This window comes from Adiantum capillus-veneris, chromosome 16, assembly GCF_014529385.1.
Source record: "Adiantum capillus-veneris isolate H3 chromosome 16, ASM1452938v2, whole genome shotgun sequence".
In the NCBI taxonomy this organism is placed as follows: domain Eukaryota; kingdom Viridiplantae; phylum Streptophyta; class Polypodiopsida; order Polypodiales; family Pteridaceae; genus Adiantum; species Adiantum capillus-veneris.
Genome location: NC_140946.1, coordinates 115,540,395 through 115,612,483, shown reverse-complemented (window position 1 = coordinate 115,612,483; position 72,089 = coordinate 115,540,395). Strand labels below are relative to the sequence as shown.

Sequence of the window (72,089 nt, the reverse complement as noted above, 5' to 3'; positions counted from 1 at the left end):
CGAGCCCCAAAGCTAGGGGATGAGAGAGAAAGCCACACACACACACACAGGCTCCCTTTACACAAAGGGAATGAGGGACACATGTCAGCTCCCTAGGCCAGATGCCCACAAGGTGTGCCCAATTCCTATTGGAAGACCCTTGAAGTGGACCAATGAGAATTAGGCTAGAGTAAATCTAGTTTAATTAATTTAAAAACATTTAATAAAAGAAACCAATAAGAATTAAGTGTCCTAGAAGACTATTGGGCAGTCTCCCAAGGGGTCCAATGAGCATTCAGGAGCCCCATGGCTTGCCTGATTCCTATTGGCCAGGAGGCAAAGGGGTCCAATGAGAGTTTAGTTTAATTATTTAATTATCTAAAGCTCTCACAAAAGGGGAAAGGGGGACACATGTCAGAAGGCTATCACTTATGCTGCTTAATCCCTATTGGCTTGACCTGGGGAGGTCCAATGAGGCAAAAGCCAGACTAATTTAGCAGCTAGGGCTCGCCCAAGAGAGAGGGGGGGCTGATTTTTGCTTGGAATGAACACACACACTCTCACACTTGACCAGGTGTGAAGGGAAAAATACTCTATCTCCTCCCAAGCTTTAATGGAGAGCTCATCACCTACTCCAAGCTTGTGAGATAGAAGCCTACATCAACACTCTCTTGGCATGTGGATGCAAATCCAACCAAGAGCCAAGCTTCAATGCATGCTCATCTTCTCTACCAAGCTAATTACTAAGCTAAGCTATGCTAATATGAGTGATTATGTGAGGAGATGTACTTCTTTCTCGTAAGATACTTCTTTTTCCTCTCAATCTACTCTCATACCCTGCTAGCTCTCACCATCTTCGAAGGTGTGTGAGGTCTTGGGTCTGAGAACGGGGACAATTCAAGTTGTGTTTGATTAAGTGTTTTGCTTGGTGTATGAAGCTTCCATCTTCATTACACTAGCTAGTCTTGAAGGAACACAAAGAATTGTATTGTACAATGTCTCTCTTAATGGGAGAAACCATAATACAAAGCCTTTTGGAGGGGGGACCGGCTCCATGCAAATCCGGTCCTCAATTGTTGTCAATAGCTTAATTGCTCTCTCTTTTGAAAGTATTGTCGACGCTATCTAACTAGGTGTTATGCTTTTTGTTGCTCTCTCCACCCAGGCACTCTTGTAATTCTCATTAGGAATCTATTCTAATGAAATGCCCACTATGTTCATGCTAATTTCCGCTACAAATAAGATTTTAGGCCATTAAATGTTACATTGGTATCAGAGCTCAAGGTTTCTCTTTTCTTGCTCAAGAAGGGAGGTCCTCAAGCTAGCTACAAATGGTTGGTATTATTAATTGCCTGTGAGTAAGTAGAATAGGGATTTTTCAGCCTTGCAGTGCGCCTGCCTTTGTGCAGTTAACGGGGCATCACCGTCGAGAGCTATGGTCTTAATAGTGGAGTCCTACGGGGCTTGCCTATGGCTTAACCACTATTGAGCTATTAGAAGCTTGACAGGAGCCGGTGCTGTCTTGGTGTCGAAAGACCCTCTCTTCTATTCCTTGCAATTAATGGTATTCGAGCCGCGGGTACAGTAGCTTGAGTGCTTTTTCTAAAGGGGTAAAGAGGAGTAGCAACTAGGGCTTGAAGTGCCAAAGTACACCTAAAAAGTTTACACCTAAAAGTTGTTAGAATGGCTGACAATAGTAAAGAGAGTGAAATTAATGTTGATAACTTTGATTTTGCTCATGAGCAAGCTACTAATGATGCTTCAATGCTTGTTAATTATCTTGTTTCTAGGCTTCAACAAGCCATGGGCAATCCATCTCTCCAAAGTGAAGTGCAACGGCAGCTCCGTGCTCACGGGATTCTCCAAGCTCATCACCATGACGAGAGAACACCTAGGAAGCCTCCTTGTGAGACTACCAAAAGAGGTCTCTCTCCGATTCGGGAAGAAGAAGAGAATCCATATGAAGGGCTCAAGAACTTACTTCTTGATGATGCATCTCCTTCCCAAAGGAGAACTCAAGAGCCTCCACCGAAGGAACGAGAAAGAAGCGAGTCTCCCGCCACCTCGGCGGAGATGGCTCCACGAAGACGGCGGGCTAAACGCTCTCCATCACCACCAAAGCGGAGAAGACCATCACACTCTTCTCCACGCCATAATTCAAAGAGGGATGATAAAAAGCAAGAGAAGAAAAAGGCGAGAAAGAGGACACCCTCTTCTCCATCTTCTTTATCCTCTTCCTCTTATGAAAGCTATGGTGAAGACGACAAAGATCAAGACAAGAAAAAGGCGAGAAAGAGGTCACCCTCTTCTCCACCTTCTTCAAATTCTTCATCTTCTGAAGAAAGTGATGGTGCAACTTTTGAACCATCAAAAAGAAGAGGCCATAGGAAATCCTATGCCGCATGGAAGAGGTCGTCCAAGCTGAAGAAATTCAAAGAGGGAGGGAAGAGCATCTCTTTCCTTACCTATGATGGCACCTTCGGTGCTACAGACAAAGTTTTGGCCTTTATCCAGCAATTCGATGCGGCGTTTGGAGATGAGGGCTTCACGGAGTCCTCTAAGCTACGCCATGTAGCTATGCACTTTCAAAAGTCCGCCAGACAATGGTGGTCTAGCCTACGAGCCAACGGTGAAGCTCCACGAACATGGAAGGCTTTAAGAGCTTCCATTATGAAGCAGTTTTTGGCCACCGATGCCAAAGACAAAGTACTCACCGAATGGCGAAGCTTAAAGCTCTCTCCCAATGAATCCATCCACAAATATGTAGACAAGTTTTGGGACCTACAACTCAAAGCCACTGTCTTCAAAAAGTTGGATTTTGGAGAGCAAAAGCAACAATTTTGTGCGGGCTTAACCGAAGAAATGGCGGAGTATGTCAACTCCCAAAGGCCACGTACCATATCGGCGGTAATACACCATACTATGGTGGCCTCGCGAATCAATTTCCAAACGGGGGGTAAAAGAAATAATAAGCCCCCGGAAAACAAAGGTTCCAATGAGCCTAAGGGGAAGGACAATGTCCAAAAGTCTCCTAAGGGCAATTCCAACAAAGCTAAAGAGAAGGGAGTTTACAAAGGAAAGAATAAACTCTCTCCTGAAGAGCTTGAGCGTTATCGTAAAGATAACCGGTGTTTCAAGTGCGGCGAACAAGGGCATGCGTACCGCGCTTGTCCCCAAAAGAACAACCGCCAAGATCCTCCTAGAGCTTCTTTGGTTGAAATCCAAGAGGAGGAGATTCACCAAACTCACCACAAAGGATCTCCTCTATGCCATGCTTGGGGAAAGGTAAGAGAACATGATGCTTTTATTCTCTTTGACCCTGGTTCTACTCACAATTTCATATCTATGGAGTTAGCCACCAAGCTAGGCATACAATCCTACGAGATGGGAGATATCCTACCCGCAGACAGTGCCTTCAAGGGGCAAGAAGCTTCAGTCACTCCCTTAATCGGGAAATTGAGGCTTCATGTCCAAGGCTATGTGGACAAAGAGGATTTCTTTATCTCTCCTCTCAAGCATGAGGATGTAATCCTAGGGGCACCATGGTTTGACCGTCTGGCTGCCCATGTTAAATTTCCTGAAAGGAGAATCTCCTTTAAGTTCAGGGAAAAGGACATGTATATAGATGCTAGGGAGATGGGTAACACCATCCCCATTGTACATACACCAGCTTTCAACAAGTCAATAAAGAGCTCTATTTCCGTGTACATGATTTTTGTTAAAGATTCTCAAAATGAACCTAATGCTTTAGCAAAAGAAAATAAAAGCAACCAAAAGGAATTAGAGTTATCCAATTTTCTCAAGGGGTTTCAAGATGTCTTTATTGACGACATCCCTTGTGAGCTACCTCCTAAACGAGGTAATGACGACCATGCAATTGAACTTCTTCCAGGAAGTTCACCGCCTAACAAACCTCCTTATAGAGTTTCTCAAGCTCAACAAGAGGAGATTATGCGGCAAGTGCATGAGTTAATTGAGAAGGGCATGGTTAGGCCTAGCTCATCTCCATTTTGCTCACCTGTGCTATTAGTGCAAAAGAAAGACGGCACATATCGTATGTGTGTCGACTATAGAGCACTAAATAGGATCACTATCAAGAATAGGTTTCCCGTTCCACGGGTAGAAGACCTATTTGATAAGCTACAAGGATCGACCTACTTCAGTAGGATTGACCTAAAAAGTGGCTATCATCAAATAAGGATAGTTGATCAAGACATTGTAAAGACCGCATTTCGTACTACATTTGGTCTTTACGAATACATTGTCATGCCTTTTGGCTTGACTAATGCACCAGCCACATTTAACCGCTTGATGGAGAAGCTGTTCAGACCTCATCGAACCTTCACTGGAGTGTTCTTTGATGATATTATCATCTACTCTAATTCATTAGAGGAACACAAGCAACACCTCCAGGTAATATTTCAAGTTTTAAGAGAGAATAAACTTTATGTTAATCGAAAGAAAAGTGAATTTTTCTTGCAAGAGATTCAATATTTAGGTCACATTATCTCTCAAGATGGAATCCAAATGGATCCATCCAAGTTAGAGGTAATAAAAGGATGGCCTAAACCAAGGAATCTTCATGAACTAAGAAGCTTTATAGGTATGTGTGCATACTATAGACGCTTCATAGAAAAGTTCTCACAAATTGCGGGACCATTACATGACCTAACAAAGAAAAATGTTAGGTATACGTGGTCTGCTAAGGAGAACAATGCTTTCGAAAAGCTTAAAGAAAAGCTTATCTCTCAACCTGTGCTTACACTACCGGATCTCTCAAAACCATTTGAGGTCCAATGTGATGCTTGTGGTGATTGCCTTGGGGCTGTTTTGCTCCAAGAAGGGCACGCCATAGGCTATGAGAGTCGAAGGCTCGACCCTGTTGAGCAAGCTCTAGGCATATACGAAAAAGAACTCCTTGCAGTTCTACATGCCTTAGACTCATGGAAGCACTATTTATTGGGGACTCCTTTCATTCTGCGAACGGATCACCAAAGTCTTAAGTACTTCATGACGCAGACCAAGCTCTCCGACAAACAAATGAGGTGGGAAAATTTCCTTTCGCAATTTCATTTTCATATTGCTCACATTGCTGGCAAGCATAATCAAGTAGCCGATGCACTCTCAAGACGACCGAGAGTGAATGCGGTTTCCATAGCAACTCACAATGATCTATCTTCAATGATAGATGAGTATGCTATTGATCCCGATTTTAGAGATGTGATTTCAGCCCTTACATTAGGGAAGAAAGAAGAACCATTTACTTTACAAGATGGTTATCTTCTCTATGGCAATAGACTATGCGTTACTAACTCACTACGTGAGAAAGTAATGTATGAATCTCATGCTCCTCCATATGCGGGGCATAGAGGGATTCAGTCTACCTTAAAGGGAATTGAAACATATTTCTATTGGCCTACCATGAAAGTGAACATACATGAGTATGTTTCCAAATGTGTGGTATGTCAAAAGACAAAATTTGATAGAGGGAAGCAACTTGGATTGCTTCAACCCTTGCCAATCCCTAATTCACCATGGGAGAGCATATCCATGGATTTTATCTTTGGATTGCCTAAGTCTATCCATGGGAATACGGGAATATGGACGATAGTAGACAGGTTCAGTAAACAAGCTCATTTTATACCTGTCAAAAAGACTATCAAAGCCCATCAAATGGCAACCCTCTTCATTTCACAAATTTTCAAGTACCATGGCTTGCCAATGTCCATAGTGTCGGATAGAGATCCTAGAATGACCAGTAATTTCTGGAAGGGTCTCTTTGAGAATTTAGGAACAAGGCTAAACTTCTCTTCGGCCTATCATCCACAAACTGATGGCCAAAGTGAAATAGCTAACCTAACTATTCTCGATCTACTAAAAGCCTATGTAACGGAAGTAGATCAAAGATCCCAATGGGAGAAGTACTTACCCTTAGTAGAGTATGCTTACAATAACACTGTACATACTTCTACAGGAAAAGCACCTTTCGAGGTAATTGAGGGAAGATCAAAAAGTCCCTTGCTACTTAAGGTACATGGGAAGATCTTCGCTGCAGATGAGTATAGCCGAGACCTACAAGAATCTTTCCAAAAGATTAAGGATGCTATCTCTATCTCACAGCAAAGGCAAAAGGCTGCTGCTGACAAGCACAGAAGAGCCCAAGCCTTTAAAGAAAACGATTGGGTCTTGTTAAAGTTTCCCAAGGCTCGATTAAGGCACACGACGGGCAAGAATCCTACGGGCCACCAAAAGTACTATGCTAAACTAGCAAAAAGGTACTATGGTCCCTTCCAGATTCTTAGGCCAATCAATGAGATGGCCTATCAACTTAAGTTGCCCAATCATTGGCTCATACACAATGCTTTTCATGTGAGCCTCTTAAAGCCTTACAAAGGAGAGCCACCTCAAGAACCAACTATTGAAGACCCACCGGAGATCGAGGACCACGAGGAGGTGCTGCAGCCCGAGTCCATTCTCCGACATGAAGACAAGGTATTAAGAGGCGGTAAGACTATCCGACGATATCTTATTAAGTTTAAGAATTATCCTTTTGAAGATGCTAGATGGATGCAAGGCATACAATTAAAGGATAACCTAAACCTTGTCAATGCTTACAATGCTTCCCAAGAGTAAGCAAATGTACAAAATGTAAAAATGAACAAATTTTTTTGTCTTATAAGACTCTCTTTTTCTTTATTTGTGCACAAAAATGAAGTAGTATGCATGCTTAGATCAAGTTTGCGGAGACGACGTCTCCCGAACACCAAGTAGAGCTTGTCACTCTACTATGGAAGACTGATAGGACTAATGTGCAGACATGCTTGCGGCAGCCTCAGGCTCTCAAGCGCCAAATGGACTAGTCATCCATTATGGAATGATGTCGTAGGGTAACATAGGGATCCTCTACCCGCTAAGAAAAGGACTCATACATATGCTTTATCTTCTCTACACCATAGTCGAGGACGACTATGATTTCAAGAGAGAGGTAATGTCATAATAATCAATATCTAATTCTCCTAAATGATTTTCTCATATTAAACTGATCATTTAATGTGGGGAAGTGCCAAGGGAGAAAAAGCTAGAATATTGGTTAAGTTAGCAGACCGGCCACAGTAGGGATCCAAAGGAGGGAAAATAGGGATCCAAAGGGGGGGCCATCTGCAAAAGAGCCATGTGAAACAATGGGCCAAAAAGACCCTAAGGTTCAGCCCATTAAGACTTCCAAAATGCTAAGGTTCCAAAATTCAAAGGTTGTGTCCAAAGGTCAACCTTAGGGAAAATTGGATGCTTAGTGTGTGCCCAAAAAGTCTTTCTACATCCCTACATGGGAGGGGGCGAGCCCCAAAGCTAGGGGATGAGAGAGAAAGCCACACACACACACACAGGCTCCCTTTACACAAAGGGAATGAGGGACACATGTCAGCTCCCTAGGCCAGATGCCCACAAGGTGTGCCCAATTCCTATTGGAAGACCCTTGAAGTGGACCAATGAGAATTAGGCTAGAGTAAATCTAGTTTAATTAATTTAAAAACATTTAATAAAAGAAACCAATAAGAATTAAGTGTCCTAGAAGACTATTGGGCAGTCTCCCAAGGGGTCCAATGAGCATTCAGGAGCCCCATGGCTTGCCTGATTCCTATTGGCCAGGAGGCAAAGGGGTCCAATGAGAGTTTAGTTTAATTATTTAATTATCTAAAGCTCTCACAAAAGGGGAAAGGAGGACACATGTCAGAAGGCTATCACTTATGTTGCTTAATCCCTATTGGCTTGACCTGGGGAGGTCCAATGAGGCAAAAGCCAGACTAATTTAGCAGCTAGGGCTCGCCCAAGAGAGAGGGGGGGCTGATTTTTGCTTGGAATGAACACACACACTCTCACACTTGACCAGGTGTGAAGGGAAAAATACTCTATCTCCTCCCAAGCTTTAATGGAGAGCTCATCACCTACTCCAAGCTTGTGAGATAGAAGCCTACATCAACACTCTCTTGGCATGTGGATGCAAATCCAACCAAGAGCCAAGCTTCAATGCATGCTCATCTTCTCTACCAAGCTAATTACTAAGCTAAGCTATGCTAATATGAGTGATTATGTGAGGAGATGTACTTCTTTCTCGTAAGATACTTCTTTTTCCTCTCAATCTACTCTCATACCCTGCTAGCTCTCACCATCTTCGAAGGTGTGTGAGGTCTTGGGTCTGAGAACGGGGACAATTCAAGTTGTGTTTGATTAAGTGTTTTGCTTGGTGTATGAAGCTTCCATCTTCATTACACTAGCTAGTCTTGAAGGAACACAAAGAATTGTATTGTACAATGTCTCTCTTAATGGGAGAAACCATAATACAAAGCCTTTTGGAGGGGGGACCGGCTCCATGCAAATCCGGTCTTCAACTGTTGTCAATAGCTTAATTGCTCTCTCTTTTGAAAGTATTGTCGACGCTATCTAACTAGGTGTTATGCTTTTTGTTGCTCTCTCCACCCAGGCACTCTTGTAATTCTCATTAGGAATCTATTCTAATGAAATGCCCACTATGTTCATGCTAATTTCCGCTACAAATAAGATTTTAGGCCATTAAATGTTACAACAATCAACTTAGAATCTGTGCAAGTGAAAGTGAATACCTGCTGATTCTAGAACATGCACATAGCGGAATAAGTGGAGGCCATTTTTCGAGCGATGAGACGGCAAAAATTATCTTAACCGTAGGAATTTGGTGGCCTACATTACACATGGATGCTGAAGAGTTTGTAAAGCGTTGTGACGCATGTCATCGCACCAAGGTACCAATAAAAAGAGATGAGATGCCATTACGGCCAATGATGGGAGCAAGAGCATTTGCAAAATGGGGCATTGATTTTGTCGGACCTATATCACCCCCTGCATATCACACCCATACCCAATATATCATAGTGGCTACGGACTATCTCACAAAATGGGTCGAAGCCAAAGCAACACAAAAAGCTGATGCACGCACCACTGCACAATTTTTGTATGAGAATGTTTTTGTACGTTACGGGTTACCAATAGAGATTGTCAGTGATCGTGGGACACATTTTCTTAATGAAGTCATTGAATATCTGCTAGAGGAATTCATGGTCATACATAGGAAATCTGCACCATACCATCCACAGGCCAATGGGCAAGCTAAGGCTACAAATAAAACACTATGCACGGTCCTCACTAAAATAGTATCAGAATCAAGAACAGATTGGGATCAGCAGCTACACTCAACATTATGGGCATACAGGGTAGCTTACAAAACATCAATTGGAACAACACCATACAACATGGTGTTTGGCCTAAATGCTATACTACCCATAGAGTTTTTAATTCCAACTCTACGAGTAGCAAAAAGCTTAGAATGGACAGGGCATGAGCTCTCTTCACGAATTGATGATCTTGAAAAGCTAGATGAACTCCACTTACGAGTTGTGGCTTCAATCTATGCTAAAAAGAGAAGACAAAAGGAATTTTTTGACAAACATGTGCGTACCAAAGAGTTCAAAACAGGTGATTACGTACTTGTTTATACCTTGAAGCAACATGCCAAGAAACTTAAAAAGCGAGGGATGGGATCATTTGTGATTAGTGATCTATCACAAAGTGGAGTTGTCAAGCTGACTACATTAGCAGGTGAAGAAATGCCGAACTGGATTAGTGGATGTCGACTGAAGAGATATCATCTACCACTCACACGGGAGATGCTCCAACAAATTCATCAAGAAAAACAAAGAATGAAGGAAAAACAGAGATTATGAGAGGAAGCTCAAGCAGAAGCACAAGAACGCATTGCAAAAAGAAGACTTCTGCGACAACAACAACAAAGTGGACCACCATTGCGAATCAATGCCATTCGACTGACGAAGTTGGATGAAGAGACAGTGGAGTCAATAATTGCGGTCAAAGTGGGCAATAATCAAGTTGAATCGACGGCATTGCTTGATTCGGGAGCGCAAGCAAATTTGATCTCTTATGGTGTATACCAACAGCTCGAAGTCACATGTCAACTTAATTCTACTCCTCAAGTGCTGGAAAGTAGCACATCACACCCGTTGAAACATTGGGATGGACTATATTGCATGTACAGATACATCAATATCTTTACCCACACAAATTCTATGTAGTGGCGGATGAAAGCACACAACACCAATTAATGTTGGGACAACCTTGGCAAAAAGAGTACAATGTGCAGATAGATTGGAAAGCAAAGGCAGTAAAAATTCAGCATGAACATGAACAGCAGGTGATAGCCTTTGCTCAGCAATACCAGAATGATCAACTGCAAGCCCTGCAATCACTGGAACAGAATCCGAAAGCAAAAATGCCATCAAAGAACAACATAATACCCGAGACCAACAATCAGGTAAAAGCAAACCATGCTAATCACAAACATATGAAGTCACCGGCCGTAATGCAAAGATCTAGGTTACCAAAACAAAAGAAACAAGTATGGATGGGAAGGATAGAAATGACATGGCAGACAAACAACAATGCAACAAAAGGATTCCACCGAAGCAGATGGTTCAACCACAAACCAAGGGCATGAAACAGATATGGATCCCAAAGAAAATGCTTAGCCATAACCCAAATGTCACTCACATTTGAATACCAAAGCAAAAGCAAACGGAACTCCCTTCAGTACATGCAACAACGGAAGGCAGACAGCTGCATTTCAAAGAGGAAAACCGCCTTATGTGGATGCCAATAAACAACAAACCAGTGGCAAACAATAAAGTGCCAAACCATCTAAAAAAACCGGAGGCAACAAAATACCAATGGAAAGCAAAGGCAATACGGCCCATAGCCATTCTGGCCCAGCCAATTCTCTCCTTAGAAACAGCTACGGCTCTCTCAACAGTTTTGACAAAGCAATTTCCTTTTGAAAAAAAGACAATTAAATAGCGAGCAGTAGAGTTACAGCTGTTACTTACAAAGAAAATAGAAAACCTCGACAGCGAATGCCAATAAGCATTTGCTTATTCCCTTCTCTTGCACAGCATTAATTTTTCCATGCATTGACCGAGTATGCATAAAGTAGGGCCACATTAATCGGCCAAGCATTAGCACAACATTTTCAACCTATGCACGGCACATACTCCGGGGCGATACCTTGTCGTCTGGGAGGACTCCGGCTAGGAGGGGGGGAGGCATTCTCAAATGCGGAACCAATAACAGAAACAACAAAAAAGGGCATGATTTTGGACTATTCTAAGGGTTTGTTTGATTGAAAAATTTTCTAGAGTAACCCAAGTATAGATGCCCTTATACAGCATGTATCCACAGGTATATGGGGCCAAACGCCAAATCAAGCCCCTAGGTGTGTGTATATAAGTAGAAATAGCCATTTTTTGAGCAAAATATTGGTAAAACGAAGAAATCCGGCCATAAAAATTGCATGCAAGTGTATATAATGTTTTGCGGGGATGTTGGTGATTTACTATGATTTTTGGGGATTTTTTGGGTTTGATTTGCTATTTTCCTTTTAATTTCGCTAATTTTCGGCAGAAAAACTTCAAAAATACAAAAAACAGGTGAAAAACAGTCGTAATGAAAAAAAAAATATGGGGATGCTCAGTGACTATAGGACAACCTATGGTACAGTGGGGGTGCAATTATGAGACTGGAGTGGAAAACGTGTTTTGGCCAGGTTTTGACCGAAATGCCAAATTTCTGGTAAACAGAGCAAATGGAGTCCAAATCAAGAAATTTTTGACCCTAAACCGCATCTTGCAAGAAGATAGGAGCACGTGTCAAATTTTATAAAAAAATGGTTCGGAGACCTCCATTATAAGAAATTTTCACCTCATTTTAGCTCATTCTCACTATTGACTTTGTGGAGAGAGCTTCTGCCACCTAGAGCGGACCGATCTTCCAGCAGCTTCAACGATGCGCACGACTACCCGACGAGCTCCAGACATGAGAGGTAGGCTCACCACCTTGAGCTTTTCGCGCATGTTTGTCATTATGTCGCGAAAACTAGCATAGGGGTCACACACAAAGCGGGCGGTAGAGACCTACAAGTAGAGACGGCGGCCTAACGGCTAACCCGAAAGCAACAAGACTTCATCAGCAGCTTACCCTAGTCTAGGAGACCAGTCTTGGATGTCCAAAGGCAGTAGGAAACCATCGGAAAAAACCCTAATTTCCAGAAACCCGCAAGAGGCCATCAAATGGGAAATCGGCGAAACGGCGACCAAATGCTAACAAAATTCATGGGTAGGAGCATCTCGACATGCTCGACAAGTCTATATGACCCGCATGACCAAAAAGTGACCCGACGCGGCACTAAACTTCAAAAATGGCATCAGACACACAAAGCGTCAAATTGCTCTTGTGGCCAAACCGCAAGTCCGTTTGCCACCAACCGTTTGCCACCAAACTTCACGAGCGGCCTTCCTAGACCATCAACAACCAAGTTCTATGGTGGAAGACCACCACAAATCATCGAAGGTATGTAAACTCAACCACGGGTGCTTCTAGAGCGACAAATTGCCAAATGGAGCTCCGATGAAACCAAAGCCGACAAAAACCATACGGCAAGGATCCCCAAGGGAGCGGGAAGCTATGGAGACCAACATCAAGAAATTTCATCGCCAAAAAGCACTCCAAAAGTCAAAAAACGGCTCGGAGGCTCTGAAGTCCACACAGGGAGTTATTCTCTATCCATTTGACTTTTTTATTGAAATTAGGCTCAAAAGGGACTTAGGGGGGCAAGGGCAAGCACTGGGAGCACCATCCATGAAAAAATCACCAGGAGACATCCTACACGTAGGATGTCTCAGGGGCACTTCTGGGCACAAACTCCAACATTTTTCATGATGCACATTTTCTGAATGACATTTACAAGCTATCCACCAAGTCTCATCACATTTGGACCAAATTTGACCTCATATGCATGAAAAAACGCAAAGTTAGGGCATAGAGGCAATCATGGTCCATAGACCTACCAAATCTTGTCCAAATCCAATGAAACTTGCACAACACATTCACCAACACATCAACAACCAATCTGTGTGGTCAGAAGAAAAAATGATGAAATAGACATCCTACGCGTAGGATGTCTATTTGACTTTTTTGACATGCAGGGGATGTTTTATCATTCCAGATCCAATCACCTCATCATCAGGAGCCCATATATCAAGTTTGAGGCTATTCTAATCATTTTTGACCCCCAACACCTTCAAGATACACTTTTTGAGCCCAGAAACACCACACAGGCCCTTACAAGCATCAAATCTTGTCCAAATTCAAATCCAAGCACATGGACATGTTCCATAGACCAAGGACAACCCACAGGACAAGTTTCATGTCATTTTGATGAAAAAGACATCCTACGCATAGGATGTCTCCAGCATAAATTTAGCCTTCTGTGCAAAGAGTGACACCATGGGAGCCAATACCATGGTGCAATAAACCCATATACCAATTTTCAACCCATTTGGACATCAATTGCTACCTATGATGGACATTCTACCCAAATTGTGGCCTAAAGCCTGAATCAGCCCAAAAAATCCACTTTTTGATATCCAAATTCAAATCCAAGCATATAGCCATGTTCCATGAGCCATACACTACGAGCATGTCAAATATGAACCAATTCTGATGAAAAAGACATCCTACGCGTAGGATGTCTAGATGAAATTTTTTTGTCAGATTTGCACTGTGAGCACATGCATAGCTTCACAAGTTCCTTTTAAGCTTCATTTTCAATTTTCAAGTCATTTGGATAAGTAAAACTCAGTTTCGCAGCTAATATGGAAAAAACGCTAACTTCGGACTACTGAGTGCAACAGGATCTATGGCAGCCTCAAAGTCACCGGCAAAGAAGAAGAGAATGACCGTCAAGGATTACCTGGAAGAAGTGGAACCCTTCGTCATTCCAGAAGGAACACTAAAGCCCACCAGCACATGGATACAAGAGGATCTGTAAGAGTCCAACGACCTAAATATCTACCAAGGAGTGCTCAAAGACACTGAAGGCAATGTTATCGAGCTACCAATGTTGCCGAGAGAACTCAATGAGTTCGTACGAAGCAAGATGGCCGAATACTTGGATAAGATTGATCTCCACAACTACTTTGAAGCAATACCGGCAGGAGTGGACATCAAGAGAGTCTGGGAGTTTGTGACAAGCATCAAAGAGGATGGAGTGGCCAAAGTAACAGATTTACAAGGCAGACCAGAAACAGAGATAATAATCACTGAGCGGGTTGTAGCCGATGCACTAGACCTCTCCAACGAAGAGGATAGTGTAACAAAAAGAAGGGATGAGGTCAAGGTGTACAAAGAGAAGAAGGGGAATTACACCTTTGAAGATATTGCCAACCCCAAGAGTGGCAATCATGAGCCAGTTATACAACCAGTACTTCCACATGTGCACGAAGAGGCCACAAAAGTACAGGATGCCGCCAGGTGCAATTGCCAGGACATTCACGTGGGCAATGACGAAAGGCACCCCAAAGATAATCAACTATGCGGCATATATACATGACAACCTAGTAAAGATGGGTAACAAAATGCCAACCTATATAGTGCCAGGAGAACTCATCACCAAGGTGGTTTATGGGCCACTACACGCAAAAGGAAGGTGGCCTGACCCCCCGTCTCAGAATGATTGGCTGAGGTTAAAAGAAGACAAGGAAGATGAGCCGCAAAGAGCACCAAAAGTGGCTACAAGACTAAAAAGACGGCTAGAGCCAGTCCAAGAGGAGCACCCCGAGCAGAAGAAAGGGAAGAAAGAGTTTGCTCAAGTGCCGGCCAAAGAAACGCGGTCATAGAAAGCGGTTAGACTAGAGAGGCTGATGGAGAGCTTCCGAGTAGAGAGAGCCCTCAAGAGTGATTTAAGTGAACTCTGGAATCCATCTCTAGCGTCTATGTCAGGATCGTCCAGAAGAGTGCAAAGGGACCGATTTGAAGATTATATCAAGAATTTTGAGATTCTTGATGCTGCATCAGAGAGCATTCCACATGTCCCTTTCATAGAGGACTAAGTACAGCAAATAAGGCAGAAACTGCTAGATGAACAAGATGACCAAGAAAGAGAAATAAAAACAAAATCAAATAGGGACTTAAAGGGCAAACCTACATCTTTACCAGCCAGCCCACAACCATCACCACAGCCATCACCACCTCCTAGCAGCCCTCCACCAGAAGATAAGGAGGCTGAGGACAAACAAGAAGAAAATCAAGCGGAAGAGCAAGAGAAGAGACGAGAGCCGGAGCCAAAAGAAGAGGCCAAGCCTCAAAGTGAGCAAAAAGAATTAGATGATTCTTACTATGCATTTTTGGACCTGCTAGCTGCAGGATATACGAGGGAAGAAGCCGCCACAGTCGCATTCGACTTGGCGAGGACAGGGCCTAAAAAACAGATGCAAGGCATCAGGCTAGTGGAGTTAAAGGAAATTGCTACAGATACAGTGGACCTGCACCCACCCTCCAATGACTGGGACGTGGTGATGACAAAGCTAACAGGATTGAGAGCACAATCCATGGCTTCAGAGAAAGAGATGACAACTCTCAAGGCCACTGAAGAAAAGATCAAAATGGAAGTAGATTCTCTGCAAGCACAAAGCCAAAGACAAAAGGAGAGAGAAGCTGACCTACAAGCCAGCTTAGCAAGGGCACTACAAAGCTGCTAGGCAATGGAGGAATCCAATCAAGAAACCTCAAAAAGAATGCAAGTAGTTGAAGAAGAGTGTCAGCAGCTCAGCAAGTCACTGCTAGATGCCGAGAAGGAAAGAGATAATCTGACACTACAACTGACAGAAGAATCTAAAGAAGTAGAAGCCATGAGGAACACCAAGGAAAGAGCAGAGATAGATCAAGAAGCAATCCAGGATGAGGTCCTAGAGCTCAAAGACTAACTCAAGGTCAAAGATCAGACCATCCAGAGGCTGCGGGCATCACCTGCTAGAGTCAGAGCTACTAGCTCGACTCAAATCACGTCTGAGAGTCAACTCTATGAAGAGAAAATGCAAGAACTTCAGAAAGAGATGACTCTAGAGAAAAAGCAGAGATTGATGATGGCAGAAGGATCTATAGTCATGCAAACGAGAATGGAAGAAGGCCAAAAAGCCCTACTAGAGGAAGTGGAAAGCATGAAGAGAAATCTTGAGGAGGCGGAAAGAATAAACGCCGAACTTAATGACCTCCTCGTGAACATGGGCGAAGAAGCGGAAACGAAAAAGCAAATACTCCTCAAGCAAGTTGAGGAGTTGAAAGGCTAGCAAGGAGGAGAGGCAGAGAGCACAGGACCAGCCGCCAATGCGGGCATTGACCTAGGAAATGTGGCAGATCCGGTGGACACGCCTATGCAAGAGGAAATCCTAGAAGGATCCTCTCAAGAGCCACAGGATCTAACACAAGAAGAGGAAGAAAAATTGTGTAAAGCAATTGAGGTGGAGCTCAAAGAAACCACAAAGGAGCCTTGGAGTGGGAGCAGAGGGTCTTCAAGTCTATGACTATTCAGAAGATCGACGCCAACAACCTTAGGCGCGAGTGGCTTCAACCCTCTCTCCCATATCCATTGCTGAAATATGAGGTAGCTGTTAGTCCAAACCCTGCAAATTGGGTAGGAAAATCTAACACCTCTTCGGCTCTAATTACACGCACAAAGGCTTCTACATGATCTCTTGGGTCTCTGCTTCCTGTGTATTTCTTGTTTACCCATTTTTGCACTTGAGAAGGCCTAATTCTCCGATGATCTACAAACCTCATCATTGGATCTCCCCGTCCTAATCGATATACCTCCTCAGGTCTTCTGTAATAGGTTGGTTCCTCTCCTAGTGGTGCTCCTAAGCCATAATTTCTAACGGTTCTCGTTGGAGGTGGTTCTTCTCTTCGAACTCGCTCTATGGGTGGTCCTCTAGGCTCTGTTGACCCTTGAGTCTTTGGATTACTCTCTGCCTGATACCTTGAATAGAGTGGTGGTTCTTGAAAATCCCTTAGCCCTCGTGCGGCTTGATAACCATCTCGGTTTCAGTCTGGTTTCATTGTTGCACTCTGTCAAAGCCATGCCTGCAATGATGGCTGGTTTGTCGGTTGGTCTTGGCTGTTGAATGCTTGTGGTCAGGTGGAATGTGAGGTAGTGTCATACTCATCTGAAAAAGGATTCGTTGACTTGCTTGGGGTGTAGGTGGCTCTTGGCACTTCCTCAGGGGCATATGCTGATGCTCTTGGACCTGTTGCCTTCAAGCTACCTCCTCTGGGAGAATACGTTGGTATTCTCGCCCGTATCTATCAACAAAAACTATACCTCTCCCCGTAGCAGTTTCATAAGAGAATAAGTAAAGAACCTTGTCTTTGCTTAATTCATTCACATATGGTTCTTTGCTGCGAAAGTAAGAGACTATACCCTCACTCGCATGTTTGTAGATTCCCACGTTCTCGTTATAAGTTGGAACCCTGGTTGTTTTCTTATCATACATAAAAATAGCTCCGGGCCGATCAATGTTTGGTGGCGGTTCTTGAGTTTTTGAAACCATTTTCCCTTTCGCCACGTTATCTCCATATCTGTTTTAATCTTCAGGGTTACTAACTATTAGATAGTGGTTCCCCTTTTCGTCTCAGAATCTATCTCCATCATCATATACTCGTATTATCTCCAATCCCTGAGCTGGTCTCTCTTTGATACAAATTCACTTGCGTCCTCGATAGTCAGAATAGACTAGGCCTCCCCTCGAGTTTGTTCCCTCTAAGAAGATCACAATGAGCTTGGAATCATTCAAAGGATTTTGGGAGGTGCTTCCTCCTCGCATAGGTCCATCGTAGGTGAAATCTCCTGGCTGTTGACTACCCATCATGAAGAAAGATTTTTCTGACGAAGTGTCAGTATCACTACCTTCCTCAATAATCGGTGCTAGCGGATCTAGCCTTGCCTGAGTTACACTCTCTTCGGTGGACACTAAGCTACCTTGGTCACCTGCCACCTTCTGGTCTCTAACAATGTATCTTCTTGATCTTAAATTCATCAAAATTATCAATGCAATTTATCACAAATCCAACCACTCACCTGGAAAAGGGTCAGTTTTTGCACAACTTCTTGCTTTGTTGCTGAATATACCTGTACACAAGCGTTTTAATTTCGGCAATTGAGTCAAAGCATTTATCTGCTAGAGGTTATCTTAGTAATGATTGGTATAACTGGAGAGTTAATCTCAACCACTACTGTATTTTATACACTGCTGATGTTCTGGATTAGGTCTGCTAATCTGAAACTGTCCTATCCTCAGATATTGGTCAATTTACGCGAAAAAGTCTGAATTCAATCTTTGCTTCGTCAAATGGGCAAACAAGGTCCAAATTCACTTTTGAAAGAAGTTATGGAACCCTTAAGCCAAATGGAATCTCACTGTCTATGCCCGGTCAAATTTTCTTTGCAGTATGCCCCAATAGACATCCTACGCGTAGGATGTCTCCTGCTGTGTTTTCTTGGATTTTTGCACTGTGGTTTCCCCTTGTTGTGCTGAGACTACAACTGCTTTTACTTTTTTGATGTGGACACCTATTAGCTGGTCAATGAGTCAGAAACCTGTTCCGACAGCCTGTTGCTGCTATTGATCAATCTAATCAACTCCTATTTGGACCAAAATTGACTAGGAGGCTTGTCTTAGGCTATACAACACCTGGCTATGCTCACTGTCAAAGTCTGTCTTCAATTTCTTGCTTTAGACATCCTACGCGTAGGATGTTTTTTTCATCAGAATGGCTTCAAACTCAAATCCCAGGCTCCTTGAGTTGCTGATCACTTTGGTATACTCAAAATTTGTTTTGGAGTCCAAAATCACTCAGAAGACATCCTACATGTAGGATGTCTTTTTGGCCTGTTTGACCCCAGACTTGTCCCACAGCTTCCTTTTGATGTCAGTAACCCAGTGGTATGCTTAGATTTTAGTTTGGATGTCAAAAGTCCCAAATTTCACCTGTTCTTGCCTTTTTCAGTCAAAAGTGCTAAAGTCTGCTTTGAACCCAATTTTCTAACCCAAATGAGGTGAAACCCCTTTCAGTCACTCAATATATCATGCAAGACATGCTCATGCAACCATCTTATGGTTTTGGTCTCAAAATAATGTTTTGGCACTATTTGGGTAGGATGTCTGGCAATTTCAGTTTATCTGGCCGTATCCTGTCAAGATATGGCCAAATTTCCACTTTCCAGTTGAAATTAGGATAAACCCTACCTTCTGAACACACTGGTCAACTCAAAATCCCAAAATTCCTCCCAGATTAGCCTGTAGACATCCTACGCGTAGGATGTCTCCTGGCTTGAAATTAATTTTTTTCCTGACAGAAATGCTTTTGATGCTCTGTAGATCTATCAGAAACACTCACAGTAACTTTTGGACTTCAATTAGGCTTTCAAACACACCTTTGCGTCTTTTACAAACTTGTAATGACTTTACCAAGCAAGTGTACATGCATGAAATGCTCTAGATCCTGAATCATGATGTCCTACTTACTCTACTCCTACTTATCATGTGAAATGGTGATAATGGTGTTTTTGGTTGCTTTTTGGCCTCTCCGGACTCTCAAGCTCTCCTCTCACCGCTTCTACCACTCCAACTCCTACTCTAGAACTCAACTACTACTTAAAACTACCTTGGTCTACCTAAGTCGAAGGATCTAGGCCAGGCACACGCTTCCTAAACTCCCTCTAAGACCTAGAGAGTTCTCCACCCTATGATCCTATCTAAATGTAAAACAAGATTCTTGGCAAGCCAAAAATCCCAATCCTCAAGGATTAGTCTCGGTCACCTACCTGAGGTTTTCGTCCCCGGCAGCGGCGCCAATGTTGGACGGATACACCGCGATGGACGTCAACACAGCGAGAACTCACCTAACATGTAATGTCAGCTAAGGACGAAGCTCGACCCGCAGGCGCGTGGAAGCAAGCATAAGGTGTCAACCTACACTCGACCGACTCCTAACTAATTCCTACAGAGGTCTCTACCAATTGTCTAAGTCACAGCCTTCAAGAGTGCATAAGAGGAAACTTCCTACAACGCTTTCTAGAGCCAAACACCCATCAAACAATCTCGAAACGCCATAGAACTTGAAGGAGACCCTACTAATACTAATAGGTCACTCTCCCTAAGGTCTATGAACCAAAATCCCAATCCAAAACACCCGGTGTAGAAACACGTAGGATGTCTAGCAGAAATCTACAGGTCTTCGTTTCCGAAATCTAAAGTGCCTAATGTGTAGTTCTACTCAATGTGAACGCGTGGATATGCTGCAATGCAAAATCGGACAACGTATGCTCACCCAAACACCCGATGAAGCTCGTAGAAGGAGCTCGCAAAACTGGACCGTACGCGCGCAATGTAGGTATCGGCGCGTAGCTCTCGTCAGGGGCAACACGCTGTACTTCTCCGCACTCGAGTCCGACCACCGGAGCACACGTGGCGTCAAGATGAAGCTCACTCTCTCTCTCTCTCTCTCTCTCTCTCTCTCTCTCTCTCTCTCTCTCTCTCTCGTACACAGTACGCTCACTCACAAACTTCAAAACTTGTTTTTAAAATGACAAAAGGTTTTTCCATTAAGGTCAAAAAGTGGTATATATACCTTACAATTTCTCAAACCCTAAAGTTCCGAAATCAACCATCTACTCAATCTAACTATCAAAACTGGGATACAATTTGGAAACTTCTGTAAGTCCCAATAATTACAAGGTGAAAAACCAGGTTTTCCTCAATGAATGAATAATTACAAAAATAATAATCCTCCAAATAGTTAGATGTCGTGGGGTGTGTCCAGCTTCTAACAACCACATACATTAGCCCAAAACTTGTTTTTGCATACATTTTTCATGTCGCATACATCCCGGCTCATGGTGTCAAATTTCTCCTCTTTCAATACATGGTCATGCTCTATTTTGCTCATCCGCTCCTTCAAAGCATTCAAGTCCACAAGAGAGCATTTACATTCCTTGACTTCCTCTTCAAGTTGCATCAAACGTGTTGTTTGCATCTCAAGTGTCCTCTTGAGATTCTCATTCTCAACCACAAGTACCCTTAGTGTGCCATTTTCCATTGCAAGTGCTCGTAAGTCTTCACTTTGTTTGTTTACAGTCTCTTGTAATAATACCAAGTATGCCATGTTCATGGTTTCCGATGTCGTTGATTGGGTGGTTGTGTTACTATCTCCACACTTAGGAGATTTTGAATCATTTTCCACAATGTTTGTGGACCTTGTTGAAGAAGAAGAACCCTTGCGAGTGCCGGAAGACATTGTATGTAAAATAAGAGATGAGAGTGATTTTCTTGAACGTGTTCACTTTGGAAATGCTTCTACAAAAACACCTTCCATAACTCTAAAAATTTCTATCTTTACATCAATGTGTAGAGGGCTTTGTGCTCTTCTATTTAGGCTATAGATCACTCAAATCGGAGTTTGGATGAAGAAGTTATGATCAAAAGAGTGAACTGTTGTCTACTAGGTCAAAAAACGGCTGTGTTTTTAGAGAGAGAGAGAGAGAGAGAGAGAGAGAGAGAGAGAGAGAGAGAGAGAGAGAGAGCTCTACATTTACTGCATTGGTGATGTGGACGTCGTGGAAGCGGCGGCCTCTAGATGCGGGAGCTTCTTGACACCTCCTTAAGTGGCCATGACAATGTTTGGGAAAAATGTGTCTCACTTAATATCGTGCCATTCAAAAGTATTGATTGAGGGCAAGGGGAAAAGGAGAAATTCTACCCCAAAATAGAGAAAAATAATGTAAAAACCTGAAGAAATAACCTAATTTTCTAAAATCTCATCTTGACAAAATCAAGGAAAGGAACTTTGTATGTTTGGAAAAATGTTTTTTTTTAAAAAATTGGGCCACGATCATGATGCCCACTGCCTGCCCAATGCTGCCTTCTTCCTTCCCTGTGCCTTCCCACATGAGTCCCTTGCAGGAGGCATGGTGGTAGGGCGGCATCAGACACACACACACACACACACACACATAGAGCACAGGTGGCCTGGTGGGACGGTCCGCAACTAGAGCCTGTAGCTCGCCTAGTTTTTCTCGTGATCATCTTTATTGCTTGCTTGTAAATTTTCTGGAACACGGCCTTGCAAGGAGAGCTTCACGACGTTTGAGGGGCATGAACTGCAACGCATGCGTGCGAGAGAGAGACCTGATAAAAAAAGGCTTATTGGCTCTCTCTCTCTCTCTCCCCCCCCCCCCCCCCCCCCCCCCCCCCCCCCCCCCCCCTTGACACACTCTCTGTCTCTCTCTCGTGCCCTCTCTTCTCACTCCCCACCAGATTGTAGGGCAACACCTGGTTGTGGGGGGTTAACCCTAGCACTGCCATCGTAGCCACATCGGTGGAAAGTGCATTGCACTTTATGCCTAGTCAATGAGATTTCAAACCTCACCAATGAAACCTTATCCCTACAACTGCTATATGCCTTATCCATGCCTATAAAAGGGACTCCCCATTGTATTATTACAATGCAATTGAGTTTGCACTTCAAATTCAAATTTCCCTCCTCTACTTGGTGTCAATTTCCCCTTCCCTTGTCTCATACACTTCTCTCCCTTCTCTATCTCCATTTCTCTGCCTACTCTCTCTTCCTCTCCCCTATTACTCTTTCTTCTCATTATCACTCAAGTTCACATGGTATCAGAGCACAAGAACTTGAGTTCCTAAGTACTCTACGAGCCTTCTCTCAAAGCAACGGCCTATTATTCTGCCCATATCTCACTTCCAAGGTTTACTCCGCAGCATGACTAGCGCCTCGTCACCTATGGTTGCAACCACCAAGTCAAGGTATTTCACCATTGACAAGCTCAATGGGAACAATCACAATGTGTGGAAGCTGAGAATGGAGCTATATATGAAGCAATTTGGCCTCTGGAAGATTGTTTCTGGAGATGAAATAAGACCAAGTGAAGACAAGTACACCTCCGACACAAAGATACTCTCAGCATGGGATTCAAGGGACATTACGGCTCAAATGGAGATCATACTCCATTGTGAATGAGGATAGGCAAGTCCAAATGATGGAGACTCTATCCATCTCTAAGGCTATTTGGGAGTTCTGCAATAGCAGTTTATGAGCACACAAATCTTGTTTATTAAGTCTCCTTGATCAAGAGGCTTATAAACAATACTATGCAAGAAGGCCAATCTGCAGTCAAGTTCCTTGACATTTGGCAGCCATTGTTAGATGAAGTTCTCATCTTTGGAATGGAGATTTTAGAGAAATTTCAATGTATGATTCTATTGGCGGCTTTATCCGCAAGTTGGAGAGACCTTGTTACTACTCAAGCGATGTCCCAAATGCAATTGTAAGGCCTTGTATCCAAAATCCATCAAGAGGAAGCTTTGAGAGACCAGTCTAATGGATCTACTCCAGTGGCTCTAGCCACTCATATCAATTTCAAAAAAGGTGGTCCTAACCACCATTACAACAATTCAAGGCAACTGCATAAAGGTGGTTCTAATCACCCTAGAAGTGCACCTTATGGTCAAGTTCAATGCCACAATTGCAAGAAGTTTGGACACATTGCCAAGGACTGCAAGTCCAAAACCAAGCATCATGGTGGAAATCATGGAGGATTTGGACATAAAGAAAATGGAGGCTATTATCACAAAGCTCATGCCCATTTCACTAATATTTCAAGCTATGATGGTGTTACACACCCTACCTCTATCTAGCTTTTTGCTGAAGCCACATCACAACTCTTCTGTATGGTATCTAGAAACTGGAGCTACACATTACATGACATATCATTTTGATTGTCTTGCACACTACACTTCTCTCCAACACCCACTTGAAGTCCTCATGGGGGATAGAAACATTCAACATGCTCGAGGATATGGCATTGTTTCCATTACCCTACCAAATGACACTATACCTCACTTAGACAAGGTATACTATGTAACTGGTCTAAAGCAGAATCTCATCTCAGTAGGAGAACTCACCTCCAATGGCATTACAATTTCTTTCACACATGATAAGTGCACTTGACACAATCGCAAGCCTTTCTCTATATCTTGCCCCCAAGGAAGGGTGCTTGTATCCTCTCGGCTCCAACAAGGTCCAAGCCAAATCACTTTCACCAGTCATCAATTCTCCTAAGCAAGAGGAGACTCTTACTTGGCACTATAGGCTAGGTTGCAACAAGTACTGAAAGATATGCAGGAGAAGGAGCTAGTGGTGGGTTTGCCAGCCATGATTACACTAATCACATTTTGTGAAGCATGCGTATTGGGCAAAGATAAGCATTTTAAGTTCCCAAGGTCAAAGTCCCATACAGCTCAACCTCTTTAGCTCATCCACTCGGATTTGTGCGGCCCAATGCAGACACAATCACTCACCGGCAACAAATACTTCCTAATCTTCATCGACGACTATACATGGTACACTTGTGTCTATTTCTTGGTAGATAAAGGTGCTACTTTCATCAAATTTCAGGCTTTAGAAGCTGTGGTGGAGACACAATTGGATCACAAAATTAATGCGCTAAGGACAGACAATGGTGGGGAATACAAAAGAAATGATTTTCAACAATACTGTGTATCACACAGTATTCTCGATGGGAATTTACAATTCCGGATCACCCTGATTAAAATGGAGTCGCCGCGTAAGAATTGCACATTGGTCAAAGCTGCATGCTCAATGCTAGCCCTCACTCGACTTCCACTAACTTACTAGGAAGCAGCCATAGCTACTGCAACTTACATTCAAAATCGGGTTCTCTCATTAGAAAATCCACACAAAACCCCGTACCAATTATGGTACAACCACCAGCCTAGCATATTGCATCTCAAAATTTTCGGTTCCACGGCATACCCTCTGCTCGCTGGTCGTAATCCTAAATTTTTCCCGAAGAGAATCAACACAATATTTTGCGGTTGTGGCAAGCCACATGGCATCAAGGCATATCTCCTATATGATTCAACAACCAAAAAGTTCATTTTCTCAAGGTCCGTAATGTTCTGTGAGTTTCTCTCCTTGGTCACTCCACAGATCATCATTTTGAAACCCCATCCTCATCGACCACCAATGCGCCTCTTTTACCTACCCCGGATCTACCTTGCATCATATTCCTCATAACCACTCAAGTAAGTGGTGTGAACACACAATCACTCAATGGTGTGAACAACACCTTGAACACTTTAATTCAAAAGAATAATCCAACAAGCTTAATATCGCATGCTGCTGATATGGTGCAGCCTGTCTCTACACACACTCCAGCGCTAACATTGGCTTTGGATTCCCATCGCCCTGCACCTTATCAACACCCAACACCACTACTTGGCATGCCTATAAACACTCCTCATCAATCCAAATCACTACAAGAAGGTCACACACACACACACACACACACACACACCATTTCATCCCTCTATCTCAACCAGCTTCATTCTTATGAGTGCCATTTCAAGCTATCTCTTGCTCATCCAGCAGCTACACACACTCTCAGGCCCCTACCTCATCTAAAATTCCCTCAAAACATTCCTAATTTCAGTCCCTCAGCTCCTCCATTATCCCATCCAAGCATGGCACACACATCTATTATGATTTCATCATCATACTCACCTCCATCAACTTCTACTCCTCATAGAAAATCCACCACTCCCATCAACATTTCATATTGTTCCTCAGCCCTCAAGGAGTCTAATCAACCCTTCGAATCAGTCCCAATGGATGATGAAGGGATTTTGCCTCCCCTTCACCCTCGACACCGTTCCCTCAAAGCTATCTACGAAGCTACTTCCTTCTTGTCTTTCTTCATTCAAGAAGAGGAGGACCTCTCTATCAATATCCCTGACCCGCAAAACAGACTCTCTATAGAAGATTCCATTGCCTCTCCCCAAAGGAGAACATTAAATTGAATCCATGAAGGAAGAGCTTCAAGCACATGAAGAAGCTCAAACTTGGACTATCACGCCAAGGCTTGACGATAGCAATGTCATCGATTGCCGATGGATTCTCAAGAAAAAGCATCACCCCAACGGTTATAACCAATTCTACAAAGCAAGGCTTGTCGCAAAGGGCTATACGCAACAACATGGTACAGAGTTCATCGATACTTACTCTCCCATAATGAGCATCACATCATTTTGTATACTTGTTGCAATAGCCGCATTTTTTGACATTCCTCTTTCTCACATTGATATTCACATTGAATTTCTACATGGATGGCTAGATGAAGTCATTTATATGGCTCAACCGCCCTATTTCTATTGTGATGCTCCAACTATCTATGTATGTAAGCTCAATAAGCCTATATATGGTCTTAAGAAGTCTGCACATCAATTATTCAAGCTCTTGCATGCTTACCTAATCAAACGGGGATGGGTTGAATGCACTTTTGACCCCAATTTATTCTACCATACTCTCTTTCATGGGTGGGTAATCATTGGTGTGTATGTCGATGACATCCCTATCATTGCAAGTGATGAGACATATGTTTCACATGTTGTGGAAATGCTAAAAGAAAAATCCCTGTGCATGACAATGGCCCTATGACCTACTTCTTGGGCATAGCCCGGTCAATAGGGATCCAATGGAAAAGTCGTCAAGCTCTCACAACATAAATATATTGAAGACATATTGGGTGAGTATGATCTTCTCTCTTCTAAAGCACAACTTGCCACCCCACTCCTTGTCAAGCATAAACTCTTCACATCTCTGCCACCATCTGCTGACAACACTTACACTATGTCAAGCTTTCCCTATGCTCGCTTGACTGGCCAACAAAGGTATCTAATTTCATGCACAAGGCTTGACATTAGCTTCACTGATCATGTATTATCTCCCCACATGAAAGCACCTCACAAATGCCATGGTCTAGTTGCCAAAAGATCATTGCGATATTTATATCACACTCGCCATCATTCTCTCACCTATTATAGTCAGCAACACTCATCGCCACTGCAACTCAAAGGTTTTGTTGATGCCGATTGGGCCGGGCAGGACCCGAATATGCATTTTTGGGCATGTTTTTCTTCTCGCAGGTGGTGCTTTTTCTTGGCGAACCAAGCACCATGCCTCTCTTGCTCTATCATTTGTCGAGGCAGAGTATATTGCAGCATCCCTCACTGCTCGTGAAGCATTGTGGCTTCACCAACTCCTAAAAGAACTACCCATTCCATGTGCCACTCCTCGAGTCAATCTACACTGTGATAATCAACCAGTAACTGCAATGGACAAGAGTCCTCAGCTTATCGAGCACAGAAAGCACATCAAGCTCGCGTATCACTTCAACAAGGAACCAGTAGAAGATAACTTCATCAACCTCAAGTACAACTCTACCACAGAGAATGTTGCAGATTTTCTTACAATGGCAGTTCCTCCTCGGAAACATATTCTTTGCTCAACAAAGGCCGGTTTGGAAGCTCCATAAGCTTCATGTTCAACAACATTGCTTTTATTTCAACATGTTTTAATTTGTATTTTCCAATTCGCATTTGAGGGGGTATCTCCTAGAAAATTCTCTATGCTTTCAATTTGAGGGGGAATGTGGAAAGTGCATGGAAATATGAGTTCAAACCTCACCAATGAAACCTTATCCCTACAACACATGTATGCCTTATCCATGCCTATAAAAGGGACTCCCCATTGTATTGTTACAGTGCATTTGAGTGTGCAGTTCAAATTCGAATTTCCCCCTCTACTTGGTGTTAGTTCCCCCTTCCCTTCTCTCATACACTTCTTTCCCTTCTCTATCTCCAGCTCTCTGTCTACTCTCTTTTTCTCTCCTCTTTCACTCTATCTTCTCATTATCACTGAAGTCCACAACATCTTGATTGTCAAGCACGTCACTAGCATTTCCAGTGTCGCAAGCTACCACTATACACAGCCCCGCCATTGAGCCTGTTGTGAAGAGCAGCCACTACCACCTATACACAGTCCCAATATGGCTTGCCATCAAGCTTGCCACTCAAAGGTTGTGACCAAAAGCACCATTGGCGAGAAGGCTGCAACTGCGTTTTGCTCTGTGCAAGGGGTCAAGTGAAAAGGCTTGACCATGTAGTGAAGGTGAGTCATAGAGGTTCAACCGAGGAGGCATGTCGTCCTCCAGCACCCTAATCCAAACCCGCAAGATCTCTCTTGCATCAGTAGAGCTGCACAAAGGATGGACCCATTCACTCGTCCAGATGCACGAATCACAATTCTAGAGACTGAGGTTCACAAAATCATCAAGGAGAATGAAACGCCTAAACAACGCTTGTGTTTTCTCAAAGAAGCAATGGAAACTGAGAGCCAAGCTCTGCTCGGAAAAGGTCACGAAGTCGAGGCCTCCCTCACAAAGACTATCAATACAGAGGGAAATGCATGAGGTAATATACAGAAGCTCGACACCAAGATACAAACAGTACTACAAGAAAGCAGACTGCAAGAGTCTCTTGGTCTTAAGGTTAGGATCGGGGGGCTCAACTCCTCATGGTGCAATGAGGAGGACACACTGAAAGAAGCCATCATCAAGCTCAATGATATTCTCTATCCAGCTCACATCTAGCCTGACACCATCTCTTGGATCAACGAACGAACAAACCGGTGCCACCTAAGCAATGCATCCTTACGTTCAAGAATAAAGAGGTGTCGATGAAGCTAGTACGACAATCTCGTCTCCTCAAAGGAAGAACACTCTGGATCACCAAGGAGCTGACTTCAAATCAACTTAAGCTTAAGGCAAGCGAGCTCAAGAAGATGCACTAAGCTCGTAAACAAGGCAAATAGGCAGCCTACCGAGGCGGTAAAGCCATCATCCAGGAGTTTTGCACTCCTAGGCTGGTGCCTCCACCCCCTGATCCCTTGTAGGATTTTCTCTTTCCTTTTCTTTTTGGACCCTGAGTCGTTAACTGAGATGTATGTCACACCCTCTTAGTAGAAGCCCAATGCAATGTTTCTTGTTTTGGTCCCATAGGTCATATTTGACCTCCGTGGATGATAATGCACTCTCTCTCTCTCTCTCTCTCTCTCTCTCTCTCTCTCAATACAAAATGCACCAAACCTTAGCTATGAAAGGCTTCTCACTTGGCGGCCCGCAACCCAAGGGTTCTTCAACCCTCTTCTCAAGGCTTACCTACATCCTGAGGCAGCGCGCTGTTGGTTGCCCACTGATCACGCTCACTTAGTTTTGCTGTTGTTGGACTCATTTGACTGCTAGCTAGAGGGAAAACAGGGAGGCCTTGCTTGTGGTTGCAGCCACATGTCAAGCCACCCCTATCTTTTAAATATACATATATATGGTATTTGTGACTATACATGTGTATAATGAACATTATAGTGAAAGAACACTCTAAAGGGAAAACAAGTAATGAAAAGCGCAAATGTATCAAGGTGTACTCTATAATCTCTATTTATATATATATATAAAACGTCTTTTGACTTTCCAAACTCACCCATCACTTATCCACTTAAGATTTTTTGAAATGGTAAAGAATTCCATTCCTTATGGAAGGGTTAGCGAAGGGAGTTCCTCTATTTCTTCTCTGCTGCCTGCAAAGCACGGATGGGTGGGGAGGCCTAGGGTAGTTTGCAATAGGGCAACGAAGTGGCGGATTGAGTTGGTGTGAAGGCGTTACTCGGCGATCTTTCCTTTTGCAGAGTCGGGCTTCTCTCCCCCCCCCCCCCCCCCCCGGGGCCCCCCCCTCTTTCGTATTTGGATCAGGTGGAGGCCGCCCCTCTTGGGCTGAAAAGGAGTCCAGGACATGGTCGTTTCTTGCCTTTGATTTGACATTGATTGTGAAGGGGAAGGGGGATGGTGGCAGCTCCCGGTTTCCCAGTGGCCTTCATGGACGTCCCCGTATTGACAGCCGAGAGTGCTTGGCTCTACCAACAAAAGCCTGTTCAGGATCGACTTGTCTGCATGTTGGGGAGATTCGACTTTCTGGTTTGTGACCTTATGTGCTATGGTGGTGGGCTGGGGCAGGTTTCCTTGGGAGGCTGCTTGGGTGATGGGGACTATGGGCCCTGCCCCTTCTCAGCTATATCCGTATGTTGTGGCTGTGTTTGGTGTCTTTTTTGGCTTGCTTTTGACACTCTTCATTGGAGGAAGGTGTTCCATGTGGTAGGTGGATGCTCCTTCTGTGGCATCCGATGTCGGGATTTTTATGGTTATGTATGTAGGGTGGCTCCCTTGTCAGTCGTGATTGTGGTTTGGTATGTTGGTGGGGTGGCTCCTGTGGTAGCCAAGACAATTCTTGAATCTTTTTGCAACCTTGGCTCGATTTGTGAGCATGGTGTTTCTTATAATTTTTTTGGGGGATGCTTATTACAACACACTCACTATTGTGAGTTCTGCCCAAAAAAAGAAAAAAACCCAAGTTATAAAATCACGAGGCCTGCCATTGTCAAGGGGCATGCACCTTAATAGATAGCAAGGTACCAAGGATAAGAAACACCAGATTGTGAAGTACAATGCACATTGTAAAAGAGAGAAAAATAAAATCTATAAACAATGCAAAGAGATGGATAATATGAGATGTTAGAGAAATCCTCGAGATGTGTGTAACTTCATGGCTCCTTGTGAAATCCCAAACAAGGCTTGGAGTCTCTCTATTTCTACCACACAAAAAGATGAGGGAAGAAAGTGTTTTGTTTCCTCTAAAAGAAAATTGCATCTTCATGATATCTGCCATCTGGAAAAATTTGTGTGTGTGTGTGGTGTACGCTCTCAACCTCTCTACTTGCTTGGAGAAGGAGAGGGAGCTCTTGAACTTTGCACTTCATACAATGAGGGTGTGTGTGTGAGCCAATGGTTGGGCAACTTGAGTTGGTAAGCCGTCTCATTGATGGGCTTTAAGATTTGGAAAGGACTATAGTATATTTTTGCTAGCTTAGCGTAATACTTTTGATGGCCCATAGGATTTTTGCCAGTCGTTTGACTCAATCGAGCTTTAGGAGACTTAAGTAAGACCCAATCATTTTCTTTGAGCGTTAAGGCCCTTCAGTGCTTGTCAGCAGCAACTTTTTGCCTTTGTTGAGAGATGGATATAGCCTCCTTAATCTTTTGAAAAGATTCTTGTATGTCACGGCTATACTCATTGGCAGGGAAGATCTTCCCACGTACTTTGAGTAGCAAGTTAATTTAAGGTCTTCCCTCAATGATCTCAAAAGGTGCTTTTCCCGTAGAATGATGTACAATATTATTGTAGACAGACTCTACAAGAGGTAAGTACTTTTCCCACTATGAGCATTGATCTACTTCAGTAACATAAGTCTTGAGTAGATCAAGTATTGTAAGATTGGTTATGTCACTTTGGCCATCTGTTTGTGGGTGATAGGTAGAAGAGAAATTCAATCTTGTTCCTAGATTTTCAAAGAGACCTTTCCAGAAGATACTAGTCATTCTAGGATCTCTATTTGACACGATGGATGTTGGTAATCCGTGGTGTTTGAAAATATGAGATATGAAGAGAGTTACCATTTGGTGTGCCTTAAGAGTCTTTTTTATAGGAATAAAGTGTGCTTGCTTGCTAAACCTGTCAACTATTGTTCATATTTCCGTATTCCCATGGATAGACTTGGGCAATCCAAAGATGAAATTCATGGATATACTCTCCCATCGTGAATTTGGGATAGGCAATGGCTGGAGTCCAGGTTGCTTCCCTCTTTCATACTTGGTCTTTTGGCATACTACGCATTTTGAAACATATTATTGTATGTCCACTTTCATGGTAGGCAACTAGAAATACGTCTCTACTCCTTGAAGAGTAGGTTGAATACCTCTATGCCCCGCATAGGGAGGAGCATGGGATTCATACATAACTTTCTCATGAAGGGAATGGGTAACACATACCCTATTTTCGTGGAGAAGATAACCATCCTGCAAGGTGAATGGTTTCTCTTTCTTCCCCAAAGCAAGGGCTGACATTATGTCTCTAAAATCAGGGTCAGTAGCATACTCATCTACCATAGAAGATAGATCATTGTGAGTAGCTATTAACACCGCATTAACTTTTGGTCGTTGTGAAAGTGTATCAGCCACTTGATTGTGCTTACCAACAATGTGAGCAATATGGAAATTAAATTGTGAAAGAAAATTTTCCCACCTCATTTGTTTGTCGGAACGCTTGGTTTGCGTCATGAAATACTTGAGACTTTGGTGGTCGGTTTGTAGAATAAATGGAGTCCTCAATAAATAGTGCTTCCATGTGTCTAGGGCATGTAGAACAGCTAAAATATATTTCTCATAAATGTCCAAATCTCTCTCATCGGTATTGAGCCTTCGTCTCTCATATGCTATGGCATGCCCTTCTTGAAGCAAAACTGCTCCAAGGAAATCACCTTAAGCATCACATTGGACCTCAAATAGATTTGAGAGATCCGGGAGCATGAGGACTAGTTGGGAGGTAAGATTTTCTTTGAGCTTATCAAAAGAATTTTTCTCCTAAGTAGTCCATACATACTTAATGTTATTCTTAGTTAAGTCATGTAGTGGTTGTGCTATTTGAGAGAATTTTGCTATGAAGCATCTATAGTATGCTCACATACCAATAAAACTTTGTATCTCATGTAGATCCCTTGGATTAGGCCATGCTTTTATTACCTCTAACTTTGATGGATCCATACGGATACCATCTTGAGAGATAATATGACCTAGGTATTGAATCTCTTGAAGGAAAAATTCGCATTTCTTTTGGTTTGAGAAAAAGCTTATTCTCCCTTAATGGATACCATCTTGAGAGATAATATGACCTACGTATTGAATCTCTTGAAGGAAAATTTGCATTTCTTTTGGTTTGAGAAAAAGCTTATTCTCCCTCAATGCCTGAAAAATCACTTGGAGATGTTGCTTATGTTCCTCCAAAGACTTGGAGTAGATGATGATATCATCAACAGTGAATTTGCGGTAAGGTCTAAAATTTTTATCCATTAGACGATTGAACGTAGCTGGTGCATTATTCAAGCCAAAAGGCATGACTAGATATTCATAAAGACCAAATGTTGTGCGAAACGCGGTCTTTAGGATATCTTCATCCACTATCCTTATTTGATGATAGCCTTTTTTAAAGGTCAATCCTACTGAAGTAGGTAGAGCCTTGTAGCTTATTAAACAGATCTTCTACCCGAGGCACGGGAAATCTGTTTTTGATAGTGAAATGGTTTAGTGCTTAATAGTCCACACACATACGGTATGTATCATCTTTCTTTTGCACTAAACGTACTGGAGAATAAAAGGGAGAGGAGCTAGGCCTCACCATCTCTTTGTATACCAATTCTTGTACTTGCCTCATGATCTCCTCTTGTGGAGCTTGAGAGACTCGATAAGAGAATTTGTTAAGTGGTGAGATTCTTGAAAGGAGCTCAATTTGATGGTTATCATCCCCTCCGTTTTGGAGGTAAATCCATAGGGATATCATCGATGAACACATCTTGGAATCCTTTTAGAAAATTAGACAAGTCTAACTCTTCTTGATTCCTGCCATTTACATTTGATGAGGCATTAGGATCTATATACATGTTCTTTCCCTTGTAGGTGAAGTAGATTCTTCTTTCAGGGAACTTTATATTGGCTACCATGCGATCAAACCATGGCGTCCCTAGGATAGCATCCTCATGTTGGAGAGGAGACATGAAAAAGTCTTCTTTGTCGACATAGCTTTGGACATGAAGCCTCAACTTCTCAATCAAGGGAGTAACAGAGGCTTGATGTCCCTTGAAAGCTGTGTCAGCCATTACAATATCTCCCATGTCAAAAGCTTGAATGCCCAACTTGGTGATATGAAGTTGTGAGTAGAACCATGGTGAAACAAGATGAAGGCATCATGCTCTCTTGCCTTTCCCCAAGCACAGGAAAGTGATGATCCTTTGCAATGAGCATCCTCTTTTGGAGTTTCGATGGTTGACACCCTACGAGTCAACTCATTGCGAGCATTCTTCTTGGGGCAAGAACGATAGCCATGTCCTTGCTCCCCACACTTGAAACACTTATGGTCCTTGCAAAAATCTTGAAGATCTTCACGAGAGAGTTTGTTTTTGCCTTTGTAAATTCCTTCTCCTTGGACCGATTGTTGTTGTTGTTGTTGAAAGTGCCTTGGGAAGGATTTTGGGCATTGGTTATACCCTTTGCATCATTTATGTCTTTGTTTTCCACGAGCTTGCCATTCCGTCTAGCCCCTTCATGGAAATTGATGCGTGAAGCAACCATGGTGTGATGGATTACTTTGGTGATAGAACCAAGCCGTTGAGAGTTGATGTATTTGGCCATCTCTTCAGGTAATCCCACACAAATTTTTTGCTTTTGCTTGGCAAAGTCTATCTTTTGAAAGACAGTAGCCTTGAGATGTAAATCCCAAAACTTGTCTACATACTTGTGGATAGACTCATGAGAGAGAAGCTTCAAGCCGTGCCATTTGGTAAGCACTTTGTCCTTTGCATCGCTTGCAAGGAATTGCTTCATAATGGAAACTTGTAGAGTTTTCCATGTCTTTGGGGCTTCACCGTTTCCACGAAGGCTAGCCTACCATTGACGAGATGCTTTTTGGAAGTGCATAGCTACATGGCATAGCTTGGAGGACTCTGTGAAGCCCTCGTCTCCAAAGGCCACATCAAATTGTTGGATGAAGGCCAATGCTTTGTCGGTAGCACCAAAGGTGCCATCATAGGTGAGAAAAGAGATACTCTTTCCTCCCTCCTTGAACTTCTTCATCTTTTGTGACCTTCGCCATGCAGGGTATGATTTGCGATGTCCTCCCCTCCTGTATTCTCTAGGAGAATAGCCATAACTTTCATGGGAAGAGGAGGAAGGTGAAGAAGAAGGAGAAGAGGGTGACCTCTTTCTAGCCCTTTTCTTCCTTTGTTTCCTCTCTTCCCTTTTGGAATGATGAAGAGAAGGACTGTGTGTTGATATTTTTCTCTTGGGAGATTTTCTAGACCGCCGTCTTTGTGGAGCCACATCTTCAGAGGAACTTAAAGTTTAATTGCTTTCTTGCTCTTTGGATTCCTCCTCTCTTATGGAGAGAGTCTTCTTTTGGGGGTCTCTTCAAGAGGCCTCCTAAGCGCTCTCTCCTCTTGGAGAGGAAGAGAAATCCCATAAGCACAAAGTTGTTTGGTAACTTCGGCTTGCAAAGCAGGGTTTCCCATAGCTTGTTGCAACCTAATAACGAGATAATTGACAAACATGGGGGCATCATCATTAGCACCTTCATGTGCAAAATCAAAGCTATCAATGTTCATTCTACTCTTTTGGTTATTGTCATCCATGCTAACTAATTTTGTGTACGTACTTAGTGTATGCTTTGGCAATTCAAAACCTTAGCTTCCAGTCCTCTTATCCTTTGAAAATTGGATCTTAAGTATCTACAACCACGGCTCGAAGTGGTTAATTATAGAGAGTAGTGGAGTAGGTCTGGCATAGCGGAGTTGCCGAGGGCTAGCTCCTTCCGGACTTCTTATGGCTCAATAATGATAAAGCCATAGGCAAGTCTAAAAAGACTCCATTATTAAGTCCAAATCTCCTGAGCTGTGCACCATATCACACACAGTGGGCTCAATGAAACCGATAATAGATCCCATTTCCACTTACCCTATTATAATTAACAAAATCAACCATGTATAGGCTACTTAAGGACCTCTCTTCTTAAGCAAGAAAAGAGAAACCAAATGCTCTAATACCAATGTAATGGAATCGGCCTATTAACTTGAGAGTAGCGAAAATTAGAGAGAGTACTTTTGTGAAATTACTTTGTGAGCATAGCAGGTGAGCATAATTGATAGTAGCAACATAAACATAGCATTTAGTTAACTTGGCATGAAGAATAATTTTGCAAGAGAGAGAGTTTAGAGAACATGACAAATGTTGAGGACCAGATTTATGTGGAGCCGGTCCCCCCTCCAATAGGCATGTGTATTATGATTTCTCCCATCAAGAGAGACTTGTTACAATACAATCTTTGTGTTCCTTGTGACCTAGGTGATGCAATGAAGATGTAAAGCTTCATGCATCACAAGCATAACATAAAATTTTAGGAAAGTATTAACTATCGCAAGCCTCAGTCCCAAGAACTCAAACACCTTCGAAGGTGGAGAGAGCTAGTAGGGAATGAGGGTAGGGAAGAGGAAGAAGAAACATTTCATAGGAGAAAGAACTAGCTCCTCACTTATCATCACTCTTCTTGCTAGCATACATAATAGCATAGCAATGAAGATGGAGAATGTGGATAGCTTAAGCATCGAAGCATGGCTCTTGGTTGGATTTGCATTCCATAGCCAAGAGTGTTAGTGTAGGCTCTTAGCCTCTCTACTTGCTTGGAGAAGGAGAGGGAGCTCTTTCACTTTGCACTTCACACGATGAGGGTGTGTGTGTGTGTGTGTGTGCGGGGGGGGGGGGGGGGGGACAGTATACCCCTCAAGCAAGCCCATAGCCTCCTTGGTCGACCCCGCCTTGTAGCTCATGCTTGAAGCTCATTGGACCCCTCCATGCCTAGCCAATCACAAGCAGGAGGTAAATCAAGTAACAAGGGTAGCCTTGGGACAAGTGTCCCTCTTTCCCTTTGAAAGAGAGGACTTGATAAATGCAAAAACAATTAATTAAATCTTCTAAATTATCATTGGAACCCTTGGGTGGCCAACCAATAGGCTTCAGGCACACCATGAGGGCAACATGAGGAGGAACTTGACAAGTGTCCCTTTTGCTTTCTTTGTACCAAGCTTGCCTTGAGTGAGTGTGTGGGTGTTCTCTCTCATCCCCCCTCTTGTAGGGCCCGCCCCCTCCTTGTAGGGAATGATGTTGACTTTTGTACAGCTCAAGCCACTCAACCTTGGGCCCGGTTCTCACCACAAGCTTGGCCCTTAAGCCCCTCAAGCTTGGGCCGGGTTCCTACCTCAAGTACAACCCTAGCATCTCAAGAATGACAAGCACCTCAAGCATCCCAGCCATCAAGTACCTCAAGTACCGTAAGCATCCCAATCATCAAGCACCTCAGACACCTCAAGCACCTTAGTCATCAAGCACGACAAGCACCTCAAGCACCTTAAGCCTGGGCCGGGTTCCCACCTCAAGCTCAACCCTAGCTTAACTCAGGTCAAAGGACTTTTACACTAACTATTGGAGGTCTTCAATGAAGCTAACCCTAAGGTCTCTATGCTCCATTGGTTAGCCTTGCTCTTTAATAGACCATGTCTCATTTTGGTCTCATTACCATTGGTCCCGTGTTGAGATAGATCTATAAGCACATATCTCTATCCTAACCCTTGTTCCCGTTTATTCTCCCACATTAAATGATCAGTTTAATATGAGAAAATAATTTGGATTGGTTAGATATTAGATTTTATGACTCTCTCTCTCTCTCTCTACCCCTTGTAGATAGCGTGGGTCTCTCTCTTACTCGTGCACTTCTGAGGCATCCCTTGTCATCCTTGCACAGTTTTCCTGCACTGGTGTGCTCGTCTGCCTTGATGCACTCCCGTAATCTATCTCCAAGGCTTTTATGCAACTGCGGTATCTCATCTTGCTACCCTCTCTGCCTCTCCATGTCTCCTCCGTCATTGGAAGGCTGCATGAAAGTGGGGGAAGGGAATTCAGCGAGAGAATCTGCAAAAGTAATGGGGTTTTGTTTGAAGTATGTGAGAGGTGATAAGTAAATGTTTGTTTAATTATGAGAAAATGCAATTTAGTTTGCATGCCGCTGGCGCTCTCTCTCCCTCTCTTTCTCTCTGTCTCCTTCATGTGATACCAATAGGTCTCTGCGCATGCATACACACACACACACACACACACATAGATGCGATGCTGTGAAGGTGTCAAGAGAGATATGAGAGATTGTGACAAGTATCTGTAGAGAACTCTCTTATTGCAGAGGGGACGAATGTGTAGGAGGAGTGAAGGAGGGAGCGAGGTGTAGATGAACAGGCACGAGGGGAGAAATGTGCAGGAAAGAGGTGAGTGAGGGAGGGAGGTGTAAATGTGGTGCGTGAACAAGGGAACGCACCACACCAAATCTCTCTCTCTCTCTCTCTCTCTCTCTCTCTCTCTCTCTCTCTCTCTCTCTCTCTCTCTCTCTCTCTCTCTACCTTGCTTCCGGCAGTGGCCCTTGTTTCTCTGTGAAGAGAGACATCTTTGAGCACATAAATGCAAACAACTCGTCAATGGATGAAGGTGATTCAACTGACTGGAACTAAAGAAGCGGCAAGGTCTCTTGTTGCATGATGAAACTTAGGCTAAAGAATGTTGTAGCCGCTTCCTGGGAAGGTTAGTGGATTCTAATGGTACACTCACATGCCTGCAACCTCAAAAAGTAGGCACCATCTTAGCCTCACATCTGTAAAGAATGAGGATGCAAGAGAGCTACACAAGACAAGCACAAAGCACACAGAGATGGAAAGCTTCTTCTTCACAGAAACGAGAGTACAAAATGACTAAGTGCTAAAGCTGAAAAGTAGCACATATGTACATGCGGTCACTAAGTGTGAACTCGCTAGAAGCGTACTAGGCTGGCACTATAAGTGTAGTCCAGCTGTAGAATCACTGGCAGAGATCCTCCGTGTCGGTCACCTAACGCGCCAGTGAGTAAATGCCGTAAGCGGCCAAGACCCGTAGTGGATGCCAGCTCAAGGTGTAGAGCTCGACATCTCAACACTCCCCCTCGAGCTCTGCATGTCGCAGAGTCCAAGCATAGTCCAGAAACGTCGAAGCTTCTCAGCTCCGAGGGCCTTGGTAAAGATATCCGCTATCTGCTCCTCTGTGCTGACGTAGACCAAGTCGATGTCGCCCGCCAACACTCGCTCTCGAACGTAGTGGTAATGGACCTCTATGTGTTTGGTCCTGGCATGGAACACTGGGTTCCTAGCCAACTGCATGCTGCTGAGGTTGTCACAATGGATGAAAATGTGCTGGTCCACCTGCACTCCCAAGTCCTCAAGTAATGTGCGCAGCCAAGCTACCTCGCACGCCGCAACTGCTGCACCTCTGTACTCGGCCTCTGTGCTCGATAAAGCAACCGTAGGCTGCTTTTTGCTGCTCCAAGTAACAGCAGCACTCCCAAAGGAGAACATGAAGCCACTCGTAGATCTCCTATCAACAATGCTACCTGCCCAATCTGCATCTTTATACCCATACAATGCTAATGGTGCATCTGCTGCATAGAACAATGCGTAGTCAAGAGTACCTTGCACATAACTAAGTGTGCGTCGTACTCCATCCAAATGTGGCTTCCTCGGAAGTTGCATGAACTGACTCTATTAGATCTGCGCGGTCCTGGGTCACTCCTTTGCCCTCTAGCATCTTCTTGTACTTTCCTTACACCAGGTGTCCTGACAGCCGGAATTCCAAATTCCTCATCAAGACTTTGTTCAGAACCATCTGAATCCATGTCTACATGTGAAAAACCTGATGATGCATCAACCATAAAGGGAGGTTCATCAACCTTTTCCTTTCCTTTTCGTGATACATTCCCTGTACCTGTTGGTGGAGTAACCTGCGTACGTAGTCTACCATTCCATGGTTTCTCAACAGAGCCACGAGAAGAGGACTCTTGTTGTCCACTCAAAACCTGTGACTGTGGCCTCACATTTTGTACAACCACATCATCTTTTACATCAGCCCCAATAGTGCCATGTGCATTACTGTACCAACTGCTCATCTCATCAAAGACTACATCTCTGCTCACTCGTAATTCTCGTGTAGTAGGATTGTAGCATTTGTACCCCTTTTGTTCAAGGGAATATCCCACAAGAATACATTTCTCTGTTTTAGGATCCAATTTCCTACGCAACTCATCTGGTACATGCATGTAAGCTATGCAGCCAAACACTTTCAAGTGTGCCAAATCAGGCTTTGTACCTGTAAACTTTTCCTCAGGTGTTACATCATGCACCGCAGCTGTAGGTGTCCTGTTCATAATGTACACAGCTGTATTTACAGCTTCAGCCCAGAAATGATGAGGCATGTTCTTCTCATTCATCAATGCACGTGCAACCTCTGCAATGTGCCTGTTTTTCCTTTCTGCGACCCCATTCTGCTGTGGAGTATATCTGCATGTAAACTGCCTGTGTATACCATGCATTCGCAGAAAATCTGAAAAATCATTGGAGAAGTACTCTCCCCCTCCATCTGACCTCAATGTCTTGATTTGCATATCTGTCTCCTTCTCAATCATGACTTTGAAGTCTTGAAAGTGACCAAACACTTCACTTTTGTTACGCATGAAGTAGACCCATACTTTCCTTGTATGGTCATCAATGAAAGAGACATAATACCTGCAACCATGTATACTTGCAGTATCGGTTGGACCCCAAACATCTGTGTGCACCACCTCAAGTGGCTTTTTACATACATTGCGCTCATGTGGAAATGAGCCCTTTGACTGTTTTCCAAACTGGCATGCTGCACACGCTTTATGCATACCATCCACCTTGAATTTGGGCAAACCTTTTACAATCTGTTTTGATTGCATGCTGCGCAATCTCTGCTCATTGACATGGCCAATGCGTTTGTGCCAAATGTCAACATTAGCCACAACACCTGTGCCCTGTGCAAATAATGCAGCTTTTACCTCAGGCATGTCTACATTCAGCGTAAACATTCTGCCCACACATTTGCCCTCTGTGATCAGCTTACAGCCATTCTGGAAATCTTCTACATAACAGCCATTTGGATTGAAGCGAACCTGCAAACCCTGCTCAACCATTTGTCCAACAGAAACAAGATTCTTTGTAATGTTTGGGACATGAAGTACATCTGCTAAGTACTTTGATTTCCCACTCTTCGTATTTAGAGGTATGTCCCCTACATGAGCAATGGGGTGAGCTGTGTCATCTCCTGTCTGCACATAGCCTGACACATCTGGTTTGCGCATATCTCTAAACCACTCTCCACGAGACGTCATGTGATTAGAGGCACCTGAATCCACATACCAAACATCATCTTGGGTGGAATTCTCTGCAGTAATTGTATTCATTACATGTTGCATAACAAACATGCGCTCGTTTTTGCTGTCATCTGCATCTCTGCTAGTAGATGCATAGTTGCCCTGTTCTCTCTTTCTACTTGCTTTTCCCTTTGGACAGTCACGTGACATGTGACCTCTTTCACCACAAGTCCAACATTCTCTACTATCTGGAGTATGTTGCTGCTTGCTTGATCCTGCACCACGACCTCTTTGACTCCCCCTGCCTTGAGACTGGTTTCCCCTGCCACCTGTATTGTTTTGATTTGATTGACCTTCCAGAAATTGGCCCCTGCAACCCCTTGGGCCTCGACCACGACCTCTACCTCTACCTCTGTTGGAGTTAGAATAGAAGGCCTGTTCAGAATTATTTCTGCCATGAGAAGAAGATGTGTCAAGGTTCTTCTCCTCAAGAATAAGCATAGAAATCAAATCTTGGAACACGGGGATGTCGTCTCTTGTATTCATGGAAGACCTTAAATGTACATACTCATCTCCTAGACCATCCAAGCATGCACGGACAATGTCATCGTCTTCCACTGAGACTTTAATAGATCCAAGAGCTTCAATGATACTCTTGATCTTCAAAGCATAATCATTGATGGAGAGGTTGTTCCTCTTAACCTGATTTAGCTCCGACTTTAGTTGAAGCTTCCTGGCCTTGGTGTTCACCTCGAACACTCTGCCTAAGTTTTTCCATGCAATGGCGGGGGTTTCAGCATCCTGTAGATAGCCCATCATGCCATCTGTGATGCTCATAGAAAGCCAATACATCACTTTGCTCTGGCCTTGTTGCCAGTCCCTCAAAGCTTTCCTTTGTTCTGCTGTAGCATTTGCCTCGGGAATCTCTGGTTCCTTTTCATTGTCTCCTTCTACATAGTCCCAATAACCTTTTCCTTTTAGGAAATTTGTTATTCTGAACTTCCATGCAGGGTAGTTATTTTTCTCAAGCTTCTCAGTAACAATCTGACTGAAACCGTCAGACATCTTGAAGCACTAAGACAAAATAGCTGCAATCTGCAAAAACTTGCAAATCTGCTGAACCTGCTATCGTGGTTCTTGTAACGCTTTCTACACTCAACGAGTGTCCACAATCAAGCGTACATACAACCACTGTACTTGTACAGTAAATCTCTGTATACTGCACTTTGGAGACCTGTTCAGAAACTTGTGCGAAAAACCCCTAAAATTTTTTTCGCTGCGCGAGGCGCCTTCGGCATCTAGTCGTGGATTGCGAACGAAGGGATTGTGATGCTCTTGCTCTCTTAGCCTCTCTTGCCTGCACCAGGCTCTGATACCATGTAAAGAATGAGGATGCAAGAGAGCTACACAAGACAAGCACAAAGCACACAGAGATGGAAAGCTTCTTCTTCTTCTTCACAGAAAAGAGAGTACAAAATGACTAAGTGCTAAAGCTGAAAAGTAGCACATATGTACATGCGGTCACTAAGTGTGAACTCGCTAGAAGCGTACTAGGCTGGCACTATAAGTGTAGTCCAGCTGTAGAATCACTGGCAGAGATCCTCCGTGTCGGTCACCTAACGCGCCAGTGAGTAAATGCCGTAAGCGGCCAAGACCCGTAGTGGATGCCAGCTCAAGGTGTAGAGCTCGACATCTCAACAACATCGTGTAGTGGCATGTGTACCCATTGCTGGGTGACCGAATGAGCTTCATGTGCTCATTGCAAGAGGTGCAGATGAATATACATAGACGGGGGCAGGGAGGTGCAACTAGTTGTGGAGGATTCTGTGAAATTTGTACGACTAAAGTATTTCTAACTTCTTTTAGATTGAGTTCGATTGAGTTAGATTGAGCTAATAAACCATCATGATTCATAGAATGCACTACAACCACCTATCCGGTCTTCAATGCTTGTACTGAGTGTTTTCTAAAGTCTATCTTTCTAATGAGTGTCTTCTCTCTCACCCAACCAATCATAAAATTAAACATATTTTAATGATCATGATCTACCTATTCACGATTCACCCTTGTCTTTGCAATGAGCATCCTCTGTGTGCTTGGCCAATAAAAATTTATACATTTAAAAAAAAAAAATCTTCCTTTTTCACTAACAAAAAGGGAACACATCACTATGGTCTTAGCCCTTTGGGCATAACAATATATATGTTTTGAAAGCCTTTTAATTTTCCAAGATTGGGATACTCGATAGAAAGGCAAAAAAATGATGTGATTGCATGAACTTATTGATCTACCCCTCATAGCTCTTATCCCTCCTTGGCTTAGCAAGCCTCCCCACTCCTCACGTTTTTTTGTTTTTCTTTTGTTTTGTTAATGGGAGTTAACCCAATTGGTTGAGCATCGAACTCCGTGACCCGAGTCATGGGTTCGATTATGATTGGATGATGCACGAAGACACCCTTTTGTATCTGCTCCAGCGAGAATGCTTGGACCGCTAAAAATAAATAAATCTATTTTTAAGAATGTTCTTTGAAATGTGTCTTTTTCCAAATTATTGCTTCTCCCTTTGCAGCTTCTAGAGGTTTCAGAATTTTAAAGGGTAGAACTAAAAATTAAGGCACACTGTTTTGAAAGACTTATATGCCTCAAGCTACCTTCATTTAAAGGAAAGTTCCACCTCTTATAGGCTCATGACCAAATGGCATTATCCTGAAAAAAATTGCAATAGTTCATAACTTCATAGCCACAAATTTTGTTGTTTCAAACTTTTAAGGAAAACTCCATCTAGAAAAATGCAACATTACCCCATTGAATTGATCTTGGGAGATTCTAGGCCTAGAAGCCCATGGGATGGCGGGCCATAACTGATTGTAAGAGGCTTGACGTTAGAGTCCATTGGCAAAGAGGCATTGCACATCCCTAGAAAGACGCCTTTGGACACCCGAGTGTCACGATGTGAACTACTTGAAAATTTAAAAAAATTTGGGATAAATTAAGAGCCTAGATAAATAACAACTAATGAGCGTAGCCCATGTGGTAAGTGAACGATAAAAGCGGAACACCTGAGGTCTGATGGCTATCACATGCTATCGCACCATGCAACAAACACGAAAATCCATGAAAGGCCTTTTGCCACTTCAATAGCAACATGTCCATGCACATGGTTGTGGAGAGAGAGAGAGAGAGAGAGAGAGAGAGAGAGAGAGAGAGAGAGAGAGAGAGAGACGCTTTGTCCGATGAGTCTTGAACTCCAGAGATTTCAACTTCGTGGGAACAACCCCAACAGACCTCGACTATCAATCCCACTAGTCTTGACTGAGGCTGGGTTCACAGTAGGCGGCGGGCAGGAAAGATAAGCCTGCTCTGCTAGCGAATCGTAGCCCTACACGTCAGCCTCCCTGTTCACATCGCGCGACGACAGCTCTGGAAAATGGTGCCAACTCGTGGAAGCTTTTGTGCATTTCACTTCCAACACCCCCCCCCCCCCCGCCCATCTTCTCTTCCACCCTCCACGTATGCAGCTTGGCATGCCTTTTCATTTTGCAAATCTGTTTTTAAAATTAGACAAATATAATATTTTTGTCTTCTTGTGTTGCTTCCACCCATCCCCTAATGTTCACACTGGACAACAGCTCTGGAAAATGGTGCCAGCTCGCGGAAGCTTTTGTGCATTTCACTTCCGACACCACCCCCCCCCCCCCCCCCCCCCCGCGCCCATCTTCTCTTCCACCCTCCACGTATGCAGCTTGGCATGCCTTTTCATTTTGCAAATCTGTTTTTAAAATTAGACAAATATAATATTTTGTCTTCTTGTGTTGCTTCCACCCATCCCCTAAAGTTCACACTGGGCGGCGGCAGAAACCACCCATTCTCTCATCCACCCTCCCCATTGTGAACGTTTAGCGGTGGAAGACCAAATAATTCATGTCCTCCACCCGGAACATAGCCTTTTGGAGGTGATCTTCCGCCGTGCCAATGTGAACCCACCCTCATAGTGTAGGACCAATCGACCACACTTGGCTGATACGTCTATGAACAACCCAGAAGACCTCAAATTTCAAAGATCTATCCAATGAGTTTTGAACTCGAGAGGAGCAACGAGACCACTTTGTTAAGAAGGAATCGACACAGCTTCCATCGCACTAGTAACTGTGTGTGCGTGTATGAGAGAGAGAGAGAGAGAGCCAGGATTCCATAGAGGCAAGCGTTGCGCGCGTGTGTGTGTTTGAGAGAGAACCCATTCGTTAGTTTGTGGAGCAGCAAATGATGCGTTCTCATGAGCACTTGCAAGCTGGATCGGCCAATATTGGGTCTACGGCATCACGTGCAGAAACCTCCCCATGCACTCCCCTGCATGCTTCTCACGACCACCACGATTTTGCTTGCACAGAAGAAGCACATTTGCAGCAGAGCACATTTACGGGTGCCGGCGGCGCCACCCAGAATTTCGAATGCGGCATATGCTTGGATGTGTGCTATGACCCTGTGGTAACCATGTGCGGCCATCTCTTCTGTTGGCCCTGCCTTTACCACTGGCTCTCTCTTCACTCTGCCTGCAGTGAATGCCCTGTTTGCAAAAAGCAGCTGCAGCAGAACATGGTGATTCCCCTATATGGTCATGGCAAGGTTGCTTGCCCTGAGTTCTTGGCTGACAGATTTCCGGGCGTACGCATACCGTGCCGCCCCTCCTCGCCGACAGTGCAAACCAATGCATCTCATGAGCCATTGGTCACGTCTGCAATGATAACTCATGGAAGTGACCTTGCTCATATCGTAAATGTTCCATCTTCGAATTTGGGGTGTTGGCGTAATATTGCTGTGTTGCAGCTCCAGGCTTTCATGTCTCTGCTTCCTGCTTGGATGGATGGCCGCTTTGAACCAGGGACGGGCATCCCTGTTGTGGCAGAAAGGAGGCGGTTCAACAATGAAAAAGAGTTCGCTCTGCATTGGGCCTTTATCATTTTTGCCATCTTTGCCACCCTTGGGTTTACCCTCTGCTAAACACGACGCGGTACATAGCATAGGTAAAGATATTTGTAGACCCTCTTAAAAATTTCACGTGTGAGTTCAAAACTTACCTCCTCTAGATCTTTGATGATTCTCTTCTTCTTCTCCTTCCTCTCTCTCTCTCTCTCTCTCTCTCTCTCTCTCATATGCAATTTACATTCATCCTTTCTTACCACTTGGTAGATGAGACCAACTATCAATTGGTAGGTCCCTCCAACTTTGCACATAAGTAGGCTAAACCATTTGCATATAGAACTGGAGAGGGACGATGTATGAACAAGGAATGTGTGTGCGCAATGGCTCATCCCTTTATAAAGAATCACTATAGTCTACAGCTACCTGGACTTGGTATGAATGATTGAAATTGAGAGTTACTAAAACTAACTAGAGTGCTTTTTTCGGACTTGGCATGAATGATTGAAATTATGAGTTACTAAAACTAAGTAGAGTGCTTTGTTAGCCCTGATGAATTGGGTGCTTTTTGGCTTTCTAAAACAAGCCTTAAAGGATAGTTAACTTAAGTAGACTCTCAATGTTTTTAGTGGTGACTGGAACTTACCTTAAATGTTTTTTTGGTTTTGATATATATTAAATGGATCATTTTATTTCACCTTTCATTTCACAGCCTCACATGGCTTGACTTTTCTTGCATTCTATTCTTTTAGAATGCAGAAGTGAAGCTTCACCTTGCATAATTCTTATTAAACTGTATATATGCTAGTGGTTCCATACCGACTGGCCTCCACCGTTGCCTTCAGTGGTGGATTGTGGACACAAAGGGATGTCTGTGTGAAGACACATTTAGACCTTGCAACATGGATGTGGAGACTCCCAAATCTCATTTATAGCGCCAATATCTCTCCCCAACCAATGAGCTCATGCCTCATAGCAAACTCACCCCTTCCTACTCTTTCATTTCCACCTTGTTGGAACTCAGTCTACGTGTCACCACGCGTTATCTTTTTCCTCACCAATCCTAGCAATACAACCCCAACATACAAATAGCACATAAATACAAGTTTCAAAGAGCAAGGTTCCCTCCCATTTGTTAGATGTTGTACTATCTCCCAATCTTCCTTGATTGCACATCTTACCTCCCCTCCTCAACACCTTCTTGTCAGAGAACTAATGGGAAGCCATCAACGATGTAACCCAAAAGTCAAAGAGGCAAGGGTTGATTAACTTTTGACGGGCATCCTTGCTCTTCAAATTTAGAGATGTTACATATTTTGAGCTAATTTATTATACCTTCTATAGGGAAGCTCACATTGTTTACCCTTTAAAACCAAGCAAAATACCCAAAAACACAAACGCGTGACATTATCAACCTTAAATATGGCTTTCCCTTAATCCCCCTCTATAACATATATGGATAGAGACTAAAAATCACTCTCTGAAAAACAAAAAAAGTCACGGCCAAAATATTCCTTTTTGCCAAAATATTGTGGCTGGATGGCACGGCCAAAAAGTGATCGAAAAATGGCCGCTCAATTGGCCGGTTAGTCGGTGGCTGATAGTCAAGGGTTGATGGCCGATGGCCGATGGCCGATGGTCAAAATGGTTGTTCCAATACTTATGTGACAGTAAATGGAAGCACCTTTGTTTAGTCACACATATTTACATTTTTAGTGTGACTCTTATGCATCAAATTTTTATGTTTTTGCTATCTATGTCATATATGATCAGGAAGAACCTTTTTCATTTGATAAAGTGAAAAAATCAATGCTATTGTGAAGAATGACACATGATCTTTGTGTGACTTGGCTTTTAGAAAGAGGAATCCCAATCCTCGAGCGAGTACTTCCGAGCGGACAAGAAACCAATCTATCTATCATTGTCTCTAAACGTCTAGAGCATTCCTCATGGAAACTTTAATCATCCACCCTTATGTTATTTCCTTGATTATCCAAGGTTATGCTCCCTTCTCTGAATCACAGCTTGTGGTCATCAATATTAAAGCCATGGTAGATGCTTGGACAAGTAGAAGAGTGTGTGTGTGTGTGTGCGCGCGCGTGCGCACCCGTGCAATGTTGTGGAGGGGGGAGGAGGGTTTCTCAATACATAATATTATGGCAAGTGCTTCTAGGGAAGTTATAAAAGAAGTAGATTTGGTATATAGTATTGGTAGGTTGGAGCCAATATGAATAATGTGTATTTGCAATCTTTGGTGCTAGATTCTACCTTATTGAAGTTGGAGATAATTTTTTTTGGGTGAGTGACTCCATTTTGTCTAGCTCGCAAAAAAGATCTTTTAGCGTATAATCATGACACTTGAGAAACAAAGAGCAAAAGGAAAATATCCTTCAGATCACATACTTGAAAAGAATAGTTTTCATGGACTATGGACTCTTTTAGAGTTTTCAAAGTGAAGTCAAAAAGAGGAGGCCCCAATCACGAGGACTTTGTGTCCAAGGGCGGGAGAGGTGATGAAGATCATAAGGTACTGTCAACATGAACGATATTCACCACTTGCATGCAACAACTTGGCAATCACCTCTTATGCAATGCCTTCACAATCACATTGGCCCCATCTTTCGATGAGAACAAAGATGAAGAGTTTGTGTGTGTGTGTGTGTGTGTGTGTGTGTGTGTGTGAGAGAGAGAGAGAGAGAGAGAGAGAGAGAGAGAGAGAGAGAGAATGAGGTTCATCTTCCACAGTTGAGGGATCACAGCCGACGAATATTTTCTCAAAAACCAGCCTTTCTGGTCGCACATCAAAATTTGATGCGCCGCTACCCTTGTTTAGCAATCCCTACCTCCACCTTCTTCTAGAGTTCCACAAAAGTGGGCCTGACTCCGTCACTGGGCAACGAGCTCTGCATGGAAGGTGTGTGCATGCTCTCAACCAATCTAGCCAATTACGCTCTCTCTCTCTCTCTCTCTCTCTCTCTCTCTCTCTCTCTCAGACTCAGCGCTGCCTCTATAAGTCACTCACAGTGCTTGAAAAAACCTAGGTTTAGTGTAACCCCACCCCAACCCCACCTACAAATTTTGAGATTTACCTATAAATTTTATAGTTGAAGGTGAGAAAACCTCCAAAATTTGAAAAAAATTAGTGTAAATTGGTATAAAAACTTTCCGACTTAGTTAGTTTACCTCTATGTTTCTAACATGTAGGTTTAACAAGTTTTGGAAAAATGTTTTTTTCGAGCATTGGTCACTCACTCTCAGCGGTCGAGTTTAGTGAATTTTCAGTGTCGTGTGTCTTGTTCACTCGCACACTCTCAGACTCTCTCTCTCTCTCTCTCTCTCTCTCTCTCTCTCTCTTTGGAAAAAACTTTAGAAAGACATTAAAACAACATCAGATACAAGCCCGTGCAAAGACTCAAAAGTCCCTCAACATCCATCTTATTGATGGCTTCAACTACAATGGCAATGCTCATAGCATGCATCTTCTAAGAGTTCTATGATAGAAGTAAAAATTCATGAGCCTTCTTCCTCTCTTGGCTTATGCACTAATTAGACACCTCTTCACTTCGTAACAAACAACAGAAACATTGGTACGCTGATTTTGGTTCTGCATCTCCTCCTTGCGTCTAAACATTTGTGGTGGCTCCCAAACTCTTCTTCTTGTGTGGGATCTGACACGGACAACATGAGAGTGAATGGCGCATGAAACACAGTATTGCATATGGCGTAAAGCTTGGGAAGTGCATACCCATCATAAACAAAAGCATCTTGCACGTCGTAGAGCAACTTGTTCAACAATGTTCCTTGCAAGAAACCGCTTGACAACCTTGTCCTTGGGCACACATTGCCCATAGTTGGGAGCACCTGATGGGGTTGGTGTGGCCTCTTCCATGCTTGTTACGTCCACCGTTGCGGCGCTTTATCGTCATGACTGCTTATGCCGCACCTGCTTCTGCTTCCTCTTCATCATGGAGATCTCTCTCTCTCTCTCTCTCTCTCTCTCTCTCTCTCTCTCTATTTACTAATATCGTTGGCTTATTCTGATTAAACACCAATTTTAAGTGTTGCGCAACATAAGGGAACCCTATGTTGACATGATAAGACATTAAACTTGCATTGTGAGAGAGCAGACATTGCTATGCTATATATATATATATATATATATATATAGAGCGAGAGAGAGAGAGAGAGAGAGAGAGAGAGAGAGAGAGAGAGAGAGAGAGAGAGAGAGAGAGAGAGAGAGAGAGAGAGAGAGAGAGAGAGAGAGAGAGAGCAATCTACTCAACCCACAACCCTGTTAAAGAGACCTGGCAGTTTAGATACAAGAGAGGACTAGCTAGTGCTTATAGCTGGTGCTTGTGGAAGCTAGCGATCTAGGCATGCGGGCCGTGGCCACCATGACCGCCATGCCCCTTATCGTAGCTGCTACCCCATGGCCCTTGCCCTGGTCGTCTCCATGGCCCCGCTGTTATAGCCACCCTTGCCACCATAGCTGCCCTTGCCACCTTGATCGCCATGCTCATCATAACCACCACTGCGTTCTTGTCCCCACCCACGTTCGCGAGGCTCGCCACCCCAATCGCCAAAAGCATGGCAAGAAGCAGCAATGCCAGACCCTTGTTGCTAGCCACATAAGAAGAGCTCACCATTGCAGTACTACGATAGACTCAAGCGCTACTGACTAGTGAATACCTTGCTAGAGGTGCAGAATGCAAGTAATGGATTCTCTCTCTCTCTCTCCAGAATTAAAAATCGTATGTACAAAATCCCCAGAATTAACAAAACCGTCTGTACCTTGGAGTAAATTGCAAGCCATCAAAGAGAAAGTGTTTTTGGATTGCATAGAAATTCTTGCACATCATCATCATCATGCACGCAGCCCACCCATGCAACTGCCTTCCTTTTTCTTTAAATAGAAAATCTAGTTGCCATGGACAGGCCTGCCGGGACCCTCTTCCCCACCTCCGCCCGTAACCTTGCTCATCGCTTGCCTCGCTTGCCTTGCCGAGGGAGTCGGCAACCGTACCTTCGCCTCTTGGGCCTTCTCCGTTGCACTTTCCCCCATTCCCTGGGTTTGCTCGCGGACTTGCCCGGTCTTCTCCTTGGCTGTGTTACTTCGTCTCGTCCGCCTTCTGAGCGGCTTCCTCCTTGGCATGTTGTGCACATTCAGCCATCGATCCTGCTTCTCTTCTGAGGTTGTGCGTGTGCGCAGGTGTCTGACAAGGTGCCGTTCTCCCTCTCTCTCTCTCTCTCTTTCTCTCTCTCTCTCTCACTCTCTCTCTCTCTCTTTCTCTCTTTCTCTCTCTCTCACTCTCACTCTCTCTCTCTCTCTCTCTCTCTCTCTCTCTCTCTCTCTCTCTCTCTCTCTCTCTCTCTCTCTCTCTCTCTCTCTCTCTCTCTCTCTCTCTCTCTCTCTCTCTCTCTCTCTCTCTCTCTCTCTCTCTTAATCTCAAAAAAACTGAACTCTCTCAAAGAGCGCGCGCATCGGTGCGCGCTCTTTGATTAAGAGAGAGAGAGAGAGAGAGAGAGAGAGAGAGAGAGAGAGAGAGAGAGAGAGAGAGAGAGAGAGAGAGAGAGAGAGAGAGAGAGAGAGAGAGAGAGAGAGAGAGAGAGAGAGAGAGAGAGAGAACCTCAGCACACGCGGGCACTCACGAGCAGCCATGGCGAAGCATCACGCTGATTTAATAATGAATCGCAAGCAGCTGGGCTTCGCTATAGGGCGACTCTGCGAGAAGTGTGATGGAAACCTACCCAAGAAGCCGACGACACAGGAAGTTTTGGACAAATTCTCACAATAATTCCCACATTGTGACTTACCTCAACATCATGAGCTTGTGTGAGAGAGGCACCCAATACCTAGCTAGGTACGATTGGGGACAGGGGACCACCGGCCCGGTGGGGGGGCCGGTGGTCCCTTGCCCCCAATTGTACCTAGCTGGGTGTGTGGTGCCTCTCGAGTGGAAGCTCATGATGTTATGCAGTGTATGAAAAACAATGAAAAAGACTTCGTTTTCCGACATGAGAAAACTTCTAAATCTTTTGTACGAGTAGGCGGCATCACTGAAGCGGCAAAGGGGAAGCCCGGGAATGTTTGGCCGTACGGGCGCTGCACTGTCCGGGTCCCACCATTACTCGCTATCCGCAGAGCCCAACCACCTCTGCAATGTCCCTTGTTTGTGACCTCACCCTCAGGTCCTTGCTCACGAAGAAAACTCAATTGCCGAATGCTCTCCCTTGCAATTAGTGCATCCTCAAATACCCTCAATCCCACAAGCAAACTAATGCCTCCATCCTTCCCTCCTCTCTAGCAGACATGGGAGTCTGCGTGATTTGCGGTTCATATGTGCGCCCATGTACTCTGGTTGGAGTGTGCGATCAGTGCAATTATAACTCCTTCCAAGGGCGCTGCATCATTCGCGGAGCTTCCGGAATTTCTGATGCTTAGTACTGTAAAGAGTGCACCCAGCAGGAGAAGGATAGAGATGGTTGCCCCAAAATTGTGAAACTTGGCAATGCCAAAACTGATTTGTTAAAGATAGGTCAGTGCACTCTCGCAACCTTTTGCTTTGTCATGCCTTATGAGGTTGGGGGGTGCTGCATACATACAACTGAAATGTGTCATGCTTATTATGGGCTATGATGGCATGTTCTTGCAAATGTAAGTGTGCAAATAATGACACTTTTTTGTGAGGTTTGCACCGGTTCAGATAGATATGCTGTATTGATGTTAAATTATCTCCTACTGTTGTTGGATGCTGCATAGTTATTTCAAAAAAGGTTTTTCTTTCCACACACACACACACACACACACAGAGAGAGAGAGAGAGAGAGAGAGAGAGAGAGAGAGAGAGAGAGAGAGAGAGAGAGAGAGAGAGAGAGAGAGAGGGCAACGCAGGGTTGCGGGAGCAGAAGCGGAACCAGTAGAGATGCCGTCCAAATTGGATCCCTCATAGATAGTGGAAGGGACCACAACGACCTTGGCTTGACGATTCTAGATAGTGATCTTGATGATAACGCACAAGCCCTTCCAGTCTCTGGTGATGTCCTCTCCTACCTTCTTGGGCGACAGACCCAGAGGTCTGATCTTTTGGGCGCCAATGAAGAGGCAGCTCCAACTTCCCCTCCTGTTAAACGAACAAAAACCACCTCCTCATATTCTTGTTGTCATTTCTTTATCACCATTGCATCCTCATTGTGGGTGCAAAACATGCATCACTCAGCTTCATGCCTACCGTGTATTGAAGTTTATCGGTGGCTCCCTCAATGGTGACACTGAACTGGACCAGGACTAGAAGTAGGGGAGCAATTAGCACCGCTACCCTTGTGATCAAAGCCCTCAAGGAGCCCGAGCACAATAGGAAGAAGATGAATACATTGTTGCAGCTGCTGCTCCTCTTGGGACTGAAATAGTAGCTATCCTTGCTCAGGAACGAGTACTGCTGTGGTGGGCGCCTGTGCTCTAGTGTGAACACAGCCTCTAAAGACAATTGGAGCTGCTCATGATTAGTGCTAAGGGCCTTGTTAATCCGCTCTAAATTTTGTGCAACAATTATTTCCCTTCCTAATCTCAAAGAGGGCGAGCTTTGAAAAATAGATTCCTACCCTTTTAATGCTGCATAATTAATACCACAGTGATGAAGCCGACTGATAGAAACAACAGAGATGCCATCATTTTTATTTATAACATTGTTATACTACAGGTGCTCCTCATGATTGCTGGCCAGTGGCTACTCTCATAATTGCATTGTCAAAATTCCTCCTATTATTCTGACCATGCCAGTCGCTGCTGCACTCAATTTCCTTTTTCTTCTTCTTCTACCTGCTCCTTAGTCCTAGCTTTGACAGGGTTTTGCTCTACGCTAGTGTGACCAATGATCTTTTAGCTTCTTTCCAACGTGCAGATTCCTCTTCCTTCTCCTTATACATTTATGATGTGATCGAGATTTCCCGTGTGATGCGTCGCCGTTCAATGGCAAAGGAGCTTGCTAGCACAGTAAAGGAAATTATCGACACTGCATTTCTATGCATTGGTCTGTGGATTGGAAGGATCCCAAGGATTTGCAAACAGAGATTGACGATGAGGATGTTGAGATTCCAAAGAATTATCTTAATTAATCTTAGGTAGGTGCCTCTCTAGAATGTAGTTTTGCTAAAGTAAGTTTCAATTTGTGGTACTACTGATGGTTTTTTCCTGCAAATCATTTTTGGACAAATGTCAGCTTGTTATACTTTTAATGAGTGTGTGGCGCTCAGCGTGTCAAAAGAGAGAGAGAGAGAGAGAGAGAGAGAGAGAGAGAGAGAGAGAGAGAGAGAGAGAGAGAGAGAGAGAGAGAGAGAGAGAATCGGTTCACATGCTTTAGACAATGTTCGGGAAAAATCAATTTCACAAACATCCATAGAGGAATTGTCTCAAAATAATGGCATTTTTTACAATTAAACTCTATTTTCTTGAAATTTCAAACCGGATTCTACTTTCCCTCCCTTCAATTGGTTGTTTTGAGTTTTCAATCAGCTCTTAGTACTGTATTTTAGCGGACTTGAAATCTAAAAATTGAAAGAGCTTTAGACTTTTTTAGAGAGTTTTGTGTGTGTGTGTGTGTGTGTGTGTGTGTGTGAGAGAGAGAGAGAGAGAGAGAGAGAGAGAGAGAGAGAGAGAGAGAGAGAGAGAGAAGATCCTACAAGGTAGTTTGGTTGTGCTCACACATTGGCCTGGTTTTCATGAGGACTAAAACTTAAGTGGGAGAATGCGCAAGGTGAAGTGAAAGAGAAGAAAGATAAGTCAAAGATCGAAGTAGACCTAGTTAGCTTTGATCCCTGAAAGAGAAAAGACTTTTTCTTGGAGATTCTCCAAGCTCAACATTTTGTTGTAAAGATGTTTTGTATATGATGAAAATAGTCGGTGATAGTGATATTGTCTCTTTTTTTTGTTTTTTTTAAGAGAGAGAGAGAGAGAGAGAGAGAGAGAGAGAGAGAGAGAGAGAGAGAGAGAGAGAGAGAGAGAGAGAGAGAGAGAGAGATCTAAGCATATCTCTCACTTATTAGCACTCTTCCTAGTTCACATACATGGTAGCTCTTGGTTTGGCAAGTCTCTATCATCTACAAAAAATGGGATGTCAATACGATGCAACCCTTTCCCTCATCTAGCTAGCAAGATTTCTTTACCACCTTGACTTGAGTAGACATAAGCTCAAAAGAGATTGAAATTTTTCGCAAACAAATTATGGCCTTCTAAACATCTGCTAGCTTTTTCCAAACAATGATGCAAAATTGAAAGGAGTCGCATCTTCCATCTTTGTGAACTAAGCTGTCCAATTAATCTATATTTAAGTTTTCAAAAAAACATATTTTTGCTAGCGATGGTGACATGTATAAGGACGTCTAGATTTGTATAATCATGATTGGGGAGCAATGGTGCTGACATTTATTGTTTGGGTTTGGAGAAATCTTTCTCTCTCTCTCTCTCTCTCTCTCTCTCTCTCATGTCTCTTTTTAGAAAAGATGTATATATATACGTGACAAACTCACTTGGTAACTTTGCTCGGTTTTGATCTTGCTCGGATAAATTTGCTCGATGTTTGGTAGAACTCTTTTAGAAAAAAACACGATTGGTTCTAAGTGGGTTTTGAAGTTCATTTCCATTTGATCAATACACGGTTCACTAGGAAGCTCAATGAAACCAAGAAGAACATCTTGATTATCTACATTGTTGTCCCTTTGCAAACGTTTGTGTAAATGGCTTATACCCCAGATAGTGTGTAGACTCTCTTTGTAACTCACTAGAGTATTTTAAATGAGTTATCATAACTAAGAGGTGACTAAATGAATGACCAATTTTCATGTGGAATACTAAAGCCTTCCTAAACCATTTGGACCATAATAGAATGTAAAAATGAATCACATCTAAGTACAAATAATGAAACATTTTCATTAACTAGACATTCCTTGGTATATGGATAAATAACCATGCATTAATGTTTTTTAATTTTACTTGTAAACTTAACAAGTTTTACTTCCTATCCGATACTTTTTTACCACTAAAATGGTTCCTGATACTACATGCTCAAAATGGTCTAATAAATGGATTTGACTAGCACCTAAGGACTCTATCACGACACATAATTAAGAAAAAAATATGAGTGTTAATCCCAAAGACTCATAACTCCACATGTGGAATATGTCTCATATAAGGATGACAAGAAATATGTACGACATGTACTCATGTCTAGCGGTAACTGTAAACACTTAGTAACATGAGTGAGAGGGACCCTCATGAACCTTGCTCCACATTGGGTAAACCCAAGTCCATGAGAGCTACTACCCCTTAATTATCAGTTGAGAGCTTCTTTAAAAGTATAAATGTGCAGAGGTCAATCAGTGACCATTAACTCTTATGGAGGGATTTTCCATGAGATGGGTCATACCTCTGAAAAAACCACTCCTATAGACAGGATCAATGCTATAGATTAAGCAAAAAATCCTCTCAATTTCGAACCTTATTCACAATTGGATCTTGAAACAATCATACCTACTCATTGAAAGAAGATAAAGATTCCCAAAATAAAACATAAGTTAGTCGTACTAGGTCTTCTTTGGTTTTGAAACAAGAGTGCAACTGCCTGTTTGAGGCTCTCTCAAAGAGTTGCGTTATCACATGAACTAGTTGCTTGATAGCAAGGCCATACTTGCCTGCTACATATGGGAATCATCATCCATAGTGCATGCACCTTGTGAATTTAACCAATGATATGCAGTGCTTGTTGATGCATTGAGATGCAACAAACACAAGTAGAAATACCAACCTCAATTGCTACTAAGTAGAAGATCATATGTATGGATAACTCTTACAGCAAAATCAATAGGAAAATCCTCATATCTCACTCATTGGAAACAAACAAGACCTTACCTCGACTTGAAGAACCGTGCAAGTCTAGTGCATGTGGACATCACATCAAGGGGAATCCATCATGACCATTAGGTGGCTTCTAATATCCCTGACAAAGTAGCTAGTGCTATGGCAGAAACAAAAATAATGAATGAGTGAAACTAATTCCACCTTATTGGCACGCCATGCATACAACTCAAAAGAGAGAGTGATAAGGCGTTGGCTACAATTACGGCCTGAATTGTTTGAGCTAATATTTCAAGTGCCTTGCACGATACATCACAATTTGACATTACCATATGCAAAATGTGAGCTTGAGTCTCAATACTGCTAGCTCCCCAAGCCGGTGTGCTTTGTCCTTAATTCAAAATCAATGAGTAGTACCTTGGTACACATGGGGTAGAAGCCTTGCTCCTTGTTAAGTCTTTCAAAGCACGTTTGTTTACACAGTAAGAGATCTTTCCAAGTCAAGGTTAAAAACACACAAAAAAGAACTTGAAATCTACTAACTTTGTTGCCCATTTGTAGCTAGTTGTCTTGAAATCTAGAAACAAAGGTTCACTTGAGATGGAATTATAGAGTGCGTTTTTGCACTCTTGTCCGAATCTGACTCATAGCCATGGATTCTAATCTATTTACAGTGGCGTATGTATCATGCAAGCCCCATGGCTTGGTCCATGTTGTTAGCTCCTCAACTCTAACAAATGGATATCCTTCTTACTTTTACCCTCATTGATTGTATCAGAACTTTTTGTATCAATGAGAAATCCCGTAGAAGTCCAAAGCCATTGTATTATCATAGACTATTAGAGAGTGTAAAGGGGCCGAGGGCTTCCAAAATTGTAACTAAATTCACTTCCTAAGCCTTGTTATTGAGCCCAAATAGGTAGGAATCCATACTTTAAACCTTGAATAAGGTATAAGAGCCAACTTTTGTAATGTAGAACCTAAGTTGTGGATAATGAAAGTGAGCGTACGCTCCAGATGAGTAATGTGAGTTCTGTGTTTTTTTTCTATTGCTCATGTCTCCTTCGTGCGGTGTTGCATTGTGAATTTGAGCATATCAACGCGCTCATAGGTGAAAGCTCTCTCTTTCTACGTAAGTTTCTGGCAATAAAGTTGTGTTTTTAGCGTGCCATCTACGAGCTAATTTGAGTCCCTACGCACAATACACACATCTAAACTGATTTTTGACCATAGGGATAGATAGAGCACGTCCTAAGGAAGCCATAAAGTGCTTCGGAGGCTGAAATCGACCTGCCCAAAATAGGCTGTTTATCTTAGGCACGTTTTTTTTTAGTGTTAGAAATGACATTTGAGCATGTGGAGATGCTGAGGGTACTCTACACATTCTCGGTAGTAAGTTTCACTGCATTCGGAGCATCATAGCTATACAAAATCATCGAGTAAAGCTTGCAATGAGGAAAATTGCTTTTGATGTTTGACACAAATCTGAGACCAATTTAGGAATAAGCACATATGACTTGGGGTTTTGCAAAGATTGGCTATCTCTTGTAGCCTTCATGCACTAGTCGGGTCAGCTATGTCCCATGGATTGATATTTTATGTATGTGGTTCTCGCTTTGATAGCATTGCTAAGGTGAGGCTTGGCAACCGACCAAAATTTTAGCGCCGTTTCCGGGGATGAGGTAACCTAGACTAGGGAAAAAACCAAAGCATTCACTTGAAATTCCCTTACTTCCTCTAGTATTGGCTAGAGTAACACATTTTTTGACTTTATCACGACTGAGAGGTACTTGAGAGTAGGGATACAAAGTAAGGACCTTGGGAGCATTAATTTAGTAGGACAGACTAGGTGAAGGGTCCTTGAGACTAGCTAGTGGTTGGTAAGGATATCACCTAATAGAAAGTAAAGATTTGAGACTGAAAGTTGAATTTTCCACTTTTTGCACTCTTTTTTCATATTTAGGAGTAGAGTAAGTAGAAAACCATTAGAATCTGATCCAAGGTGCATTAAAGGAAACCAAAAAAATTGTCAAGTCCATCTTAGGCGCGCCAAAGATAGACATGGGATTTTTGGGACTGATATTGAAAAATTGAATTGACAAGGTGGTAGAAAGTAAAAATTTGAGAATGAAAGTTGAATTTTCCACTTTTTGCACTCTTTTTTCATATTCAATAGGAGTAGGGTAAGTAGAAAACCATCAGGATGGTATCTGATCCAAGGTGCATTAAAGAAAACCAAAAAAATTGCCAAGTCTATCTAAGGTGCGCCAAAAATAGACATGGGATTTTGGGACTGATACTGAAAAATTGAACTAACAAGGTGGTAAACCAACTTTAGTACTACTCCCTTTGAATTTGAAAAAAATTGGATCACTAAAAGGACATGTCAAGCCCAAATCTGGAAAAAAATCACCAACTTCATAGAAAATTAACAAAGGAAAATTCAATTCTGGCTAAAACTTGTAACCAAGGTGTGGATAAATCCTAAAACTTGTGGGAAATTCAATCCGTGAAATAAAAATTGCAAAATGTCAAAATCTGGTAGAATTTTATCTTAGACGCGCCGAAGATAAATTTCCATCGAGAGAGGGTATTTTGCCAAACTTTCAACTCACAGGGTTCCAATAGACCATAATACAAATATTGAGCAAGGTTTGTCAAGTTTGGAGCTGTGCAAGGGTAAAAACACAAGGAAAATTGGAAACCTTTACTACGATAAAAAAGGGCAACAAAACACTGGCAAATCGTCCAAACTTTGTGAAACTCATTGTACAAGCTTGAAATTACATGTAGAAACCAATCCAAGTCACATTGGCCAAAAATTTGCTAAAATAGGGAAGATCTATCTTAGGCGCGATGAAGATAAATCTCTCACCAAGAAGGTCACTTTGTGGAATTGAGACTAGGGATATCTTTGTCATGCTCTGAAGACCCCATCCATGTGATATAAGTTGAATTCATATCCACAGATAGGTAAAACTATGTTAGGCGCGCCTAAGATAGCCTGGGAAAAATTTTAGAGCTAGGATATATTGGGTGTGTCCAGTGCTTGGAGAAAGAGATTGTATATTTTGTCTCTTCGAATTGACAATTTCAAAATAACATACGGTTTGAAGTGTTGGTGTGTAGGGAATTACAACTTTGCCAAAAAGAGCGAGACAAGGAGCAGAAGCAGTGTGTCTGAAGCCAAGGCAACTTTTGACGTTTGAAGTATCTGTCCAATTAAGTTGTGTGAGACCATATATGAAAAGACTTGGTAGAGTTTTTGGAAACTTGGGTACCTTTGGAAAGAATAGGAGTAGAGTATCCACAAAAAAGAGTGTAAACGAAGGGAGACCATTAGAAACTATCACAAAAGAAGTGCCAGACACTTATTCCTACTTAAGCTCCAAGATGTCTTCTTTTTCAACTCAATTAGGAGGTGGGACCTCCCTCAGGTTCAAGCATATCTTAACCTTCTTCAAAACCAACAAGTACAAAGCCCAAAATTACTTGAATCCTAACAAGGAGTTTGTAGTAAGGACAAATGACCATACCGATGAGTTTGAAGAGGAGATTAAGGCAAATAAACAAGACAACTTCTATATGGACCGAAACGGGGTGCAATAATTCAAGATACAAGATCCTAATTCATTAGAAAAATGGGGATTGGAGCTTGATACCCTAATTCCTAATAAGGCTGTGAAAGAAGGACCTCTTGTGCTCGAAATAGAAGGATACGACTTGATAGATACCAAACCTTTAAAACGCATAACCATAGACAACCCTAGGCTTGGAGTTTGTTGTTGGCAACCCAACAATGTCACATATCTAATCTGGTCTACCCATGCCAAACCAGGGCACTTGACACCCTTGAAGATAGTGTATATTTTCAAGATCAAGGAGAAAGGCTTAACAAAACTATCGGTTCATCTCTTTAGGGATTGTTATAGCATTGATTCTGTTATGATGACTCTGAAGGAGATTGAGCAGACCAAATACTAGGGACATTCAATCCAAGAAGTGATTACAAAAATGGTACATGAGACTGAACATAATGTAGGCCCAAATGATAGAACCTATGAAAGCATGTTCAATCAAAGAGGAAGCACAGCCAGAGGCTCGCAAGAGGCAGCCACCTCAATTATGAGAACAAAAGTAAAAATGCAGAAACCACCTATAATAGGGAAAGAATGGGTGACACTAGGACAAGGAGAGGTCCACATGAGTCACACATCTACCAAACAGCTGGTTGGAAGGTTTAATGGGAGAAACACCGGTTAAAAGAGAGAGAGAGGGCGCTGAGCATAACCGTAGAGTTAGACCAAGAGACTTCAAAAAATGGGACAAAAAATATAGCAAGTCAGGGGATCCGTAAGACCATTTAGTGAGCTTCATATAGGTTTTGATAGCTGAGTGCATAACCGACTTCCATACACAATTTGAGGGGTTTGGAATGACCTTTGAGGGCAAGGTATTAACTTGGTTCGAGACCATCCCTCCTGGATCAATAACCAACTTACCCACTTTGGCAATGATATTTGTTGTTGCTTGTTCAAAAATGGGAATCAAGCATAGTATGGTGGCACAAATCTATAGTTTCAAAAAAACAACAACAAGGTGAAACTATCAGAGATAGTGTGAGTAAGATGAGACAATATATAGAAAGATGTCCGGAGTTGGAAATCCCAACCAAGGATAGAATTGTCTCACTGTTTTTAGAGGGACTCTTAAATTAATATTTGCATGCTATTTTGTATAGCAAAAAACACATGACTTGGAAAGCATGTAGTCTAAATGAGATTGACATGACTGATAATTGCGAGATCTTCAACACGGAGAGCATTGTTAAAGATACTCAGAGCAAGCAAACTACATCCACTGAACTAGAACAAGGAGGACCGGCTATTGTAGCTCCTACCAATGCTATAGAAGACATGCTTAACCTCATGAACAATATGATGACCAACATGCAAAGGATGCCTATGAGAGGCTCGGGATAGGGACCGAATCAGGGACAACAAGCAATTGAAATGGTGTGCCATTTAAGTAAAATGGACAAATTATGAGACAAACAAGTGCTACACCAAGCCCAAATACGATGGAAATGTCCAGTATGTGCCAATGAGGCCACAAGGACAACCCATGTATGGATACCTACCGAATGTGGCACCAGTGAAAATATTTCCCATGAATATGGAGAGAACACAACCAGTATCATGCCAACAATCACCAGTCCCAATGAATAATGCTATACTAGTCAAGTATATGTTTCTTGAAGGACACGTGGATGAAAAAGCTCTAGTACCTATTACTCCATACCCTGAGATGCGTTTGGTAATAATGGGGATAGAAGAAGAGTGGTATAATCAACCAACTCCAGTCTCTGTAGAACCAATGTACCAAACACCTACAAATACATCATCAATTTACTTCATTGCAAACCAAGGAGCTAGAACACCTATGATCAAACCAATGCCCAGCCCAAAAACCGGAAATTTGCATAACTGTGGGGTAGATGACCATTAGAAGAATGATTGTCCTCCTGAATTAGGTAAGAAGCAAGACCTATAGAGGCATAGTGTGGAGCGTGTGGTCGCAAGAGTGGAAATTTTCCTGAAGACTACCCTAGGAACCCAACGAACAGAGGAAAAACCGCCATGTAGTTCAAGTTGTGTCAAGTAGTTCGTTAGAAGGGGATCCTACAATTCCAATTCGAGTAGTGACAAGAGAACAAGCCAATGGTAATAAACAAAAAAATACAAGTGGGTTGGACATACCCAACAATTCCTCCAAAAATTCCATCTAAAATAAAGATGCAAACGATATGAACCCAAGAAACAAAAGCTATGAAAGGAGGTTGAAGAAAAGATATGAAAAGAGGTAAAGAAAAAGATGCATACTCTTTCATTTGACTATATGAACCAAAATCAATTGGATCAGTATTGGTCGATAAAATTCACAAACCAATCAACGTTGCCTTGGAAGTTTTCCAAGCTAGATTAAAAGCCGGTTTAACTTTAGAAACCATTTAATGGAAAAACTATCCAACACCTGATATGGAAGCACCTAGATTAGAAGCCTACAAAAACTTGGTGTGAATTACGCAATTCATTCTAGAAAAACAAAAACCTCAGCTAGAAATCATGGGAAGACCGGTAGAATTTGAGACTAAGACCATCAGGGAAAAAATGCAAGAGAAGGGAGAATTGGAAACTTCAGAGAACCATGTTACACAATCACCTAAACTCGTAGTTCCTAATAGTGAGGAAGGATGTGACATAGTGCCAATAGTTGAAGAAGATTGGCCAAACGACTTGTGACTCTAAAATTGGCTCCAATTAAAGAGGTACGGCTAGATAGACCACACATGGAATTAGATGAACAGTCTTTGTATGGAGATTGGGGATCGGAGTAGTCAAGCTCTACAAAAGCTAGAACATTGCGGACATTGCCTTCGTACCTACGGTGTGAGTGCTCTATTTTTGCATAGCAAAGACACAATGAATGAGATAAAAACTATATTTCTTTAAAGAATGTACTATCATTCATATGCGAAAATAGAGCACCCGGATGACTGTTCGAGTGCTTTTTTTTTGCATAGTGAGGACACAATGTTACAAATAAGAGGTACTTTATTTTTAAGATGTAGTGTCGCCTGCATGAAAAAATAGAACACTCGGATAGCCTTTCGTGTGCTGCATAGGGATGACACAACGTCACAAGTAAGAAGCATGTTTTTTTAAAAGAATGAACTGTCATCCGTATGCAAAAATAGAGCACTCGAACGGTCCGAGTGCTCTATTTTTGCATAGCAAGGACACAATGTTTCAAATGAGAAGTATGTTTCTATAAATCATTCACTGTCGCCCGTATGCAAACATAGAGCACCCTAACGGCCATCCAAGTGCTCTATTTTTGCATAGCAAGAAAACAATGTTACAAATAAGTACTATTTTTAAAAGATGTAGTGTCGCCTCTTGTATGCAAAAATAAAACACCCAGATAGCCTTCCATGTGCTCTATTTTCACATAGGGATGACATATCACTATGGTTGTTTAAGGGTGAGTATGACCAATAATTTTTTCAAGGACAGTATGACATTTTAAAGTTTTTTTTTTTTGTTTCTTGTGCTTCTATAGAAAGAGTATGGAGGATCTTGACATTCAAGAGGTTGAGGAGACATGTGATGATAGGTTAATGGAGTTACTATACCAATTCAAGAAATTGTCTAAGTTTGCCTATAGTAAAGAAATCTTTAATGCTCCTTTTAATCTATAGAGTTTTCTAGAAGGGTTCATCAATGAAATTCTTGACTATCATAAGGTTTTTGTTGACCTTACCATGGAGCACAAGCTTGACAACTTTGTACACTTTAATGATATTTTTAAAGCAGGCAATTTGACACCAAGCACATGTTCCAAGAAGTTGGCATTACTCCAAGATGATTGGAAGAAGATCCATAACCTCAGTCAGTGGCATGGAAGGCATGGTTGCAAGCTTATGATTAAACATTATTATAGCATTTTTGCTCTAATTTTGACTCTTATTCCAATAGAGGAAGGAGATTCTAAATAAAGCAGTTGTGAATGTCCAAGACGTGGAGAAAACACTTGATGATTTCAAAGAGGAAATGGAGAGGGTTGAAAGGAAAGAGATCTTAGATGTTGTAGAGTTCAAGGAAAGGAACACACCCAAGTAGAGGATCCAATCCATATGCCAAAGGAAGAGCTTGATCCCTTGCTATGCACAACAACCATGCCCACCTACAAGATAAACAATAAGGAGTATTTGCTGCTATAGGATATACATAAACTCTTTGATCTAAGAGCGGACTACTACCTTGATATCTTGACAGAGTGGGTAAAGAATGATTATTTTGGCAGAGTGGGTAAAAATATATAATTTTATCAAGCACATTATTTAGGCCATTGAAATTTCAATGACACATCATTTCTATTAATTGATTTGAAAGTTTTCTTTGCATAGGTTGATATTGTAGATCCTAACAAGTTTCTAGGGAGAGGGAAGGGCTCGAGGACTTTGGATTTGAAGAGGGATCAAATTTGGGCCATTCCATTGGGAATCTCAAGAAGGAGACAACAGATATCTACCACAGGAAGCTTTCCCAATCACCCACTCTCCCCATACTTGCACTAGTGTCTTTGGAAAAGGTGGTAGGCTCACATCCAATAAGAGTCATTAGGAGAAATATGAACCTTGCATGGGCCTTGTAAGGAATCCTAATTTTTAGGGATTAAGGCTAATGTTGTGTGGGGTTTAGGGGGCAAGGGCATTAAAGAAGGTAGTTTTGAGTAGGCTTTTCTAGCCTTTTTTTTAGACAAATGTAGGATGTGGACCTAAAGGGTTGCTTTCTCTCTCTAGCTTTTTTTAAAGCGAAGGAAGCATAGGGGTGTGTCCACATCAGCAATTCCGTGGATCAAAAAGAGTCAAAATTTGACTTTTTTTAAAAATTTTCATTTTTATTTATTTTTTACTTAAAACTCCCTCCCAACATATATACATATCCAAAAATCATTTTTTGACCCATTTTTTAACCCACAAGCTTAGAAAGTCCATTTTTTCAAAAATCTTTTCCCCCAGAAAGTAATAAACATTTTGTTCTCTCATCCTCCTCCCTCCTCCCTCCTCCCTCCTCCCTCCTCTCTCCTCTCTCCCTCTCCCTCTCCTCTCCCTCTCTGCCCCTACCTTCCTCCTCCTCCCCAATCTCTCCCTCCCCTCCCTCCCTCCTTCTCTCCTCCCATCCTGCTCGGCCTCTCTACCCTTCCCCCTCTATCTTTTCATCATTTGCTTCCTCACGCAACAGCTTCCATGGTGCTCACGGACATCACAAATGGTTTGCTTCCACCACCACATACTCCGCACACCAAAAGCATACATATTCGCTTACCCACGGCATTTGCACCGAAGACCACTAGTGAAGGTGATCAAAGGTCATCACAGGAACGTCGCACCGCTTGTGAGACCAATGTTGACATTTGGGTGGATGGCCATTTGTACCCTTACGATCCTATAAGCCGCTTCCATCCACTGTTTAATAGCCTTTCGACATTTCTTCAATTTCTTGGGAGGGGAGAAGCATGCTTGTTAGGCTATTGCAAGCGGCTGTGTATGGGTGCAGGTGCTTCTTTGCATATGTGGATGCACGAATGTCAAGCTCTTCACCTCAAGACGACGGCATTACAAGAGAGTGTTGCCTCTTCGGAGAGGGTAGTTAAAAGTCTTGAACAACAAATGCAAGAGAAGGAGTCCCACATCCAGAAGCTTACCAACACCATCACATACTTGAAAGAAACACTCCTTGGTGCAAGGGAACGCAAACGCCCGTATTCATCCATTGAAACTCTTGCACATTCCGGAGGAGCACGCAAATGACGAGTTACAGCCACAAGGTGATTTGGTCTTTACTTGCATGCTGCATTCTTACTTCACACTATTTTCTAACATTTATGTTTATTTGTTGCTAGAAACTTCATCCAGGAGGCATGCGGTGGAACAAGCCAAGATAATCGAGTCAACCTTCTCACTAGTTGTCTCAATACCGAGGACGTTATTTCTATCTTACAATCACCTGGAGGTAAGCACATTAAGGATGCAGTCACCAAGGACCTTATGTGTAAATTAAGGAATGTGGTTAATGATGATGATGTTCAACAAGCTTGTGATGAGGCTAGAATCAGCACCAAAGCCTATCAGGCTATTTTTCAACTCCTAAAGGATGCCCTCAAAGAACATGGCATTGTGGAAAACCTATTTCCCATTCCTCACAAGGTCAAGCTCGCAAAGAAGGCCACAAACAAAGATGTGTTCTCCCGCATTGGGACATACCTACACATTGAGGACACAATGCCAACTTCCCTTTATGCTTCGTGCGCAACAAAGACAAGGGGAAAAGGTAAGAAACAATCCATAAGACCTTCGAATAAGGGCTTTCCTTACACAATGTGGAACAATATTTTCGTGGATCTTAGAAGGCTTCAAGAAGCCATGCTTAGATTTTACGAGTTACCTGAAGAAGGTGACACACTTTACTTTTTTTTTTGGTATTATTCTTTTCATAGAAGCTGAAGTTTAATGTCTTAGCACCATTTATTTTGTAGTGCTTGGCACAAAAGTCGCTTTTGTGCTGAAACTCGATGAGTGTCAAATAGTGAAAGGCCGAAGGTTAGAGAGGCTAAGTGTCACTCTAATGAACGAGGCCCTTCTGCAAACCAAGCGAAGGGATTTAGTCGAGCCATATCCCACCCTATCTTTTAGCGTGCAATCAGAGAAAGACATTTGGTGGTTGGGTGCTATTGAGGTGCCCAAAGAGACCAATGGAGTACTTTCGTGGATTTTTGAGAGAACTCCATGGATCACAGAAGTAATACACTCCCAAATTGCAGGTCAGAAGTTGGAGATTGAGGGCTTTGGTAGTTATGATGTGGAGTGGCACTTAGGTGGGGATTTGAAGACCATAAAGTGTTTGCTTGGCTGCAAACAAGGGGCTTCTTCTCTCATGCCTTGTCCATTTTGCACTCGAGGGTACAAACCTAATGGACAAAAATCACATAAGAGCACTGCAAAGGCCAGTTACATGCTTCCATGGCAAGGGCATGGAGAACAAGGGTTAGATTGTCATGATGTCGAAGATGAAGGTAGAGAATGGGAAGCGTCTATTCTGAGATGTCCCATGCTCAATGCCCCAGACCGTGATCAAAAGGACCACACTTGGAATCCAATCTTTCGATTTCCTCTATCGAATGTACATTTTTGTACATTACACGCATTCATGCGTATTTTTGATAGGCTATTGAAGCTCCACATTGACTATGCTTTCACAATGAAACCGTTGGAAAAGTCCCAGGAAGCGATCGAAAGAGTAGAGGTACTCTTGAATTCCATTGGCTGTCACGGTGGAAATGTGTCTATAGTTGCTGCAAAGAACACAGGGGAGGCCCATGAAATTGCTCAACAAGTGTCAATGAGTGGACAAAAAGCTAGACACTTTTTGAAGAAAGTTTCCCAAGGAAAGCCAAGTCGATATGATGCTCAAAGCAGCTCCAACCAGCAGGTAGGTAACCTTTGGGAGCTTTGGAAGGAGTTATGCAAAGCTACTACTGATAATGATTCAAATGGCGAGCTTGCAAACAAGCGCAAGCAAGTTTGGGCCCATTTTGATAAAATGGTCAAGCTTATGAGCCTTAACAGCACAACAGAAGAACAACGGCAATCATTTCAAGAAGCTTTGGCGGATTTTACCAAGGTCTTCACCCTTTCTTGGGGTGAAAATAACATCACACATTACATGGTAAGTCATTCATGGTGTATTCATTACAAGGGATTGTTTTTATTTACTAATGTGGATCGTTTGCTCATGTGAACAGCATATCTTGTTTGCGCATGGTGCATTTTTTATGCACAAGTATGGATCGCTTGAAATTTTTAGCACTCAAGGCATGGAGAAGTCCCATTATCGAGCAAGGGGAGTGTACTTCAAAAATACTCGACATGGTGGTGGAATGGTGCAATCCAATTTTTTGGAGGAGATGTTCAACTGGTTTTTTCGCACAACATTTGCTCGTAAGCTCACAATGGAGCGTGCGTGACAATCCAAGATTGCTATTGAAGTGCGCAAATGGAGTCGTCAAGAGCATAGCAACAAGTGGCAAATGTCGCAAGGTCCCACCAAGCATGCTGCATGGCGGCGATGCAGAGTGCGACAAGGATCAAAGTGGATACTGCACGAGTCACTAAACGTGAACGCAGGGTCCAACTCTTAGCGACATGTTTATTTAAAAAATAATACTTCTTTTAAAAAAATTAGTGTGAACAGGGCCCTTTTTAAATGGGCCCTTATAAATATTGCATACTCTCATAAATCACTCATTTCTTAAGAACAGGTGAGCTCTTACCAACGAAATGGCGCGCACCAAACAAACCGCGAAAGAGCATCCGCCTGCCAACAAAAACACCCTCCAAGGATGTGAGAAGCCGTCATGGCTTAAAGGCACAAGAAAACGGCCACGAACACCTGGCCGTTCCAGGAACTCTTCTGGTAGTGGGCATGGTGGTAGGGCACGAGAGTCATCAAGGACTGTTGAATCTCCACCTCCTCAAGATATAACACCTAGAAAGAGAATGAAGCAACGTGCCCAGCGCTGGAGAGAAGCAGAGGGCCAGCAAACATCAGAGTCCGATAGGGAGCAGCCGTCGTGCCCCCAATCACAAGCAGGACCATCCAGGACTCGGGTGGTCAATACAGACACCGAATCAGAAAGTGAGCCACCATGGCTGCGAGAAAAAATACCGCGCACACACTGGGTGGCCGTTGGGGGGAAGACATTGCCTCAAGGCAAGGGAGCTCTCCCCACACGACAAGATTGGCAACCAAGGGAAGAGGAAGAATCAGAACAGGTTGCAGAACCAGCCCCTAAGCATGTAAACAGACGCAAGTCTAAGTTTTTCAAGAAGCCTTCACGCCGCCCGCCAACAAATGTGCAAGTGCCCCCAAGACAACCGCAGCGGCGCCGAAAAATAGCAAGGGCATTTGCAGAAATTCTCCACTACCAGAAGACGACGAAGCTCTTGATTCGACGCGCCCCCTTTGCTCGCACTGTGAAGGAAGTGCTTCAAAGCTATGGAAATCAGTATAGAATGCAAGCAATAGCGCTAGAGGCTATTCAAGAAGCTGCAGAGACCCACATCATTGCAGTGTTGGAAGATACCAACCTATGTGCCATTCATGCAAAGCGAGTGACAATACAGCCAAAAGATATGCAGCTTGCACGACGATTGCGACGAGACTTCGAGCATTAGCCGAAGTTACCCCTCTTTTTGTATTGCACACCCTTATCTTTGTAATGATTTGACTTTCCAATGACAATATGATCAACAGTTGTGTCTACTCTATCTATTATCTTTGTAATTTCAAGTTCTGTATGTAATTGTAGTCAATTTCAGTAAATTTGTGCATTTTAAGTACCCTTAGGGGTAGATTGGCCTATAAGGGGCAAAAAAATGCCTGGCCACAAGGGCGCGCAAATGGCCCATCCAAAACTGATGGATGGGCCATTTGCGCGCCCTTGTGGCCAGGCCTTTTTCTGCCCCTTGTAGGCTTATCTACCCCCAAGGGTACTTAAAATAACCAAATTTACTAAAACCTATTGGTTTTGCATCAATATTTTATATGGATCCTTATGGACACCTTTTTTTGGTCATTTCAAGCTTTGAATTCCTTATAGGATATCAAAACAAATAACATATTGTGAAACCAAGTGTCCAATGTAATTTGACTTTTTGGTGCAAGGGTGTAGTAGGTAGAGCTAAAGCAAGTGATAGTTTGCTGGAAACTTCATTTCATAATTGATTTGAGCTTTTCTAGTGTCCTTGAGTGTGAACATATACTGGAATTGCCATAAAAAGGTTGCATTTAAATGAATGATGCAAAACCAATCCATTGCAATAAATTTGTGCTTTTTAAGTACCCTAGGGGGTAGATTGGCCTATAAGGGGCAAAAAAATGCCTGGCCACAAGGGCGCGCAAATGGCCCATCCAAAACTGATGGATGGGCCATTTGCGCGCCCTTGTGGCCAGACATTTTTTGCCCCTTATAGGCTAATCTAACCCCCTAGGGTACTTAAAAATCCCAATTATACTCAAATTGACTGCAATTACATACCTTGAAATAACAAAGTCAAAAAACAATTTATATCACCAATTGAAACAATTTTCAAGATTGACAAATCAGATTGAAAAGAATTTGCAATATAGAGAGACAATTTCAAATATTTTTTATTCCTTCTAGCACGGTGATTTTACATCATGTATCTGAGGAGTTCATAATTTTTTTGACCATTTCCTGGCGCCTATTTTGCGCGTAAGGCAACTCCCCAGTCAAGAGGGACTGTGCTATGGCATTTGGGTCAGTTGAGCCAATGGAAGCATGTATCCCTATCTGGGCAAGCACTTTACCACGAAAGCCAGTGCCAAACGCTGTGCATACAAGGGATATACGCACTAGGAACACTTGATGCGCAGTTTGAGCAATGGTACTCAAACACAAAAACTTGCTCAAAGCTTTTAACGACCAAGTCATAAAATGGGCTTGGGGAGTAAATTCATTATGGATAATGGCCACATCGCCAGGGGGGAGTTGTCCGAGGTAATGCGCAAGGGAAGCTTGAGGTCCAAAGCCCGTCCGCTTGCCACCTGTCCTTGCAGCAAAATCATCAACCTCCACAACATCCTGTCATAAACCGATGAAGGTTGAGAAAAAAGACAACGAAGGATAAAATAGTAACATGAAAATTAGGATACAGTTTACCTCCTGCTCCTTTTCATCCTCCTCCCTGTTGCCCTTTGCATCCAAGTCAATGGTCCCATGCACCACAGATACAAGCTTTGGATCATCAGCTGGGAGGTTGCATAATGGCATAGGCATCCTAGCAGCCTCAACCTTGGCTTGCGTGGCTTGGAAATCTTCATCAGCCACGTGCAACTGCTCTGCTGCCAGGACCTCCGCACATACAACTGCAATAGTGTCAGCAACAGAGTCCCCATCTGGCAAGAGCTTGCTTTCTAGGGCATCTGGCGTATTGTCTAAGGGACATTTGCTTCTGTTGCATAGCACGCTCAAGCATTCATCCATGCGCAGGCCAAATGCTTTTTCCAAATCATGCAGGAACACAAACTCCTCCCCATCCACTAACACTGAGGAGAAGCGGCTAATTTCTACCTCTGGGATAGCCACATCCGTCAATGGTAGTGGCACTGGAGTGTCACTAGGGCCAGCCGCAACTATGGATTTCTCAACCACTTCCTCAAGACCCCTAGGGTACTTGAACTGGTGTGCTTTTTCTTCCGCTGCAGGGTTCATGGGGATAACCTGCTGCTCCTTGGTGTCCTTGATAAAGGACCCAACTTGAAGGTGTGGTAAGCGGAGCTCCTCCAAATCAGGTTCCTCGCTCACCAAGAAGATAAATGTTGCAAGCCGAGAAAGGTACTCCACCCCCAACTTGCGCTTCTTGAGCGTTGAAACCCCAGGGGCTTGCTCGTCCAAGTAATGGCCTACATTGGTTGAAATTTCTTGGAATCGTTGCAACCGATTGGCGAATGGGCGATCACCTTTGTGTATATAGCGCAAAAGATCGCAAGGCACCCAGATCCCTGCATGTGGGGGGATAGATACAGAATATTTTATGATGTGCTCCTCCATGAACGCAGAAATCTCCTCAAATGCATCCATGTGAAGGGCAACTGTGGCGTCAAGGTCAGGGAGATGAGTAAAAAAGGTGTGGAGGTCCAACTTCCCTTTGTATTTGGTGTCCTCGAGGAAGAGGATGAAGCGTGACAAAGGGGTGGATGTGGGTACAGATGCAGAGGCTGTGGCAGCATCCATGTTTAGCCTGGGGTGTGGATAGAGAGTGGAGGAGCTCAGGAGTTGCAAAAGTGAAAATAGTGAATGAGTTAGGTGGCCCCCCTTTTATAATGTACCCTTTTTTTAAGACATTAAAAAAAAAATGGCACTTTCACCAAAAAATGATTTCTCATCCCAATGCAAAAAATTATATTCAAAGGCATGATTTGCCGAAGCAAATCATGTTGATTACAGCG

At 43.0% G+C, this 72,089-nt stretch overlaps 1 protein-coding gene across 1 annotated transcript; it reads left to right on the top strand.

Annotated features, from left to right (window-relative positions):
• The first annotated feature begins 44,849 nt into the window (after window positions 1-44,849).
• LOC147439695 (uncharacterized) lies at window positions 44,850-46,031 on the top strand. Its single transcript, XM_086484370.1, has one exon. It carries the CDS (start codon window positions 44,991-44,993, stop codon window positions 45,726-45,728), a length of 738 nt encoding a protein of 245 aa, XP_086340496.1. The 5' UTR covers window positions 44,850-44,990; the 3' UTR covers window positions 45,729-46,031.
• Window positions 46,032-72,089: the final 26,058 nt, after the last annotated feature.

Bases quoted from the DNA above. Each gene is read 5' to 3' on its own strand.
- LOC147439695 (XM_086484370.1), top strand. From the start codon at position 44,991: ATGATGCGTTCTCATGAGCACTTGCAAGCTGGATCGGCCAATATTGGG.